This window comes from Paramisgurnus dabryanus, chromosome 18 (genome assembly GCF_030506205.2).
Source record: "Paramisgurnus dabryanus chromosome 18, PD_genome_1.1, whole genome shotgun sequence".
Classification (NCBI taxonomy): domain Eukaryota; kingdom Metazoa; phylum Chordata; class Actinopteri; order Cypriniformes; family Cobitidae; genus Paramisgurnus; species Paramisgurnus dabryanus.
The window spans coordinates 2,498,457-2,570,545 of record NC_133354.1 but is presented as its reverse complement, the minus strand read 5'-3'; the positions used below and the strand labels follow the sequence as shown (position 1 = coordinate 2,570,545).

The following is a 72,089-nucleotide window of genomic DNA, read 5'->3' as shown; positions in this document are numbered from 1 at the left end:
ACCGAACTTTTATGAGAACTTTGAAAACTTCTGCTTTTTAGAATGTTAGATTTTTTTTGTCATTTAGTCAGGGAAACCTGAGATTTTGGCCTGTGACATTGGCCCTGTCCCTAATGGACTTATGGACTTTCTCAGAATCCACACTTGATGATGATGACATCATGTAGTGCAGACCTTAGGGACCTATTCAAAAAGTCCACGAGGGAGTTTGATACAACATTATTGGCGCTTTTCCAATGCATAATACTCCATGGTTTAGTTTAGGTCGGGTCGGGTCAGCTCACTTCACTTTGGCGTGGTTAGCTTTTCCATTGAGTTTATGATCACTTCATAGCGGCTGGGATTATAGACGTGTCTTTATATTTGCGCTGCCTACTGCTGTGACATCATACAAGTGTGAGCGTCCTTGTACATTCCCATACATTTATTTATTTCTCAGTTCGCTACAAAATTGGCCAAAACAAATAGATGTTTGAACATCGCGTTTATCACTACCTCTGTCTCACATGACAGTTTCTGTTCAAACACCCGTGGCGTTAGCCGACAGCGCTCCGCTGAGCCTCATTTAAGTTGCATTTAAGCATATATATCGAACGTGCGCGTGGCGAATGTTCCGCCACAAACTGCAAGAATGGAAAAAAAACTGTTATGCTGTCCCTGATTCTCAACCTGTGGATGTTTTTTATTGCTAAAAGGGAGTTTGGGAACTTAGCAGAGCACACAAGACAACACGTTTGCTCGAGACAGCGCAAGCTAGCACTGAGGTAAATTATAACGATGACACTGTAGTGACGATTCTGTCAGACCAATCAGTGATCTACAGTGTTTTCGCATCACGTTTGGTATCTGCTTGGGTGGTACGAAAAAAGTATCGGGTACCACGTTGTGCACCTAATGGAAAAGCTTCCAAAAGTAAGCTGGCCGACCCAAACTAAACCAAACAGTGGGGTACTATGCAATGGAAAAGCGCTATGAGTCGTATTTTGGGACAGATTGAAGTGGCACGCTGGAAATAGGAAGAGTTGCCCATCAGTGTGAACTCCTCCCTTCCGTCCCCTGCTGTGCTCCTACAAGTCTCGAAATGCTTTACAAGAGAAGACGTTCCCAGCTTCTGGCTATCAACGGCAAAACTTTATTCAACTCCTGCAACGCTTGCTCCAACTAGGCTACGAGAAGCATCAACAAAGGTCGCCCTGTCGCAGTGGTGGAGACGTGATGGGTCAAATGTCATATGTTGTGTGTTTAATGGTAATATAGACATACAAATATTGCACATATTTCAATTTGCGCTACTACCCGCCAGCACGGAGTTAATTATCCGCCTGCATCCCCGCCAATTTTAGGAATGTCACAATCCACCCGTTTTAGACACTTTTATGCGGGTGTTCCCGGGTCCCCGTTAGTACCCGACCAATTGCACGACACTGGGTCTGATTGCTTTGTTGCAAGGACTTCTGGGTTGGTAAAATGCATTAAGCCTGCTGCAGTGCACACATCTTCGTATTTTATAGAAACAGGAATAAGAAGGATCTTGGTTGAAAGAAAGTGAGTAAGGAAGTCAGACAATCTGTTAAGTTGTTAAATACGCTCTTTACTCAATTTGATATATATATATATATATATATATATATATATATATATATATATATATATATATTGAGACTACAAGCTGATAAAGCAGGCAAATTGAACCGTTCGTGTCTGAGTCCAAGTACGTGCGAATAGCATGATAAATTCACTTCATTCGCATCTGGTGTGAACGCTTTTCTAAACATATATCTTTAGGAGCATAACATCTGCGTATACTATCATACACATTATAACTAATTCAACATGCGATTTTGCAATTAACCTTTTCACTGTGCATCAGTTGAGTTCTGTCACAGGTATGACGTTGTTCTTTCAGTCTCAAAATACTCTCTGACCTTTCTTCTTTAATACTGTCTACCAACTACTGGGCCACGTTTTTTTTTCAAATATCAAGTAAGTGAATAATCCTCATTATTTTCTGCTATAAATAACACATGTTTCTCTCACAGCGTAATGACCCATCTGTGCAGCGTGGTGTGCGTACGGGCACTCGACAGTGACCGGGGACTGCTTTTCTCTTTAGATAGTGTGCTAAGATGTAACTCAGGTCTAAAACAGATTAGAGATGTCTGGAGGGATGGGCGTGTACAAGATGGATGACACCGCCCGATCTCTGACATATCACTCACTTCTTATGAGGAGCCGACAGATGAACGGAGTGACGCAACGGCTGGCGGAGGAGTGGAGGTATAGAGGGAGTGTGCGAGGGGAGATAAGAACCATCGAAAGTCTTATAGATAAGGCCGAATGAGGGGCGCTGATTGTGATTATCCCACAGGAACATACAGGGAATGGATTTTTGAATTGAGTTTTAATAGGGTGTAAACACACACATACACAGATACATTTTCTCAGATACAAATCCTAGTACGCACACAAGCAGCATATTAAAGGGATAGTTCGGCCAAAAATGACATTAAACCCATGATTTACTCACCCTTAAGCTGTTTGAGTTGCATATGTCCATCGTTTTTCAGACAAACACATTTTCGGATATTTTAGAAAATGTTTTAGATCTTTCAATTCATTAAATGTGAAGTTACGGGGTCCACGACCTTCAAGTCCAAAAAAAGTGCGTCCATCAACTTTCACAAAATAATTCCAAACGGCTCCAGGATGATAAACAAAGGTCTTCTGAGGATAATCCGCGCGGTGTTGTTGTAGAAATATCCATATTTAAAACTTTATTAGCTAAAATAACTACCTTCCGGTAGCGCCGCCATCTTAGTCGCGTCTACATTCAGTATGAGAGCTTCTTCTTCTTTCAATTTTATGGCGGGTTACACCTACAGGTGCATACCGCCACCCACAGGTCAATGTATTGGCAATGCAGGTCAAGACGTCAATTCTTTGAAAATATTCCCAAATATTTAAAGGATGAGAGCTTACGCAGCCTACGGAGGTTACTCTGCTGCTGCTCTGTGACCCCGCCCTCCAAATTTGTCATACGTCACTAAGAAAAGTGCGTACACTACGCTAATACTCTCTCCTGAATACAGAGGAGTCTAAGATGGTGCTACCAGAAGGTAGTTATTTTCATTAATAAAGTTTTAAATATGGATATTTCTACAACAACACCGTGCGGATTACCCTCAGAAGACCTTTGTTTATCATCCTGGAGCCGTTTGGATTTATTTTGTGAAGGATGGACACACTTTTTTTGGACTTGTAGGTCGTTGACCCCGTAACTTCACATTTAATGAATTGAAAGATCTAAAACATTTTCTAAAATATCCGAAAATGTGTTTGTCTGAAAAACATGGACATATGCAACTCGGACATCTTGGGGGTTAGTAAATCATGGGTTTAATATCATTTTTGGCCGAACTATCCCTTTAAGTGTGCCAAAAATATTTTTGAAAGCTACTTTTGAAAGCTAGTTACAATACTACTGGGTTCCCATGGGTCCTTGAAATCCTTGAAAGTTTGTAAATTTGGAGGAAAAAATTCAAGGCCCTGGGAAGATTTTGAAAATATTAATACATAGGTCATTGAAAGTGGTTGAATCTATTTTACGCAAGAAGGTTTCTGGAAAAAAAAACACAATATTCCCTGTGTAGTTTAGAATAATATCATAAAAATTCCAGACTTTTTAAGCACACGTGCTAAACTGTTCGCTTTAAATGCTTATATCTTCTGTATGCGAATGTTGATTCATGAACAAAATGCTTTTTTGCATAATTGTGTTCGACACATGAAAACGTCTCTGGTTACGTATATAACTGTTGTTCCCTGAGAAGGGAACGAGACGCTGCGTCTCCCTTGCCATACTTCCTGCGTCTCTAACGCCGTCTTTGGCAATATTTCAGATAGCGATATACTTCCTCGCTGCCATGTCACCCTGTCTTTGTCGTTAAGCATCACCATTGGTTGAATTTAATATACACATTCAGACGCACTTACCTCTGGAGGCGTCCCCAAAGTGTCACCGCAGTGACGCAGCGCGAGTTCCCGCGAAAGGAAACTGTAACAATATATCTTAAAAGGTAACACAATGTAACCTTGCTCTCTCTTAAAATGTGTCCCCACATTTAGTCCTTGAATTTGAGGGTATTAGACCTGGAAAGTCCTTGAAAGGTCCTTGAATTTGAAGTTAACTAAGGTGTGGGAACCCTGATACTACCATTAAAGTCAGCTCTCTATTAAGGCAGCAAGACATCTTACTATGTTTTGACACAGAGCCGTCTTTACACGTCTCTCTCTCTTTTTTCCCTCCTCGTGACTTCTCCTCCTCTTGTTTGGCCCTTGTGTCTGTTAAGCCCAGTGATAAATAACAGCTTAGATTAGAAAGTAAGTGAAGAAGTAATCATTTCTCCTCTCTGTCCTTGTTTCATCTAGTTTTTTCTTATCTATGTCATTTATAAACGGACAAAGCTTTACAGGGATTGACTTCTCTTTGTTAAGGCTGGTGCTGATGCGAGCATCTCTCTTCTGTAGGCACCTGGAGACGGATGCAGCAGAGCACATGCCTAATCTCACAGCCACTATCTTTCCCGAAACTCATTCACTGATAGCAGCCCCGATGAACAACAACCCTCGATCAGAAAATATAGCTCACTATATAAAAAATTACCCATTTACGTGCTTAACACATCTGTTTTTAGTTATACTACATGAGTCATCAATGCACATTATTGCCTTTCTTAAAATACATGCAATTTTAATGTTGACATGATGAGTAAAGAAAAACAGATTTTGGCTTTTGGTTTGAGAAAGTCAAGGGTCTTTTTAGGTAATTATGTTGTTGTTTAATGTTTTGGACAAAGTTTACATCTGTACATTTTGATAACTGAACACTACAACCAGTACAAAATGAACAGATGGAAAAAGCTTTCTGCACCTAATAAACAACCTGAATTAGTGTCTAAAACACCGACATTAAAGCATTAAAGTCTAATTTATTCCGACCAACCTTTCGCTCAGGTGTAATGGAAGATGATACGAATGTGAGGGAGTGAGAAACAAGAGGGAACGATGAATCACTAAGAAGAAATAAGACAAACAGAATTAGAGGCCATTATGAGACAAGACATAATTATCACATCGCAGCCATCACTGTCAATCACCATTGATTTAAACAGAGAGAGAAAGTGTACTCATGTGCAATTGTTTATTTGAATAATAAAAAACACCTGAGCTTTCCATCAGGAAGGACATTTTAGAAATAGCAATGTTCTGGCAGTTTATCGCAATATATCACTGTATTAAGGGTCTCGTCTTTCCGCTCGTGTTTTGCGTCATGGTCATCTGAAGGGATCTTCATGTGTCCTTTATAAAAATACCCGGTTTGATGGACAGGTGTGGAAATGGGGTCGTGTATCACTCTTACATCACACCATCGCTGACATCACAAGCTCTACCAAGTGTGAAGTATTAACCGTCCATTAGAGGTCAATTCACAGTCAGAAAGGACACACAGAAGGAAACACTTTTAACATTATGAAAAGATGGTTCTGTCTCTTTGGGAAACAAAAAAACATATTATTGTAGCATCACATCATTTTTAGAACCTTGAAATATTTTTAATGCGTTTTAAAGCATTTGAGTTGACTTTTGTTAAATGTACTAAAAGGTAGCCTCACCAAAAAGCGTACAAATGACACACAGTGTGATTATCGTGCAATAGATACGCCAAATTCCGATTTTGCGTGCATATGATACGCCAGTCCTTCCCATTCACTTATATGGCGAATCGTTTCGTGACGTTTTATTTATTGTTTTCTCATTTGTTTTCTGTTTTTTTTACCATTTTCGCTTGGGTGTAGGGTTAGAACAACTTTTTGTTATATAAAAATGACATCCTAACCCAAACCCCAACTCTAACCCCAACTCCAAGCGACCATGGCTTAAATATAGACAAAAACTTAGAGAAACCTGTATATTAAATAACCTGCTTAAACAAATGTGAAATCTAACCCTAAACCCAAGCGAAAATGGTTTAAAAAACAGAAAAAAAATGAGAAAACAATAAATAAAACGTCACGAAACGATTCGCCATATAAGTCAATGGGAAGGACTGGCATATTATTAGTATTATATGCACGCAAAATCGGAATTTGGCGTATCTATTGCACGATAATCACACTGCGTGTCATTTGTACGCATCTTGGTGAGAACGGGTAGCAATATTTAATGAAGGTCATACAGCTTTTTTGTCATTTACTTTCACAGATGTCTCTATAACTTGGCAAATAGCACCCAGGGGCCCTAAAATATCTGCCTTGTCTTTGAAACAATTATAGGACATTTAAATGTTTCAAAAAATAAATATAATGCGATTCTTTGTTTCAAGTTGTCTAGGACACCACCCATGAGCATCAGGAAACCCAGTTTTCAGTGTCTCATTCAACTCATTCAATTTTGATTTTTGACTGCATCACAGTAGCTGTAGGAAGTAAAGCAGATTCGCTGTTTCATTCATTTTTCTTTCCAGCAACTTTAAGATTACATAAAACACTTTCCTCCAAGTGAAGCATTTGCAAACATTGGAAAAATTGATGGAAGGTAATTTTTTAACAAATATATAATTTAATGAATGAATATCTTCACGTCTTCTTAAAGGGGACATTTCACAAGACTTTTTTTAAGAAAAAAATTGGTGTCCCCAGAGTACATGTGAAGTTTTAGCTCAAAAAACCCCATAGATAATTAATTATAACATGTTAAAATTGCCACTTTGTAGGTGTGAGCAAAAATTTGCTGTTTTTGGGTGCCCAAATGAGCTGATCTCTGCACTTAATGACAGTACCATGGTTGGATAATGCAGATTAAGGGGGGGGGGTATTATCCCCTTCTGACATCACAAGGGCAGCCAAATTTCAATTAGCTATTTTTCACATGCTTGCAGAGAATGGTTTACCAAAACTTAGTTTCTGGGTTGATCTGTTTCCCTTTTTTTAGGTTCATAGAAGCAATGGGGGCCCAATTATAACACTTAAACATGGAAAAACGTCAGAGTTGGCATTCATCAAGCTTTTTGGAAAAAAGGGGATTTGCATTTTGTTATTAATGTCTTTTTTTTTTAATTAACAAATGCAGATGGATCATATTAGGATAAACATATAAGCCAATGTAAGACAGCCCTTTAGTAATTTTCTATTTTTGTTTAACTTGTATATAATTCAATGCAAATATAATTTTAATATAACTACAGGTAGTGCTCAAACAGAGTATAAAGAAGAATTCATATAATAAATAAAGGGGACATTTCACAAGACTTTTTTAGGATGTCAAATAAAACTTTGGTTTCCCCAGAGTGTGCATGTGAAATTCTAGCTCAAAATATAGATAATTTATTATATGTTAAAATTATCACTTTGTAGGTGTGAGCAAAAATGTGCTGTTTTTGGGTGTGTCCTTTAAAATGCACATAAGATGATCTCTGCACTAAATGACAGTGCCGTGGTTGGATTATGCAGATTAAGGGGCGGTATTATCCCCTTCTGACATCACCAGGGGAGCCCAATTTCAATGACCTATTTTTTCACATGCTTGCAGAGAATAGTTTACCAAAACTAAATTACTGGCTTAATCTTTTTCACATTTACTAGGTTGATACAAACACTTGTGACCAAATTATAGCACTTAAAAATTGAATAAAGTCAAATTTTCATGATACGTCTTCTTTAATAAGATAATTATTATATTCAGGGAATCAACTACATGCCTTTCTTAATTTGTTTGTAAAAAATGTTAAAGAATTAAAAAGCTTTTAAACAGATGGTTTACCAAACTGAAAGAATAAAACTTAGCCAAGCTGGAAATGTGTGATGAAAAGCATTTAATCCATATGAGTCATACCATTAAAAAAACAATAAGAAGATAATAAACTGACAGTATGGTGCTGGGTCATTAAAAAGACAATACACATTACACACATTGAGGACACAGATAGTAAATCCTCTAGAGATAATATATAATATACAGAGAAATGACTGTAGTGTACTGAGGCAAATTTAACAGAAATTAAACTTTTGTCCAGTCATTCCTTTAAACGTAAAAGTCTTAACTCTATCCCATCTCCAAACCTAATATTAACCTAGTCTTAAACCTCTTACACTCTGAGGTTATTTTGGGGATTTCCGCCTGGATTTGGCCTACCCAACTTCAAAAGCTTCCCATACCCACAAGCAGAGGTGCACATACAAAAGTTTGGTATCATTTTACAGGAAACCCTTTGAAATTACATAAAACACTGTTAAAAGTGCTCCACATGGTTGTATGTGATATCAGTCCTCTAATAAACACAAAAATAAAGAGGTGCTTTTTGATGTTTTAAGCGCTTGTCTTTTTGACAAGTCTGTATTTGAAAGTTATACTCTGGCCCTGAGTGGTAACGAAACCTGCAGACAGTTTTGTTTGATTCCAGCAATTGCCAGCTTACAGAGGAAAAAGGAATTTTTTCTCTATCATAATAAATGCATAAGTTATTTTACTCCAACTGATGGGAGGAATAATATGCTTTTTGTATACAATTTCTGCCTAAAAACATTTGAAGTGCTCCCATAACCACATACACTGGAATAAATGCAATATCTTTATATCATTTTGCAGAAAATCCTTTGAATTTACATAAAAGCTGCTGTTTGTGACAAATATTGTTATTTATATTGTTTTTCATATGATGAAACACCAAACATTCTTTTTTTATGTTGTAAACACTGTCTTTGATAGTGTATAACTCTGGTTCTGGGTGCTCTAGCAGACTGCAGACAGTTCTGGTTGTTAGCAGCGCCGGACAGTAAACACATAAAAAAGAATGAACTCTTTAGCATGTCGCATTCAAAAGATATTCTTATTTTACTGAAGGGTGTGAAAATAAATTTTTCATATAAATATTAATTTTTTGTTTTGCACATATAATAAATAGCAATGGATTATTCATGCACACAACCAAAGAAAATGCTGTGAATGGACTCATTGTTTAGAGTAGGACCTAAGAGAAAAGATGGTGTATCATTTGTGGCTATATGTGCTATCTGAGATCTTCTAGTTTCATTGTTTGTTTAAATTGCACAATCTTCTCCCAAAATGGGATACAAAACAACTGAATTGATGACTCAAAGTTAACATGAAGTATAATGAAGTCACATGATGACATCAATTCAAATATTTATTTTTGTAAATAAACAAATAAACAGTGTATACAGTGCACAAGTACTCTGTTTCAAACATATTCAGCGAACAAAATAAATTTCACAACATCTAAATTTAATTATTTAATGTGAGAGAAAGAGAAGCACAGAGGGTCAGAGGTCAAAAGCAATTCAGATTTACAAAACAATACAGTCCTAAATGCATATTTAACAAAGCTTAATTCGGTTTGTGAAAAGTACATCCTTTTAATTTCAGAAATAATGCTGTTGTTAATTATCAAAAAAATGTTATTTAATAATAAATGAGCTTTAGGAAAAGAAACAACAAATCGTAGTGATGATTACAATAAAGCTGCTAACAGGCCATAATCATTAACAAATGTTTTAATACAGCATCACACATGCAGGTACTGGAGTATTTCATGTATCAGTATTATTTGCCATCCCGTGCCTTCTTCTTCTGTTGTTCCTGAAAGAAGTCATTGCACGCCACCGTCAGTGCGGCCACCAACACAACAAACTCATTGAAGTCCACCTCATTATCCCTGTTGGAATCCAGATCGTTCATGATCTTTTCCACCAGATTGGGGTCCTTCTGCGACTAAAACCAAAAAACAAAGAAAACAACTTTTCAGCAAAGCATGTCACATGTTTAAAAAAAGGTTCTCTAGATTATAAAAAGGTAAGAAAAAAAAAGTTCTTCTATGGCACTTTTTAAGCACCTTTATTTTAAAAGTGTACAGCAGCCCAGCCATGCTAAAATATACATTCATAAAATTCAGCTGTAAGCAACATTTGAAAACATTGAATGAAGATCTGACCTACAAGTGCTAAATGTCTGATAAATCCTCTGTGGGACTTAAAGGGTTAAAATACACACTTTGATATTCCTTGATAATAAGCCCATTCCTCATTCAACTAAATGTACCTGCTTCCAGACCATTCAGAAAAGATCATCAAATCCACCCCGGCATCTATCAGTCTATCCTGACATCCATTTCATATGACCCCAACTGGGCAAAGCCCAGTGGCCATGCGTTCCCATAGTGATGCTGGTAACCAATGAGCCATGACTTTAAAACCATCAGACTCCATCAGCCTGTGGCTATACTGTTTGATTGACTATCTCTCTCTCTCTCTCTCTCTCTCTGTGTGTGTGTGTGTGTGTGTGGTTAACACATCAAGCCACCAGACAGAGTTTAACTTCCCACTCATTACTCTTTTCTCCATCTAACGTTACTGTACACACTCCCGGGAGAGAGGGAGAGGTGGGATCATATCAGGCTGTGTTCCAGGCAGTAATTGATGATGCGTAAGCAACAGTCTCGTTCTGATGATGCGTACACAGCTGAGGCCCACATCCAAAGGGACAAATCTCACCAAAGCATCAGGTACCAAAAATCAAAAGATAAAAGTATTTTGAAGCCTGTTTTGGTACTGCTTAGTTTTTGTTAGTAAAACTGTTATCACTATATTTAAAGTCGCCATGAAACGGAAGTAGTGATGGTCTTATTTTCCCCGTTGTGACGTATATCTGAGTTATATGACTTCTGAAATGAATAAAGGTAGGGCTGGACTTGAATTCGTCCATCGATCATGGGTCATGTTGCTATTTGAAGTTGCGATCTTTTCCCAGACCCCGTCCACCTTCCATAAAAATTCCTTCTTTGAATGTGTTAAAATATTTATATATATGTAAAACGAGTGAAGAATGTTGCTGTTTTAATCAATTTAAATTTCTAATTAATGTTTTTGTTTTGTTTTGCTGGTTTAGAATTGGTTTGGTGTGTAATGTGTTTATGTGAAACTTAAAAAAGGCCATCTTGGCCAGGACTCCCTGGACGAAGAGATTTCTGGAATCCCAATGGGACCTTCAAGGAAAAATAAAGGTTAAATAAAATCCCATATGACCGGAAAGTAAAGAGAGATCATTTGAGGCGGGGAGGAGGTTTTTGATTGAAGATTATGAAGACACATACATTTTTTTTTTTTTTAATGAAGCTCACAGATAAGTCATTTGTAAATATTCCAAAAACAAATTTCAGTTTTTTCATTTAAATTTCATTGCGACTTTAATAATTTTCCTCAATAATTAAATTTTGTAATTCCCTTGACTTTCAGTGGTAATAATTATTCAATTACATGTTTTTAATTTAAAGAAGCATACAAATCATTGGGTCTCATTCACTAAGCATGCGTAGCCACAAATTTGTTTGTAAAATGTGCGTATGGACGTTTTAACTTACAAATCATGATTCAACAAAAACTGTCGTACTAAAATCTCTTCTTCATGTTTACAAAAACATGAGAACAACTTCGACCACACAAACGCAATAATTATGAACGAGGAAAAAGAATCCTATAATATATATATATCTGTGTTATATATTTTATATGTTTTTCCTATGATTTTTGCGTACATGTGGTCTAAGTTGTTTTTACGTTTTTGCACACATTTTAAATAAATTTTAGTTTGAAAGTTTTTGTTGAATGTCAACAATTGTCTGTATATTTTACAAACAAATTTGTGCGTACGCTTGCTTAGTGAATGAGACACATTGAAACAAATACTGCAAGATGTATCCTGAATATATAATATAAAAAAATTTAATAGTCCTAAAGTAGTGCCAAATACTTTAAGCAAAATATATATTATCTCAGTTAAAAAATTCATTTAATAAATTAAGTTAAATTTTTAGTCTTTAAATGTTATCGACAAATGAAATAATTATGTGTTTTTTAAAATACGCTCAAAGTATCCAGGAAGAGACAACGTGGCAGCGGACCCAAACACAGAAGATATTATGACAAGGATGCTGGCATCTAGGCACAGGAACAAACACAAGAGAAACACAATGGCTATATATATATACACACAAGGACTAATAAGCTAACAAGACACACATGGGAAGACAATCAACAGGGGAACCAATCAACAAAAGAACTACAATGAACTACAAACATGGACTTTAAAATAAGAGTACAAAACAAGACACAGGACAGGATTGTGACACAAAGAGAAAAACAATTTACTTCATAACAACCAGTGCATTTATGAGAGACACACATGAGGACTCAGTTTGACCCAAACACTGTTTACATGAACTCTAAAATTCAGGGTCAGGAAATATTGTCTGGCTTAATTAATTCATTTAATTCATTTCCTTTGAGTCTTAGGAGCATGCTCACCAACCAGAATTACATGTTTGTGTTTACAGGATATAATAAACTCAAACAAAATTAACCCAAATCATCATCACTAATCAACATGTAGGAGGCAAACACTCATTCACATGCGTTATTCTGTGTAATATATGCAACAAGAGCGACTCTGTGTCGGATGTCAAGATGAAATGTTCAATCGTATAGATGGAATTAAAGGATTATGTTGGCTTCATTAAGCTAAGATGTTAAGCTGTTGTTTTGAACTGCATACCAAAAGCAAGTCTGACTCTCTCTCTCTCTCTCTCTCTCTCTCTCTCTCTCTCTCTCTCTCTCTCTCTCTCTCTCTCTCTCTCTCTCTCTCTCTCTCTCTCTCTCTCTCTCTCTCTTTTCATGTAATTGGACATCACATGGTCAAAGGTCAATGGGCAGATTGTTGAAACTGCCTTCATTATGAGAACAACAAAATTGTTCTCTTTAAACATAAATGCTTACAAGAAGGTTTTGGTGTTCTTGATATGAATAATTAATTAATTATCTATGCATATTTTGAAATAATCCAATTTTGTACAACAATAGTGTCAAAAAAATTGTTAACCTAAAAATATCCGATTTTAAGTCCAAAATATTACATTTGACTGAATCATACATGAAGACTGGAGTTTGTGCTATACAGTCCTTGCTAAAGATAAATTTGACCCTGGACCACAAAACAGTCATAAGTCGCATTGTATGGGTCAAAATAATAAGCATCATAAGGATCACATTCCATTAAGATATTTTGTAAATTTCCTACCGTAAGTATATAAAAAATGTATTTATCATTAGTTATATGTGTTGCTAAGGACTTCATTTGGACAACTTTAAAGGCGATTTTCTCAATATTTTTTTTTTTTTTTTGCACCCTCAGATTCCAGATTTTCTAGTTGTATCTCAGCCAAATATTGTCCTATCCTAACAATCCATACATTAATGGAAGCTTATTTATTTATTTTTCAAATCTCAATTAAAAAATGTCCCTTATGACTGGTTTTCTGGTCCAGAATATGATTAAAAAGCCATTTTAATGTCAGTCACAACACTTTCAATTTCTGTTCAACATGTATAAATTGTGTTTGCTAACCATGAGGAAGTCGGTGAGCTCACTGTTCAGAAGTTCCTTCAGCTCTCCTTTGTTGAGTTTGTATTTGTCTCCTTCATTCCCTGAGTAGTTGTAGAAGACCGTGATGAGCGCATCCATGGCTCCTTCAAGTTTACTGGGCATGGCTGCTGCAGACCACCTGTGCAGAAGACATTCATGCATTCAAGATTAACACTGCTTAAATAATACTTTACATAATGCTTTAATTATCATAGCCTTATGTTTAGAGATTATATTTAATAATAAAAATGCAATGTTTTTATACCATAGTGATATCATGGTCTTCTTTATACTACTTTATGTAATTTAAACTTTATAAATAAACAATCATTGAGTACCATGGTATATAGCAAAGTATCATTGCATTGTTTAAATGCAATTTGTTTATTTTTTCAGTGGACCACGGAAGTGCCACAAAGTCAAATGATCTATTTTGTAAAAGGTTTTAAATAATGATAAATAACAAATAATATATATAATAGGCCTAATATATAAAATCATTAATGAATATGTGATTTTATACAATTTATAACCTGAGGTCCAAAGTTTATTAGCAAAGTGAAACAGTAAAACTCACCTTGTTCGGAGTAGAGCAGAGATGTAAACTTTAGGTACGTTGACTTACGAAGTGTTTCGAGGAGTGAGTGAAGTTGTTTTTGAGATAACCTGTGCACATTAAAGACCCTCCTCTGTTGCCGTGACGCTGCATCATAGCTCAGGTGTTGCACCATAGTAACCTTGTGATTTTGATCCTTACCCGAGCACACACACCTGTACAGAAAACACCCAAAATAAAAAAGCATCGGCCTCCTGAGACCTCTGGATACACACAGATAAGTATACACACCACACTTTTAAAACAATATAGAGTTTATATAAGTACTGAGGCACTTAAGTCACATTTAAAAGTGCATGTTATTGCATACAATATCAAATAAAATATCAAACAGTTAGTGTTAGACCTGTATATTGAATATCCTTAAATGTAATGGCAAGTATTTTTAGCCAACTGGTTTTTCAGAGTCACATGTTAGACTTGAAAGTGATGCTTATCTTCATCAACCCTTTAAAAACATTTTCCTATGGGCTAACAAAAGATTTCAGCTAATTTAATCTTATATGAGAGAACAATACAGAAAGTTAAAGATCAGAATGAAAGTCCTATCAAGGGTCATAATAACTTGACTGATGCTCAATTAATTAATCTTGTGACCATATTAGATCACTACAATAATCTGAAAACACACAGGCCCATCCCCAAAAAAGTGTGCATAATTCATTCTAGAATTAAAGCACACATTGTGTATTGATTTTATAAAGACAGTCACCTGTTCATGTAAACACATATCAATGGTCAAGCCATTGATTAATTAGATAATTATAAAAATCTACCATCATTTATACCAATTATGACTTTTTAATGAATACAGAGTGGCTATGTTAGAAAGGCTATTAAAATTGGCAGTTTCAGATTAATGATGTCACTAAGGGTTCTTCAATATAGAGCCTTGAAGATATTGAATCTATACACAAATTTCTTTGCTTTGTTGTTTTGCATCATTATCTGTCTGTTAAACACAAAAATGCATTAACAAGACTTAATATAATTTTCTTTAAAATCATTGAAGCTCAACATATGAGTTTGTCTCATTCAAAAGACATCAGATGAGTAAAATCATTTTGCCCACAACTTAGTTCTTATAGGAAGTGTAGATAATGCATGTTATTTATCGGTATTTATTTGTTCTTTTTTTTGTTGTGTTTATGTTGTCTCCTTTTGGTGGATTATTTGCTAGTTGCTTGTATAGTTTTGTGTCAGGTTGTCTGGTTTAAGAAAGGCTCAGCGCCTTGACTGGAAACTCCAGCAGCATTCTCTAAGCGCAAGAGTATACGTCATGACTATTATTGCTCGAAGTAATTGATGACGTACACAATGTACTTGTTTTCCCAAGGCTGGAGTACCTTAATCCAAATTGAGTTTTTTTTAACCAAATCTTTAAACACTCCTATTGTGAGAAATCCAATATTTGCTTTCATGTATAGTTTTTAAACAAACACAGAATAAGAGATGTATAAAATCATTAGAATAACATTAGAATGAAAGGAAAGAGACATTGTGTTCCAAGATCCTCCTTTTTCTCAAAGGACGCGAGTCTAATTTTGACCTCGCGCATTGACTTGAGGGAGCAGGCGGGTTCACGAGGAGGCTCAGGTGTATTTCTCTACACCAAAAGTGTTTTCCGTTCATTAAAATGATGAAACATTTCCCTCCAAAGTGATAAGTGAATTAAACATAGAAATTCATTCTCCTTATTAATTTAATTTATTATGGTATTTTAGCCACTGACACTGAGTCACATAAATCATTTCTATATAAACATCACGAATTCACAATACAGTTGTGCACACACAATCAATGTAAATATCGCACATCGTTCCAAATCTGAGGAAAAACGCAGTAATATTTTTGAAATCACCTCTGCAAAGAAAACCAGCGATTGACTTTTTTAATCGTGATGCGTTACTGACCTCTAGTGGCGCATTGTGGCACTACAGAAATTAAGCACATTGCAACCAAATTGCTTGTTTATTTTATAAAAAATAACAATAAAGACCAAAAATAATAAGCAATGAATAGCCTATGTACAAATATTAATAATACAAATTAATTTCAACGTACATCTGAACCGAACTACACGTATAAATTGTTTGTAATGCGATTTAAAAGGAATATTTGAAGCATAATTTAACTAAACTATTAAAAATATGTCTCGTAACAGACTAGTACAGTACAGTACAGTACGCAATTTAAATTAGATTATAAGTGGACCGGATGCATATGTGTAACAAAATACACGCTTGTCAACACAGGTCGAGCTGCTCCGCGGATGTAACCATAGCAACAATGCTTTCACAAAGACTAGATATGAATGAGGTGAAAGTACCACACTCAGTAAGCTTACGGCCGATCCAGTCTCATGAATGAAATAAAGGAGCCAATCATCAATTACTTCACAGGGAGAGAGGATCTATGAAGTAATTAAGAATGGTGACGTAAGTTCTTGTCATCAATGAAGCAAAAAGCTATTTCCTTTGCAATAGTCTTTGCGCATGCGCAGTAGTTAGCAACCTAAAAAATAAGTTTCTTGAGCACAATAACACAATCTATAATTTTCATGCTGGATGCTGGTTTGGTGCTGGTTTAGCTGGTGGTCATCAGCAAAAAATTAATAAATAAATTGGTAAGATATCAGGCGTGTGAATGCCCATCCCCTGATAAAGGTTCTGCCCCTATTCTGAGCATACAAAAATACTTCTTATAGTAAAACATTCTGGTTGGCAATGTATGTGTTAACATGCATAAAGTGCATGCAAGTGTTGCAATCTGCTGCAACATCTTAGTTGAAACAAAGTGTTGAAACAGAAACAGATAGGCTACTGGTTACCATTGCAACTAATGTACTTGCTAAACAGATAAAAAATACTACTTTCAGAACATTGGGACCTTGATTGATAAACAAGATCCTATACAAAGAAAACTTCATCAACTATAGGACTAGATAGCTAATACTCCTACTTTTCCACAATTTTCCTAAATTTGCAGTGTTGCAGGACAGAAACATTTATCAAACTGCTGTGATAAGTCAAGTCTCTGATCTGTCTCAGACTTATAATGCATTAAGTTCAGTGAATTGACTTGAAACAACTCTGTTGCTGAAATCTACTGGAGGTTTTTCATTGGTCTGATTAATAATGGAAGAGTTTAAGTGATCGCTCCGTGCGTGAGCATCTCTTCAATTCATTGTAAAAAACTGTAATGTTCCTGTAGCTCAGCTGGTAGAGCATTGGTTTAGCAGTGCAAAGGTCATGCATTCCAACACACAATAAAATTTATTGAATGCACTGTAAGTTTTTTTGGGATAAAAGTGTTTAGACAAATGTGTGCCAAATGCAATCCCTATTGTGTAACTATAAAAGAAGAACCTTCCCAGCAAGCAATCATTTCAGCATCTAAATTAACTAGATCAGATATAGTCTGTCTAGTGACCCATATTCTACCCAAAATAAACTTGAATTGGGTTACATATCTTTTTTTTTCTTCGAAATATATTGTGTGATATTACATCATGTAAGCAAAGTCAACAGTGATTACAGTGTTTGGTTTCATTCATTTATTTTTTTATCATCACTGTTAAAGTGTAAAAGATGGGTCAACCTAAAACAACTCAAATAGGTAAAAATATATATATTTTTTAAATTAAACTTTTGTTTTACTTTAGGTGAAAAATGTAAGTTGAATTTTTTTTATTGGGGGAAGGGTTATATTTATACAAATATATAAATAAATAAATAAACAAATATATATATATATATATATATTGAGATTTTTATATATTTTATATTATATACAAATAAAAAAAATATATACATAGATTACATACATAACATTTTTCTTAAATGCATACATGTATGTATGTGTGTATATATATATATATATATATATATATATATATATATATATATATATATATATACACACAAAATAATTAAACACAATAAACACCCACATAAATTATGCAAATACAAACTTTTATTTTGTATGTGATTTATCGCGATTAAGCTTTTGACAGCCCTATTTTTAAGTTAATCCAACTTTTCAGTTACAATGTATGGTTAGATGCTTTTTCACTGACAACCCACATTTTGCGTTGCTTTAGCCTAGATGTCAGGGCTGTGTTTGGACATCTTTAGATGTCTTTTCATCTAAAATTGCTTTTAAAGCTAGTTTTTGTGTCTGCATTACATTAGGATATAGAAGAAACAGGAAAATGACCATTGAGAGGGCACTTATTTTATGCATTTAAGTACGGTATGTGCTATGCTTCTAATGCTTGAAGTAGATTAAAAGGTAAAGTTCAATGCAGAGTTTATGTTATTGAAAGATGCTTGCATAACAAGTTAAAGGAATATTCCAAGTTGTTTATGTCTTTCTTTTTTAAGTCGAGAAGAAATTAAGTTTTTTGAGGAAAACATTCCAGGATTTTTCTCAATTGAATAGACTTCATTGGAACAGCTTCAACGCCGCTTCATAGCACTCTAAACGATCCCAAATGAGGCATAAGGGTCTTATCTAGCAAAAGATTGTCATTTTCGGCAAGAAAAATATGTACTTTTAAAGCAAAACTTTTCGTCTTGCACTAGCCATGTGATGCGCAGCCCGACCTTACACATTGCATAAGCACATCGAAAGGTCACAACGTATGCAAACTACCGTGTTTTTATAAGTGTGGAGAAAGAGAACCGTTCCGATGTTGTCGTCTGTGGAATGATACTAATTAAAGTCTTTGTGTCAGTTTATTGTTTAAATTGTCTGCAAGTGTGCGTTTCACATATGTAACGCGTGACCTTTCGACGTGATTATGCAATACATAAGGTCGCGCTGGCGAGTCACTCGGCTAGTGCAAGACGAGAAGTTGTAGTTTAAAAGTGCATATTTTTAACTTTTCTTGCTGACCCTTATGCCTCGTTTGGGATCATTTAGAGCCCTTTGAAGCTGCATTGAAACTGTGAACAGTTGGGATCCGATTAAATTGAGAAAAATCCTGGAATGTTTTCCTCCAAAACCTAATTTCGTCTCGACTAAACAAAGAAAGACATAAACAGCTTGGATGGCATGGGGGCGAGTAAATTATCAGATTTTTTTTAATGGAATATTCTTTTAAGAGTGTTATTGACTCCATAGAGACCGGCTCAGTGGATGCCTGCCCTGTACTGCTCTCTGCCTTCCTCATCGAACAACAAGCCACAGAGCCGACCAACTGTAACTTCCTGATCTGAAAAAAATTAACTAAATTAAAACATGATTCATCTATGTGAAGAACTGACAGCGTGTGATTAATGATGAGAGAGAGAGAGAGAGAGAGAGAGAGAGAGAGAGAGAGAGAGAAAGGGAGATTTACTCTTATCAAAACAGATTTAGCATTTTATACCCAAACACTGCCAGCTACATTTATGCATATTCATAAAAACGTTATGTAATGTTTGCAGTTTAGGTAAATGTAAATGCTAATGAATGTATATTAATAGTTGTGTAAGGTGCCACAGGAAATGTAATAATGTTGAAAAGCATTTTGCCATAACGTTCAGTTGCAAGTTTCACCATTTGCATGTTATATAATCACAACCTAAAGCCGTTAATGTTAGGACACATCCGGTTCAGGCTGTTTTCCAGGAACATGTTTGAAGAGTTAATAAGAAGAATAACAGATAATTACAATGATATCTTTTATGTTCAGTGTCATTTCAGGAAATATTGAGACACCCCAGTTAAGAGATCTTTTGAAAGCGTTCTTGGTGAGAAATGACTTTTGGAAGGACTTCACAATTCAGCTGGTCAAATGTTGGATCATCCTCCAACTGCCAATAAAAAGAGCGTTCACACACACCACACATACTATTGCAAGTGAAGGGGGGGTGAGAGAAGAGAGAGAGTGAGAGAGAATGAAAGAGAGAGACGCTACAGATGCAGGAGGTGGTGCTTGGACTGATTTTTAGAGGCGTAAAGGCCTGCCTCATTTGGAGCGGATCAGATCATTTACAAAAACCCACATTCACCAAACCCGCTCAGCCAATAACAAGAGAAACTCATCGCCGGCCACTGTCAGCATCCTCAACCGGCTGCAGGACTAACAGGCAGCTGGCTGTTGCATCCAAACACATAGCAGGTGAGCTCAGTGTGTGCGCGTCGTGGCAGCATGCGCGTGGAGTTGTGGAGCGGCGTGCTGGACGTTAGCAACGGAACCTGGGCTCTCTCCGAGCGCTCCGTGCTGCAGCCCGTGTGGGATTATATTCAGCAAAACCACGAGAGCACCGTGCGCTCTCCTCTCTTCCCCGTCATCCTCTCCGTCTCCTTGTACCTGGTGCTGGTGTTCTTCTACACCATTCTGGACCTGCTGGCTCCCACCTGGCCCTCAATCCGCCGCTATCAGATCCATCAGGACCGCACGGTCACCTGGTCCAACATCGGCACCACGTTGGCTCTCACCACGTACAACCATCTGCTCTACATCTTCCCGGCGGCAGTGGCCCAGTGGCTCTGGCGCCCGCCCGTGCCGTTGCCCCGTGAGGCGCCAACCGTCGGCGCCTTCCTGCTGGGCGTCGTGGGGTGCACGGTGGTGTTTGACTTCCAGTACTACTTGTGGCATCTCTTGCATCATCGGGTGGGCTGGCTGTACAGGACCTTCCACGCTGTCCATCACCAGTACCGCCAACCCTTCAGCTTGGTTACGCAGTACCTGTCGGGATGGGAGCTGTTCAGCGTGGGATTCTGGGCTACGGTGGATCCGTTGCTTCTCCAATGCCACTGTCTCACCACCTGGGCGTTCATGCTTTTCAACGTCTACGTGTCCACGGAGGATCACTGCGGCTACGACTTCCCATGGGCCATGCATCGCCTGATTCCCTTCGGCCTTTGGGGAGGAACGCTGCGCCATGACGCTCACCATCAGCAGCCGGGCACTAACTTTGCCCCTTTTTTTGCCCACTGGGACTGGCTGGGGGGAACGGCTACAATGCCTTCTCCGACGAAGACAAAAACACGGAGAGAAAGAGACGAAAAGGAAACTTGAGGCTCTATTTAACTCGCTCTCGTTCCCCTTTCACACCCTCTCTTAATCATTTCTTTTGAATCGCTCTCCTTGGTCCCATTCGTCCCGCCCTGTCTCGCACATTCCCCTCAGCTTTTCAGCTAGACGTTTCATCGTTCCAAATTTCAGTTTTCAAAACTGCAGATCAAGTGTCTTACTAACAAACGAGTAGAGGAGAAGCTGAGCTAGACGTCTCCAACAAAAGCGCCTCGGTCCTCTGTTTTGGTTTGTTTGAATATATAAAGCGTCTGTTACTTGCAAATGTATATCTATTTTTCTAAAACCTCTCTATACCATTGGCCAGTTGTTGGAGGTTTTGTGTGATATCTCAGGTTTTGGCCTTATTTGTAGAAAGTTTATTGCTATGTCTTTTTTATCAGATCCTATGTATTTTGTGCATTCAGAATTGCTTGCGTTTCTATATGCTTGTTATTGTATTTTGACACTTTTCACTAAACTTTGATCAATAAATGCTATGTTGTTTATTAATTGGTGTTTTTGGAAAGTCACCTAAGTACACCCAAAGCATCACAAGGTCTGTCTGTGCTGTCTAATAAATATTCAAACAAAGAGCAAATAAATGAGAAATAAACATGACATTAAGGTTCAACCTCAGAGTACACACACATACACACACTGACAAAAGCATTGTGAAAACTTAAATGATCAGTTCACCAAAAATATTTATTTTGACTTCCTTTTTTATAATATCTATCCTCTGATAATGTAATGTTCTTTTTTGATGTTTGCACCATAATACTTAATTCTGTGTAACTGGAACCTGGTGTACACAAACATAGACAAATATACTGCTTCATGTTATTAGAAAACTGCTTCATGTTCTTAATAAGCTGTTATACTTCATATAAGTCAATGTACAAACCAGAAATTAAGCTGTTTTTGCACATGCCTACTAAAGGGTTAATGGTGCCACATGGTGATCAACAGTAAAAATGACAAATTTGACCTCTTTGCAAAAGGAAAAACCACCAACAATCAAGAATGCATGCTTATATGGTATCATGGCTTTGCAATCAAAAAATGCCGTTATAATGAAAGTCAATGGGGCAAAAACAGCCACGAACAGTAAATGAGGAAGAAAAAGCTGATGCTGCACAAAAACTAAAAATGCATCAAAGCCAATGTTTTTACTAATCTTTGACATGCCCAAGACTGTGATAAAGGTAAAAAATCCAGTCCACAATCACATTTTATATTGGAAATCACTCATTTTGTGTTTTTTCCAAATCAGTTGTTTATGAACTTGGCAATTAAAGAGTTAAAATCATGTAATTTTGTAAACATTTGTTAGTTTTGATCATCAGTACTAAGGTTGATTAACAAATTTATGCAAATAAATAAGAAAAAATATTCAGCTAATACATTTTTACAGCCGTTTAATTATTAGGTGGATGCCATCATCTACGAACAACTCGAAAGGGTAGTGAATTTTAAAAATGCACAAGGGAAAAAACTTTGATCCAGGATCACATCTAACTTTGTGAAATCATGGCGACCATAATATGAAGGAGTGGGGGGGGGGGTCATAGACTGTAAAAAATATTGATGTAGTGTCCGTGACGTCACCCATAGGTTTGTGAAGAGCCTTAAAGTAGGCGGTGCCTGCCGTTGCCATCCTGGCCGCGCATCACTCGCGGATAACCAAAAATGGGTAAAGAGGCGGGACATGTGTGAAGGTAAGGGGGCTGGTTGCTGAAACCACGCCTCCCTAGGTCGACTCTGGTGACAGTAGTAGCAGTTCACCCGTCACGCAAAGTGGCCACGTCCTTACTCATTCAGAACTATAAGGATAATATAATTTATAGAGACAGAGTGCAGTTATGCTAATTTGAAAACCACGTTCACCGGGGAAACAATCCAACCGCCTCCATTGACTTTGTATTGCGAGAGGCCGCCTCCTTGTCATTTCTGGCTTATAACAAAAATAAAATAATGACTTAAAGATGCTGTGTGACAATATGTACAGCTAACAAGCCAAAAAACCCTGAAATAAGTTTTTATAAGCCGTCGAGCCATAAAACCCAGCCTTTAAGGATAAAAAAGTGGATCGCTGACTACGTTTCCCTGTAGGGGGCGCAGTTCTACTGATAGTAGTACAATGAAAAGTTGCCTGTTTCCACTTTTGTGCCTTTAAACGCTCAGTTTTTGGGGTATAAAAACTTATTTCTGTTTTTTTTTGGCTTGTTAGCTGTACACCCCGTCACACAGCAGCTTTTAGGCAGAATTCTGTTTTTTTTTAACCTAGAAATGACATGGAGGCAGCCTCTCGCAATACAAAGTCAGTGGTGACGGATGGATTGTTTCCCCCCCCCCCGGTGGGATTTTCAGGTTATGACGTGTTGTGCTCTGTCTCTTTGAGTTACAAAAAAATTCACCCCCCTCACAGTTGTCATTAAGTTGGGCATTTTAACATTGAGGTCTATGGGAATTGACTCCCTTTTGGAGCCAGCCTTTAGTGGCCAGTCGATGAATTGCAGTTTAAGTCACTTCCGTATTGCCTTCATCAAAGAGATCGGAAGGTTGCCCCCTGGGGTAATGTTTTAATCACTTTACTTTATCATAAATTCAGTGTAATCAAACCCTTAGAACAATTTATTACACGGCTCTCTGGAATGCTTGATTCTGATTGGTCAGTTGAGACATTTGCAGGTTCTTTCTTTTCGAATAATAACCGCTCCAAAATAATAACGCATAGCCGGTTCTACTTTTACGAGTAAGATCGCTCCGCGCCAATAAAGATTACTGTTTGTTTGGCGCCATCTTGTGACAAACACTGGACAACCACGACAAGACACAGAGAGCTTACTGAGACTGAACTTGACAAAATAGAGCATGACAGCTACGAAGCCAACACACAAAAAAATACAGAATGGGCATTAAAACTTTTCAAAGACTGGCTAAAAGAGAAAAAAATGGAGACAGACAAGTATGAAGCAGAGGATCTTAATAAGGTATTACGATCATTTTATGCATCTGTGCAAAGTTTCGCGGAAGGATAAAAATGTTAATTTAAAACAAATATGCCAATAAAATGTTTCAAATTCATATTCATGTCCAGTTTTTTTTCTTATGTGACAAGTAGCCGTGTAATAAGCGGGATAATGTAGAGTCAGCCGGTAGTTATCGGGAAATAAGCCCCTTCAGTGTGATACAAGACCCTCCGCTTCGCGTCGGGTCCTGATCACACTGTCGGGGCTTATTTCCCGATAACTACCGGCTGCCTCTACATTATCCCTTACATAACAGCATTACATTGTGTCATTTAATATGTTTTGTTTAATTCAAATTTTAAGTTTGAGATTGTTTTATGTCATAAATTTTTTTTTTTTGGGTGGGGGGAACCATCAGTCATAAGTTTTTAGAAGAATCATTTTCTTTATACCTTTAATAATCTCAAGAAAATTTTCAATACAAAGAACCTACAAAGGTTCTTCAGATGTTAAAGGTCCTTTATGGAAGTGGAACCATTCAACTAAAAATGGTTCTTCTCAGTGGCGTCGCCAGCCGATTTTACGGGGGCTTCAGCCCGGGGTAAATTGAGCTCAGCCCGGGTAGCCAAAATTGTTATTTAACTTTTTTATTTCGTGTTTTTTATGCGGTCTATCCTTCGTAGCCTGATAATACAAGAAATCCTGAACACTAAACTCTGAGAAGCAGAACTGGCGGGGAAGGGCTGGGGGTGGGTGGAGAGCGGCAGAGGGTCGCTTTGCGGTCTGGTCTGAGATCAGTGGATCTGTGCTTGTGTGTTTATAAGGGTTTATTGGCGGTTGTCATGACAAGATTTGTGAAGCAGTATGTTTTGATATTATCTTGTTTTAGTTTATCTGTTGCTGGAGTTGCACTTAGTTAAGAATTACAACATTTGAAAAGCATTTTAAACAATCATGATTTCTATTTTTGTTTTTTTCTACATTTGTATTGCTTCCGTATTGTTGTCAGTAAGTGTACATTTGTGCAATCTTAGTATGATTTTGTACAGGTTGGTGGATGTACACATACAATGTGGTTTCATAGATTCGTTATTTGAGAATGGCTTTCTTGTACGAAGAATTTTTGCCATACCCTAGGTTTTCGTGAAAGGCAAAGGGTAAGAATTCATGTTTGCAAACTGAAATATAAGCTTAGTCCTCCTACATATATAAACCTGGGTTACAAACAGAGGAGGCGGAGCCAGCAGCAGGAGCAGACAGGCCTATGTCAGGATCAGGCATGGATATTCCATTATTCAGAGCCAACTTTATTTTGTGCTTGAGAGAGTTAATCAATGAAGCACTTTCATATTTAAATGCATCTGGAATATTAGGATTAGGAGCATTATTTATTTTTGTGCAATTTATTTACAATATTTATAAGGTCATTCCATGCCAACTCACTCAGTTTTTCCAGAGTTTCCGAGTTGATGTCATGGATTTAAAAAAAATCATGTCCAAACACCTGTCTGTGATCTGTTCTGTCGAATGTCAGAGCTGTACCCCAAACAGTTTTTTATTCATAAAATTATGAAATATAATGTCTAATGTAGTCTGTTGTCTAATTCCAGTCTAATGTAGTCTGTTGTCTACTATAATAACACCTTTTATGTACTGTATATATATATATATATATATATATATATATGTGTGTGTGTGTCTCAAAACAAACCGCTTTATGATGCTTTTAAGGTATTGTTTGTATTAGCATGAACGATAAATTATTGTTGTATAGAAAATCAAGTTGAAGGTTCTCCAAAAAATTATATGCTACAGAAATAAAGACCAGCATGCTTGAAAGTTTTATTTTTTGAATGCATGCTTGTAAAAACAATGATATGGTGATTTTGCACGCTTACAGGCATGTTAACAGTTCGAGCCGGCCTGAACGTACGCCGCAGCGGGCAGTGTTTGCACTCTTCATTGTTCAGATCTATGCTGTTGTGTTGTTATTCGACAGTTTTACATAAGAGAAGCCCACAGAGGATCTGGACTGAGATCAGACTACATCAGCCAAAACAGAGGCAATGCTAATTAATCATCTTCTCTTTCAGTCCCTCTGGCATACTGAGAACTCAGACAAAAGAAAATATTCAGCAGACTGTATCGAAATTCAAATAAAGTTGGCTTTCCACTTAATCGTATACGAGTATGAATCTTTACAAGATGTGCACAGTGTCACACCACACAGAAGACTTTTAACAAAGCGGGCGGTAAATTGTGAGCTATCGGAAAGCATAAACCTCTGAGCATCGCAGTGTTTGTGTGTGCATTAAAGAAGAAAGAGAAGGAAGGATGGATTTGGCTTTTGTCCAGTATCTCTGTATCTCTCTAGACCTCAGGCTGAGCTTTCTAAAGAGTAAGTTGTTATCTGCGGCTCAACGCAGGAAACTCTGGATCTTTTCCCATCAGGCACTGTTTTGGATGCCTCCCCCTCTGGCACCGCAACAGAGGGGTCCTTCAGGAATGTGGAAACTGGGAGAAAATGTGGACTGTGTTTTAAACAAGTAGTTATGCAGGAGAGATAAGATGCTCTGATGAACGGTTTATCTGTTTATGAGTTCTCTGATAGGAAATGAAGTTATCTATTTGCATTCATCTGAATATATTCACAACACAATTCATCTCCATTATTGTGCATCAATCACCTACCTGGCATAAAAAACAAGGCATGCTTTGATCTGAAAATAATTCAATCATTTAATGCAAACAGAATATTACTATATACAGTATATATACTATATGTCAATAAAGCAGTACTAATATAGTAATATTGCTATTACGTATTATTTATCGTATTACAATTGTATGATTATTATGATTTCCAAATGTTAGATCTGTTTAAATTCATTAGCTTAAATGTTTTTCAGTATTCACATAACGTATCCATTTAAAAACAAATTTATCCCCAAATGTTTTGTTTTTGTATGCTTTCTTAAGTATACCGTATATATGCCACTTGGCTTGCATCGTAAGTGTTCACATAATTATTTATTTATAAATGCTTTATATGATGATTCATAACACCAACATTACTATAGTACTCATACTGTTCCATTAGTATATACTATAGTATGTATAGCAATTATTCTGTATGATTTTCTGTAATGCCCAGATGGTCTATGACATTTGCCAATATGTGCAGCCTACAGTAGACCTTTCATTTGCATTGAGATAAATGATTATGACTTATAACATCCCTGAAAGGGTCCTCTTTGCATTGAAAAAAGGCATTTCAAATGCAAAATGAGAAATACTGGATTCTATTTGCTAAAACAACATGCGACATGTAGCATCATTTTACATTTAAATATAGATTATCATTAAATGTTGCACATTGTCTTGCACACTATTTTTTGAAATGCATAGTATATACCCTTTACACCAAGCAAGTATTTCACAGACATTGCATGTCATTTCCACAGACATAAAGCCCTGACCGTTAAAATCTGTTAAGAGGGAAGTATATGAAGTAACATAGTGGGGCCACACTGACATGTTTGCTAACACAGTTGGTTCATAGTTATTGAAATCTGTATGACTTTAATATACTCACAGCATACTTGCTTGTGTTGTCTATTAAAAATGCACAAAACACAGACCAGAAATTAGCTTGAGGTATGTCTTCAGATCAGCATCACTGTTGTCATTCTGTAACACACAAAATAAGATGTCAAAGTAATTATTACTAATTTATATTATAAATTATACTATAAACTAATTTATTTGTGTCCATGGCACGAAATTCATTTTTTTCTTGCCTTGAGCACGAATGTCTTTTTTGTGTCACTCGCACAAAATTCTATAAATAGTTTTTCGTGTCCGTTGTACGACTTTCTTTGTCGTGTCATTTGATGTGTTGTTTTCTCATTTTTTCATAATTGTCATTTTAATGTAACTGAAGAAAGTCATTCGAAAAGTTGTGTCATGGACACGAAAAACTATTTATAGAAAATTTGTGCAATGGACACAAATAAATTGATCAAATTTTGCATGATTATAACACATCAAGATCATGTTGCAGAACCAGATGCAATTATACTGTCAAGATAAAAATAAATGTGTGTATGACTATACTGTCATACATCTCATCCTGCCTGTCAAAACCCAGCTAAAGTCATTTTTTGTTATTTTTATACATATAATTATCCTACATAATGTAAAAAAGTGTGAAAATATAACTTTGATATCGTTAATATTGACTAGCATTATTATATTTTTAATGTTTTTTTAGGGTCATGTTATTCCTTTTTTTTTGCAAACATACAATTACAATATTAACAGATTAGAAATTAAATGCAAAATACAAATACCAACAAAACATACATAACAGCCAGTAAGATTTGTGTATGTGTGTGTGTGTGCGTGTGTGTGTGTTACTGTAAATGTAACTGGGAGTGAGAGTGGAAAATTTGAATAAAGGAGCATGTAGGAAAAAACAAAAAAAACAAACAAAAAAAAAAAATTATAATAATGGATGAAGAGGGTAATAATAGCAATAATAATAAAGCAATAAACCCCAAGAAGCAGTGGGTTACCAGTGCATTTTATAACAGCTAAGGGGCGTTGTTAGGCATGACGCGAAGCGGAGTGCCTAAAACCCCCTTAGCTGTTATAAAATGCACTGTAACCCCACTGCTTCGAGGGGGTTTATTGCGTTTATAAAATGGTTACTTCATATGCATAACGTTAGAGGGATTTTATAAAATAAAACACAAATAAGTTGTAATTATATTAGTACAAATATTACTCTTCCGCCAAACAAAGTAGTTCCTCAGAATCAAGTGTGACTGAAACAGAGCGCAGTTCACAACCAACAGAGACGCAGCAAAGACACAATGAAAATATGATTTAAGACTGTGGTGTTTATTTTATAAATCACCATTCATCTAATTTACACATTAACATTGATATTGTGCAACTGTTGAAGTGATGATCAAATATGCTTGGAAGCATGCTGAACTCTTTCCCCGTCAGCGTTTTTTTTTTTAAGTTGCCACCCAGTTTTAGTTTAATGTCTTGCAGAAAAATTATCTTCTTTAAATAAACATAAAATATCAAATGAAAGAACAGACCATCCGCTTTCAAAAAAAACAAACAAAAAAACGTTTCATCCTACCTTCATTTGTTCTCTTATCACCTCTCAAATTTTTTTTAGCTAAAAGCGGAGATAATTCCATTTTTGTGAATAACTTTTGTAAGAGATTAGATTCAAAGCCATCAAAACTTACACGCTGTGTTTTCAGTGTTGAGTGAATGCGTCAGTGTTTAAGTTGGGTAAGATCGCCACCCAGTGGATAATAGCGGACGTATGAACTTGACTTATAAACTTCTCAGACAACGTTTTCTCTTTATCGACGAGCTATGACTCAACAATATTTATTGACATTTATCTGGATATCGCCATTAATTGTGCAATTGTAGACAAATTAAAAATATGATTAAAGACACTGTTTTTTTTTCATAAATCAGTACGCAGCAACAGTGGCGCAGTGATACTTATGTAATGTGGTCTGAACCATGAGGTTACCGGTGTATTTTATCACGGCTTAGAACGCGTTTCAACCAATCACAATGAAGAACCAGAACTGCCCGTTTTATAATAATAATCATATAACAATTATAATAATGATAAATTAAATTAAATTAATATGAAATGACAAAAAAACAATAATAGTAATGATAAACATATTAATAAATATACTAATTTCATCCGGAATGAGGGAAAGGCTGATTATGTCAGGATCTGAAATCAATGAGAAATCAAACTTTGATGCCCATTAAATTATGAGACTTTTGTCTGAATTTTACAGACAAGATCACATAAATGCTCTATATTGCAAGACTTACTATATGTGAGTAACAAATAAATGGCTGTTTTTTCCTTTTTTTGGAGCATGTGGATAAAAATCACTGCAGTTACTTGATCTATACAGCAGATGGCGATATTTTCAAATATCAGTGTGGCCTGATGAATGATGTTTCATCAGACAGGGTTTAGATTAATCCAGGACTAAGCCTTAGTTATTTTAGGACATTGAAGTAGTTTTTACAAACATACCTTACAAAAATAATTACTGATGTGCATTTTAAACACAATAAAAATGGCACTTGATCTATGAATAGATATGTCAGTGCAAGATGTTTTTAAATTAAGGCAGCTCAAACATGCATTTTAGTCTGGGATTATGATAAACCCTGTTTGGGAAATCACCTCTTAAAGTAACATTAAAGCAATTGAGAACTAACACACTGGCATTTACTCTTTTGAAACTATCACCATTGTAGTATACACAAGATTTTTAGATTAATGGTTCATTTACATATTTTTTAAATAACATGCATGGGGTCCAAAAAGGTGAAATATTATGATTGTAAATCTATATACAAAAGATCACATTTTCTTGCTTCCATTAAAGCACCAAATATGACAACTTTTGATCAAAATTTTTATGTTAATCATATGATTTGTAAAACATAAGTGGGACACACATATTACACTGTAAAAAAAGTTAAATGCACTATAAAAAACTCTTTGCTGCCTTATAGTTTTGTTAAATCAACTCATATTTACAAGTTATTTAAATTACTCTTATTTATCTTGACTAGAGAAATGATAAAAGATAGTTGAAATATGTCAACCTAAAGGCTTGATCTCTGAAAACCAATGTTGACATTTGAAGTCACCTAAACAAACATGCCCCTTCCCCAATATAATCTGGACCTTCTTTTGATAGACCCGCCCCACACATATGCAACCCCAGGCAACGATGTCTGATGCTGATTGTCTACAAGTGTGTTTTTCAGAAATCATGCACAACTCCTTTAATTTTATAAGTTGTAGCAACTCATCTCTTGTCAAGATAAATAATAGTCAGTGCCAGTCCTTCCTATATGCACATTTCGCAATTTGCATAGGGTCCCCGCACCACTAGGGGCCCCCCTTTATCTCAAAATAATTTAAGTACCATTATACCAAATGAAAATGATTATTATGTTTAATGTAAACAAGACGCTATAATTATAATAATTTGCAAACATGCAGATTTTTGTGAGTTAAAACTACTTCAAAGGGTAACATTTGAAGGCTAGATATATCATAAAGATTTTAGAATATTAACAATTATAAAAGTTGACTATTATTCTTAGCTAATGGTAAAGTGTTATAATATGCTTATGACTTGTGCATGTAATGCTCAGTTAACTTAAATAAACCAAGCTTGTATGCCTGAATATGGTAATATGGTACTGATGAAATGACTTGCAATTCTGAGTTGATTGAACAAAAAATGTAAGGCTTTTAAATTTAAATTTAAAATAATTAAGAATAGTGTATAATTACATGTTTATTATGCTATAAACATGGACACAGGAAGTGTCCCTGTAAATTGAACGGCTCAAAAAACGTACTAAATGGTACTTTTTCATAGATTAAGGACTGCCAACAGGTTTTTGTGAAGTAAGGGACTAGGGCAGGTTAGGAGAATAGAATTTACAGTTTGTATAAATGCTTTGCTTCTATGGAATTGTCCCATAAACCACATATGCCAATGTGTGTGTGATATTGCAGATACACTAACTGGTTGGGATCAGACCTTCATCTGACAGACATCAACACGCTCAGTAAAACTGGTTTGACCAGCCGTTGTGTTTCTACTCTACACACACACACACGCACACGCACACGCACACACATTCAAAGACTGGCACTGTTCTTAACATATAAGCCAAGTCAAGACCCCAAAAAACACAACAGTGAAGAATACAAAAGGGTGTGTTGTGAGATTAAACTCAATTCTAAACCACAGGTGACCAGGTTGTCCTTACATGTGTGCACAGTCAAATTAAATACCGTGATCGGCATTACCCATAAAGATTAGATCTGTGCAGGAAATCATCCTCACAGTTACCATCTAAAAGTCATGTCTCACTTAGTATGTATTTGTGCCGTGAAACGAGATTTCACACCTGACTCAACACTTATTACTCATAGCGAGTAAATCGTCTCGCAGGTTACATTGTTTCCGGTCTGTCACAGGATCGGTTTCATTCTGTGATTTCTTCATCCTTGAGATCTGTCTATTTCTGGAAGAACATAAATAATTGGTTGAAGATGAATGCAGATAGAAAGATAGTGACAGGGGGAAGAGTTAAACAATGAATCTTTCTTTCAGTGCTGTCATGTCTTATGCAATAGGAACTTCACTCGCTATAAACACTGCTGCTCTCTCATAAAAAGCAAGGTTTAAAGTCCACAATCCATCTGTCTGTTAATAAACAATTGCTGTATATGAAACAATTCTTCTTTTAACAATACAAGCATATTTTTTGTACTGGATCCACCAGTCACATCAATAACGTGTACGCACACGCACATTTAATAATTATGCAATGAAAAACTGCAACCTCACTGCCATTTACAAGACCACTGCAGTATCCATAGCAACTTCACAAGAGAGGAAGAACACATCTAGAGACGGTCAAGAAACTGTGAAGCCAAGACTCGGATGTGAAGCCAAGCATGTGAAAATGAATGATCAGAGGAAGAGAGAATAAAAGAGAGGGTTTGTGTATCCTGTTAAAGACCACTTGGGTCGAGCCCAGCCTGGAGGCTACACATATCTGACACAACACAATAGGGTCATCTGAGACTGAGGGATGTTTAAATAAGCGTGGAGGAACTGAGATGAACGTTTGAAATGTTATCAGAGAAATCGATTCTTCTTTAAATGGTACAGAATTCTGCTCATGCATGCATGCATGGTCTTGTTCATAATTGCAACATCACGGTTATGAATTCTTATAAATAAGTAATATAAAGAAAATCTAACGCTAAAAACCATGGTGTCCACAATCTAACTGAGGTGTTGCAACAAAAATCATGATTAAACCCGGGTTACTGTAGTAAAACCATGGTTTTGACCATGGTAATCAATATCCCCCAAAAACATGGTTACTACAAAAAAAAACACTTGTTAAGGAGTGGTGTGTTTATTTTGTAAATGACTGGACAGTTTTCACCCTTATGCTGCTTTTACACAGGACATGGTGTGCACAGCGCGAAAGGTTAACTATTTTGAATTTGACCATGTGGCGTGAGCGCAAGCTGCGCTCATGCTTCGGTCGAAGCAACAAGAAGCCATATCCTCGCGCGGCACAAACCATTGAAATGAATTGTTTCATAGCGCAGTGCACATCGTGTCCTGTGTGAAAGCCACATTAGACAAAAAAAGAGTTCACCCACAAAATGAAAGCTTTGTCATCATTTACTGACTCTCATGTTGTTACAAACCTGTTTTAAATTCTTTGTTCTTATGAACACAAAGGAATATATTTTAAGGATTTTTTTTTTTATAACAAAACCAATCAGAAGCACCACTGACCTACATAGTAGGATAAAAGAATACTGGAAGTCAATGGGGATTCTGATCAATTTGGTTACCTTAAAAGTTCAGGGTTCCCACACCTTAGTTAAATTTAAATTCAAGGACCTTTCAAGGACTTTCCAGGTCCAATACCCTTAAATTCAAGGACTAAATGTGGGGACACAATTCAAGTGAGGGCATTGTGTTATCTTTAAAGATACATTGTTACAGTTTCCTTTCGAGGGAACTCGCGCTGCCTCACTGTGGTGACACTTTGGGGACGCCTCCAGGGGTAAGTGCATCTGAATGTGTATATAAAATTCAACCAATGGTGAGGCTTAACGACAAAGTCAGGGTGACGCGGGAGCCAGGAAGTATATCGCTATCTGAAATATTGCCAAAGACGGCGTTACAGGGACGCAGGAAGTATGGCAAAGAAGACGCAGCACCTCGTTCCCTTCTCAGGGAACAACAGTTACATACGTAACCAGAGACGTTTTCATGTGTCAAACACAACTATGCAAAAAAAATGATTTTTTCAGAAGCCCCACTGACTTAAATAGTAGGATAAAAGAATACTGGAAGTCAATGGGGCTTCTGATCAATTTGGTTACCTTTAAAGTTCAGGGTTCCCCCACCTTAGTTAACTTCAAATTCAAGGATCTTTCAAGGACTTTCCAGGTCCAATACTCTTAAATTCAAGGACTAAATGTGGGGACACATTTCAAGTGAGAGCAAGGTTACATTGTGTTATCTTTTAAGATATATTGTTACAATTCCCTTTCTAGGGAACTTGCGCTGCGTCACTGCGGTGACACTTTGGGGACGCCTCAAAGGGTAAGTGCGTCTGAATGTGTATATCAAATTCAACCAATGGTGATGCTTAACGACAAAGACAGGGTGACGCGGGAGCCAGGAAGTATATCGCTATTTGAAATATTGCCAAAGATGGCGTTACAGGGACGCAGTAAGTATGGCAAGGGAGACGCAGCGTCTCGTTCCCTTCTCAGGGAACAACAGTTACATACTTAACCCGAGACGTTTTCATTTGTCAAACAGAACAATGCACAAAAGCATTTTGGTATGAATCAACATTTGCATACAGAAGTTATAAGCATTTAAAGTGAACAGTTTAGCACGTGTGCTTAAAAAGTCTGGAATTTTATGATATAATCCTACAATACACAGGGAATAATATGGATTTTTTTCCAAAATAATTATTGCATAAAATAGATTCAAGCACTTTCAATGACCTGTATCTATGCATGTATATTTTCAACAACTTTCCAGGGCCTTGAATTTCCCCCCCAGATTCACAAACTTTCAAGGATTCCAAGGACCCGTGGGAACCCTTAAAGTTGCACTTGGATCTTGTAACCTAGCAACCAATTATCACCACCCGTTCACTTAGCAACTACATAGTAACATGCTAAAAACCCTAAGAACATCTTAGCAACAGCATGGCAACCACCCACAAAACTTGAGCTTTGCAACATACTGTTACATTTGTTTAAAACCTTGTACTCATTCAACTGATATATTTAAAGTCTCTAACGTACTTCCCGCTTTCAGACACACATCCTCATTTATGTTTTGCTTTTCTCAAACAGAACAACTGCATTTAAACCTGAAAAAAAGAGATTCAGCTCAGGTCTCAAATGGCAAAAGCCAGTTTAACAGGTTTAGAGGTTTACTATAGGCTCAGACAGGACAGAGCGAGTGCTATGCAAAATATGTCCTAAATAAGGGAGTGGACAACAAAATACCAACTAGTAATGAAAGCAGGTCTGTGTGAATTCACCAGTTTCACAGATACGTCCTAAAAAGATTTGTAGATACGTAACATGTACATACTCGTAGACAGCACATGTTCTGAACACGTTTCCGTGTACGTTTATGTAAATTGTTGCAATTCCATGAAAAGATTTTCCAAACAATTCACAATAAAACTTGTTCTGCTAGATTTATAAATAAGGACCATTGTGCCTCCACAATCGGTTATATAAATGACATAACCTAGTTAACCATTACATTTTTATAGCTGCAAAAAAAAAAAAAAAACATTCTAGAAAGTTTAGGTTGGTTTCATGAGGTTACAGTTTGTCATGGTTTTCCCATCAACAAGCCGTGACTCATCCAGACACACACACAGAATGAATTCACCTATTTTAAGGAAACTACCAATTTCACAATGAAGGACGAACAAAACATGTATTTTATAAAGCGGCGATGTGTCTTTTATTACACAAGACTTAAAGTAGGTCACAGTACAGCCAAGTCCGATAAATATAAAAACAGAAATGAACGATCAAGATAAAATTGTGATGAACTAAAATAAATAGCAGACTGTAACAGACATACAATGAACCAAACAGAATTATACAATGCTCATTATGCAAATTACCGTGGTTTAACATGTAAAGTAAAAAACATATTTCATGAAAAGTGGCTGACCGAGTTATGATTATATAATGAACAGATGATGTCCTGATGCAGTAAAAAACAAAACATTGTAACATAAACAGCAACTTATTCTGGCTGAAAGGCATATATATATATTCACATTAAATATCATTATGCAAATCCATCTGGACATAAACAAATGGAACCAATAAAAGATCTGGCTGGCTCAATAATCTTCTTCAAGTTTTATGATTGTGCTTGTACCTCCAGGTCCTCTGATGTTTTGCATATGCTTGTTATATGAAGTCATGACTGAAAGACAGTTTTACAAGAACATGTCCAAACAGATCATTCTGTTTTAACAGTCTTCTCAGTCTCGTCAGCAGGTCCTGATGGAGCGAAAATAAAATATCACCTAAAGAGACCCCATGGACTGAGACAGCAGAAATTCCCTCTCAGTTCCCACAGAATTCCAAAAAGAGAATGTGGTGATAAATAAATAACAATCGTCTCCATCCATTTTGCCACAGTCTTAAATATATAAACATAAAAGCACAAGCCTGTACACATTGGTACTTGCACAGGTGTGTTTTCAGCAGTTGCTGCTTTCTGTGTTTGCCGTGCTGGAAGTGTACGATTTGGACTTTTTTGAGTATTTCATCGAGCTGAAAGATACTCTCATCCTCTCCACCGTGCGACTGCTACGGCACAGTAGGGTGTTCTTTACGTGATCCCTGAATTCCTCCGACACGTAGTAGTACACGAAAGGATCCATGCAGCTGTTGAGACTGGCCAGGCACAGCGTGGTGATGTAGAAGCCGTAGCCGTTGTTAGTCAGACCATTTCCCAAGAGGGCGTAATGTACGACCACCATCACGTTACTGGGAATAAAGCAGACCAAGAATGTGATGAGCACCGTTATGATGAGGAGAATGGCACGCTGGCGGCTTTTTCCGGCACTGCCTTTCACCCCCGAGGTCCCGAGCGATCGAAGGAGGAGGATGTAAGCTACGATTATGACCACCATCGGTATAAAGAACACCAGAGTTGCCATCACCATGAAGTAGTAGTAGGGCTTTTGGACATCCAGGAACGCATTGTTCTCAATGAAGTTCTTTTGGCTGATAACGTTCACGTCATGGCAGGTGGTGATGTTTAGATCTGAGATGTTAGCAGTCTGCTGGTACAGATACAAAGGCGTACTGCTGACTAAAATAAAGACCCAGATACACCCAGACAGGATGATTGCCAGTTTGTTGTTTTTCCTCTGTTGGGAAAGGGGGTGAGCGCAGACCCAATATCGTTGCACGCTCAAACAAGTGATGAAGAGAATAGAACAGTACATGTTGCCGTAAAAGAACCCGACCATTACTTTACACATGCCTTCGCCGAATGTCCAGTTGTTTCCTTTTAAGTGATAGGCAATCTTCAGTGGGGTCCATATCACAAACATAAGGTCGGCCAATGCCAGGTTGCCCATGTAGATGGCAGAGGGGTGAATTTTCTTTGACCGGAACAGCAAGACCCATACCGCCATGGCGTTGCTGGGTAACCCCAAAGCAAAGACAATGATGTAGATAATGGGCAGAAAGACGGTCATGAGACGGCTCTGTAGTGCATCTCTAGTGATCTGGTCAACGTAGACACCGTTTAAATCCTGAATGCCTAAAAAACTACGTCCTTTGCCTGTCATGTTACCTGTCATGTTACCTAAAACAAAAACAAATAGATTCAGATTTTAAAACAATAAACCACACTATGCAATGATGGAAGAAAACTAAACAGAGATTCTAATGGTTTCCATTATAAATGCACAAATGAACATAAATTGTACTATTTAAACGACGATATGGTTCTTTATGTAGTGTTTTTTGGGGGATTTGTTACAGTAAGTGTAATAAGTTTAATTCCCATTCGCCAGATCCCACAAAACGATTAGCCTACAACACAACGACTAAGTTACTAGATTCCATTAAAGCCAATATAACTCCCATTATAACCATTCAACATAAACGTCTATGATGCATGGTTTCTATAAACTTTGTTTAATCAGCATGTAAATTAAAGTAAATGCGTAAATTGTAGATTTGTGTAAAAAAGTAAATCGACTCACCTTGCTGAGCGGCCGCGAAGAGCAAACCAGCGGAAATAAACAAGACGCGAAAAATTCCCGCGATAGCCATAATCTGTCTGTTTAAAGACCTTTTGTATTAAACAGAATAGTAAGTTGAAATAAATCAGACTCTCTTAAGTGTTTCTTGGATGCACAATCAAACTGCACGAGCTCCACCGTTCCTCTCAGTTAAACGCTTTTAGTCGACCTGATAGAAACGACACACCTCGAAGCCTCGGATGAATGCGTGCGCGTTGAGTCTCCTTACCTGCGTGACGTCACACTCGCGTCACTGTCCAGTGGGTGAGTTTCGAGTGAGCCGCGTGACAGAGAGAGAGAGAGAGATACTTAATGTACTTAATGTAGACCACTTTGCAAGATGTTAAAAACACCGGTCCAGAAGCACTTCCTGTTTTTTAATTTTGGTAAACATTTATTTTACATTTTGATATATTGAGAGAGAGAGAGAGAGAGAGAGAGAGAGAGTGAGTGAGAGAGAGAGAGAGAGAGAGTGAGAGAGAGAGAGAGAGATATTAAATTATAAATGATTAATAAATATAATAAAATACATCTATATTCCATCTGTGTTATGCAGTGTCAGTATTATAGTTTCATTATGCTTACTTACTGTAACAACGTGACATCGCAACAAAAACAACCAAACACAATGCCTACTTTATCATCACACAAAGTATAAACAAATAGCTTGAATTATTTAATATAAAAACAAAATCCTTGGTACACAAACTTTTATCTACGCATCTCTGTTAGGTTTTATGTATGCTGAAAATTACATTGAACATTATAGTGTACAAGATTATAATTTACAATCAATAAATTAATGATGGACTTTTATGATTGTATTACGTACGGAAGAAAAGGACATCAGACTAAACAAACATGATCAAATTTGACTAGAAGTTTTTACGCTCGCAGTCAAAAAAGGTGTATTTTGCAAAACTGGAATAAATTATTCAGTTTTACATGCACTGTAAAAAATGCAGCTTTTTATGCATCTTTAACTTAATTTTTTAGGTTAAACTCAACTTGATTTTATAAGTTATGTCAACTTTAAGACAAAAATTGGCTTTGCAAATTGACTTGCAAAACCAAGTTGTTTCAATGTCATATTTTGTACAGTGTGAGCACACATACAAGCACAAATGCCACAAAACCAGACTTGAAAAGACAAATTTATTGATAAAATAAATTACTCAGCACTAAAATTAAACTTGACAACAAACATGGCAATACGAACATACTGTATTTGGTGTGCCTTGGAACCACGTGAGGAAAACAGGAGAGAATACAATATTCCCAATTTGAATTATAGTGACACCTGTTCAATATTAAGTGATTTGATACACACATGAATGACATTATTCTTGTTGTACAACATAGTCTAAAATTGGTAAGTTAAGAAGTGATTCATACAACATTTCACCATTTTTAGAAATCCACCCGCCTATGAAACCCGCCTATTTGTCAGCAGGGATGAATTTAAAATGGTTTCTGTAACAGGTTTTCCAAAACAGGATTGCGCCGGTTATTCAGTCACCATTTAGTGTGCTTTACACAACTGGATTAAAGGTCACAGGAGAGTTTCTCAGAGAAATTCCACTTAACCTCACGAGACAAAACCAGTCCCACAATCAATTACTAAAAGTTTGTTCACATTCAGAATTCCAGGCATTAACAAGTTAATCTGTACAACGTGACGTAATGACAAGCACAATAACAACACTGCAACATCTTCATAGTGACTGTGTGTGTCCAACAGATGGCTGATTTGGAGATCCTGGAATGCTCGCAGCATAAATGCGTTTTTTGTGTGATTTTTAGTTTTTCACAAAACATAAGGCATTTTGTCGAATGACATGGTTCAGTATTACGCAACATCTCTCACATTTCAAGCTGACACAACAGTTCATTAATGCAAGGTCATTTTCAGAGCATTAAAATGGTTTGTTATTTTTCAGTAGGAGCTGCTCTGCGTGTTCGCGGTGTCTGAACTGTACGTGTTGTTTTTCTTTGAGAACTTCAGAGCGCTGAAAGAGACACGCATCCTCTGTGCAGTACGCTCGCTGCGGCATAAAAATGTGTTTCTGACGTGCTCCCTGAACTCATCTGAGATGAAATAATATATAAACGGGTCAACGCAGCTGTTAAGGCTGGCCACACACAAGGTGGAGATGTAGAATCCGTAGCCGTTGTTCGGCTCCCCTTTAAGCAGAAGAGAGTAATGCACCAAGACCATGATGTTGCTGGGCGTGAAACACACCAGGAACATCACCAGTACTGTGATGATGAGAACGATGGCCTTCCTGCGCTTCTGAGCGATGGATGGATCCGCCATGGAGGTCTTGAGGGCACGAAGCATATGTACGTTAGACACTATGCACACTACGCTGGGAACTAAAAATCCCACAACCGCCATGGTCAGGAAGTAGATGGAGGGGTAAAGCGATTGGCTGGGGCGTGTGACATCATGACAGGTGAGGATGTTAAGGTTAGTGACCTTTACGGTCTGGTCATAAAGATAAAGCGGGATGGTTATAAGCCACACAACCATCCAAACGCACACAGACACGCCAACGGCTAACTTGTTATGGTTTTTTCGCTGGGAAAGGGGATGCACTACGGCCCAGTACCTCTGGACGCTGATGCAGGCGATAAAAACGGCGGAACAGTACATGTTAGCATAGAAAAAACCCACGAAGACCTTGCACATGGCTTCTCCGTAGATCCAGTTGTTCCCATTAAAATGGTAGGCGATTTTTAGCGGCGTCCAGATAATAAACATCAGGTCCGCCAGCGCGAGGTTAACCATGAAGATGGACGAGGGGTGTTTCTTCTTTGTCCTGAAGAGAAAGACCCAGATGGCCAAAGCATTGGTTGGCAGGCCCACACAGAAGACGACAATGTACACAATTGGGAAGAAGACGCGGGTGAGCTTGCTTTCCAGGACAGTTTTTCCGGTCAATGTCACAGCGACACCCTCAACAGTTTCCTCACCAGTAAGGCCACGGTCTCCATTAGGGACTAGAAAAAGAAATGCAAGAGTTAACATGCATGAGCTTGAATGATTCATAAGAGACACAAATGAATCATTTGGAAGTCTAGTATACAAAACACTCATCAGCCCTTTAAACTATGAAGTGACAAAATTCGACAAAGCACATTTTTAACAAACACACATTAACAATCAATTTTATAGTTTAGAGCAAAATGTGTAGCTAAAAAAACAACAATTCTGTTATAAGTTTACTTTTTAGCAGAGGTTTGTTTACATGTAAAACCATGCACAATATTAAAAATTTGTTCATTAATTGTCTTTGGTGCATCACAGATCCCAAATATCTACATGACAAAACCTGTTATTTTACAAGATTCTTTTGTATTTTTCCTTTTTTTTTTCCCAATTGACCCCACCATTAATCATCTGCACCACTGTATTGGATAAAAATATTCACATTTTACAAAAACAAATTATTGGGGCTATAACATCAAACAAAAAGACATTTAATACATCAACTGACCACATCACTTAATTTGTTAATGAATTACAGTATGAGTTAAAGTCAAGTCAACATTAGGTTAGCATCCTATCCTTCAATTTAAAGATGAAACAAATCTTACTTTGAATAGACAGGTTCACGTGAATTAAAAGAAGCAAAGCATAAATCCAGATCAATTTGTGTATCATGGTGAATATCTCCTCGAAGTTAACTGGAAAATCTTTAAATGTGTGAAAGGTGCGTTGACTCTTTTCGTTTTCAGTGTCAACAAAATCAGCGATTTTTTAAAGACAGGTGAGGAGCTCACGTGAATCACGTGACGTAACCTGGTCAACGCCTTCCACTACACCTGCGCAGAAGAGACACGCATGAATGCGCATTGATTTATGAGGACGGAAGTTAAAGCTTCAACCCACATGAAAAATACTTGCTTTAGTTTTTATTACTATTACTATTATAAACTGCCGTGAATTATTAACTGTAGTATAGCAGTTAGCATGAACTCCGCCCTTTTGGCAGGCAATCATAAAGCGCTAGTTGAACAAAAATTTTAAACCAGACTGTACCTTTTCTATTCCAACATACGGGTTTTATGTTTAATATTAACCCTGAAATGACATGAAAGAGTTTAAATAACGTTAACATGCATTATAGGGATCTGTTATGTTTCATCTATTACGTTCTGTATATACATATCTATATCGTTTCAATTAAAGTGCGCAGTGAATTCATTTCCCATGACACTCCTGACCTGCAGGCGCAATTCATTTCGGGTTCATGCGATGCTGCAAGAACCGACAGCCAGATGACGTCAAAGTTCCGCGAGATACTTTCTTTCAAAGTACTCTCGCGGTACTTTGACGTCATCCGGCAGTCGATTCTCGAAGGCGCCGCATGAAGTCAAACAACAAGCCTATTCGCTTCCGGGGTCATGAGCAGTTCGGTGCCCCCGAGCAATTCGGTCTAGGTCACGTGACGCCCGGACCTCTGTATATTCTACTTTAAATATTTACTTTGTAAATTAAAAAACACTGTAGTATCTTGTCATTTTCTTACAATTTATTTAGGCTACTATAATACAGACATAAGTACGTATACTAGGTGAAAATGCATAGTTTAATATTGGTCAAGATGAATCAATCAAGTTTTTGTGAGTAGTAGTAGTAAGTGTTAATTTTTGGCCATTAGACCGAATTAAAGTACAGCAGTTGTGTCTGCCAAAAGTCTTTTTACAGTGGTTAGACGTAAAGGTAAACATCGCCACCTTGTGGATAAATGCTGCCAAGATAAACCAAAATACTAACAGTATTAAACTAGTTTTGTGCAGGTTTATATTTTATTACTGGATCATATGAATAGTAGACATTTTAATTTGTCTGACATTAATTACCCAGATAAAAATACTGTATACTTTAGGGTTTACTATTATCAGCTGTAGCAAAATTAATTATTATTCACACTACTACAGTATCTTTTAATTTTAGTAGAGTTTACTATAGTGAATGCCACATTTTTGTTTATAATATAATTTCTTTTAATTTAATGTTGTTTTATTTTATTTTATTTTATTTTATTTTATTTTATTTTATTTTATTTTATTTTATTTTATTTTATTTTATTGTGTTTGCAGTATGCCTCTTTAAAAAAATCTAATTATCAGTTCCAAGCTAATGATATCACACGAGCAAGAGCCCATTATGGCGGAAAATGAGTGTAATATTACTCGGATATCATTAGCTTCACCAGTTTTTTGGGAGTTTATAATAGTGATTTTCTGAGTGCTCGATCTCTTATGTGGCATAAAATGTTGACATCACTGTCCATTAAGTCTCTAATGAGATGAATTGGCTGTTATTGTAATGTCAACAAAGCCCACATTTAGATTTTTAATACAGTGGATAAATGCTGCCAAGACAAACCAAAATACTAACAATGTAACACTAGTTTTGTGCAGGTTTAAATTTTATTACTGGATCAAATGAATAGTAGCCTAAATGCGACATTTTAATATGGCTGACATTAATTGCCCAAAAAAATTACTGTATACTTTATGGTTTACTATTATCAGCTGTAGTACCCTTAATTATCATTCACACTACTACATTATCTATTAATTTAATTTAATTTAATTTAATTTAATTTAATTTAATTTAATTTAATTTAATTTAATTTAATTTAATTTAATTTAATTTAATTTAATTTAATTTAATTTGTGTTTGCAGCCTCTTTTGACAAAAATGGAAATTATTTGTTCCAAGCTAATGATATCACACGAGCAAGACCCTATTATGATTGAAATGAATGTAATATTACTTGGATATCATAAGGAAATAATCAACAGTAATTGCAGCTTATACTCAGCTGTTGGTTTGGGTTGAGTGTGTTTCCTTAAACATTATACAATTTCCTGACCATGGGCTCTTGAGTGGCATGCTAAGATGCAATAAAATCAATATACGGCAGATTTCATAACATTTTCGTTTCTTTATTGCATAAGTGGAGGTGTAATATTTGCTATAAACGAAACACTTCTACTCTCTGAGCATCTGTGTTGAAAAGAATAAAAAAACATACAGGTTTTGAACAACATCAGGGTGAGTACCACTACCGGATAACAGAATTTTAATTTTTGGGTGAACTATCCTTTTAAATTATAAATAGTTTTTATTTTTAACTAGTATAGTATAGCAGTATGTATAGACATGCAATATATTGTATCTTTACAACAATGACAGGTTGTCGTTTCTGATTCTTCAGCACTTCAGAAGCACTCCAAACTTTCAACCATGGGATTAGAGATGAGATTATGTGTAAGTGACTGAAAACGTGGGTACGCCTTTTGTTTTCTTCCACCAAAACACAGATCTGATCTGCTGTCTGCACTGAGACGACCCATAGTAATACAGCAGAGGATCCAGAAAAACACTTGAGCTCCCCACACACAGAGTCAACAGGTAAGCCATATATGATGCGTTTCCCTCCCCGCTGCCGTGTCCTGTGGCCAGAAGAATACAGTGGTACAACAGGATTGCATTGGTTGGTGCAAAGCAAACCACAAACTCTATCAGCACAGCGATTGTCATAATCACGGCTCTCCTTCGTTTCTCTGAGATTACTGATAAAGTTGCAATTTGATCAGATTTGGCACTGAGTGCATGTATAATAGCAGAGTAACACGCCAAAGTGATGACCAGCGGCAGGAAGAAGTAAAGAGAGGATAGAACGGAGAACAGGTGTGCATTCTGCTGCTGTGCAGGTTCTTTATTGGGAGTAACATCATGGCAGGTGATGCCCACTTTCTTAATCTTATATGTCTGTCTAATGGAGAGAAGGGGGACCGTGCCAGCAATTGCCAGCAACCAGACCAACACACAAACGTAAGCAGAACCCCGCGTTGTCCGCCAGGTCAGAGAGGCCATGGGGAAAACGACAGCCAGCAGTCTGTCCACACTTATGCACATCATCAGCAGTATGGAGCAGTACATGTAGCATTGGAAAGCAACGGTTACCACGCGACACGCCACCTCACCAAACACCCAATCAGATCCGTTCAGTTGGTAGTGGATCTTCAGAGGAAGCAGCAGGGTGAAGAGCAGATCCACACACGCCAGGTTTGACATGTAGATCACAGCCGGTTTCTTTTCTTTAATCTTACAGGTGAACGTCACCAGGGCCAATGCATTTAGGGGCAAACTAACTAAGAGGAAGATGTAGAAAGAGGGCATGGCACGTGTGAGTAGCAGGCCTTTGAGGAATTGCACAGCATCGTCTGAGATTGTTATCTCCCCCGCGGGTGATTCAGTCTCGTTGTATTTTACTGCACTCAGATCAGTGATGTTATACAGATGTGCAGTGCCGTTCACTGTCAACAAACAACAACAAAATAGATTTTACAACACAAAGCAATCAAATAGCTTCAGACTTATACTGAATGCTCAAGTCATTTTGATTACTTTTATAGTGTTTTAAGGATGACGTTCATCGTTGGGTGAAGCGGTCATAGCCGCGTTTTATCGTGAATAAAGCACAGCTATTGTCCAACCAGAATCAATGGAACTAACAGTTTTATAAAAAATGGTACATTACAGTTAAAATCAGACGTTTCAGCCTTATCAAGAATTAAAGAAGATTTTATTTTTGCCTGGTCAGTGAATGCTAAACTAAATATAATACTGAAAAACATTACTGAACAAACATCATCAATGGAGGCTCAGTCACACCCACAGTACTGTATATCCATAACAGATATACAAACAGTGGACAAAATAAACAACATATACATTTATTCAACTGCAAAACTGCATTGTGGGGATGACACATATAACAGCAATACAAAGATATTAAATAATAATCTAAATATTAAAACACATGCATGAGCAATTAAATTCACACCTCTTAAAATCATAAAATGTACTCACCGCTCTCTCCAGTGCATGTATGCACAACCATCATTAAAATCAAGATCGTTTTCAACCCCATGAGTGACCTTGAGAAAGTATTTAATAAAAACAACTTCAAATCATAAACTTCAGAGTCTTCAGACAGACAGACACAGAGTGAATGTTTTAGTCAGTATTCAGTCTGATCTGGGTTAATATAACAGTGTTAATGTGACGTTACTCAACGTTTAGCCTCATTGAACCCATTTAACTGCTATTATAAAAACCACAGATACAGGACCACAAGAAAGTGTGAAAAATGCATTTTTATGTTAGTCTAAACAGAGGCTTTTATCCAAATTAAGTTATGTAATGGGCTTAAAAAAACATTTGAACATTTCTGGGATTTGTATTTTGATTTGTCACCATAAATCACGCTATCACTGGCATACTAGATTAAATAAAAGATGAAAGTGACACAATTCTTTATTTTTTTGAGAATATGACCTCTTCGTTGGTCAAAACCCATAACAATTTAATTAAATGTGTACTGTATCCATCGCCATGCCTTTGTACTGGAGACCTCGGACAACCAAAGTCTTCACTGTACATGCACCCTATTGTCCCCGCAGGTCCAAAACTCTAAAAACAAACGGTGCTAAAAAGCACTAAAAGTGGTTCTTGGCGCATAATCATAGAGGAACCATTTTCAGTGACATATAGCACCGGTGAAGCACCTATGAAGAACCATACAGGGGCTTTATAGCACCACTATAGCACCACATATGGTTCTACATCTCACAATATGGTTTTACACAGGTATTTCATCCGTGCTATATGGGACAAAAAATGGTTCCTCTATGATTACGTGCCAAGAACCGCTTTTAGTGCTATTTAGCACTGTTTGTTTTTAGAATGAAGAGGAAAGTGTTCACCATGTTCGAGCCTCCAGACAACGTTCAGGAAATAAGCATGCCTTGCGGCCTGATGGGCAAGGTTTAAGAGATTGCCATTATGCCTCTCATTCTCAAAGGAATTTAGATGATGCTGAGCTGGTAAAGTGAGTCGCCATGGCTACAATTTGGATTACGTACTAGATCCACCAGTTGCTCCCTAGGTCATTGTGAGTCAGTATATTGCATAGTAGGCCTAAATCATGAGTTTGAGCTCTGGTAAGGACTGTGGATCTACACATTAGGACAGTAATGAGACTGACATGACATTAAATCTACACGCCACCTCACCAAACACCCAAACAGATCCATTCAGTTGGTAGTGGATCTTCAGAGGAAGCAGCAGGGTGAAGAGCAGATCCACACACGCCAGGTTTGACATGTAGATCACAGCCGGTTTCTTTTCTTTAATTTTACAGCTGAACGTCACCAGAGCCAATGCGTTTAGAGGCAAACTAATGAGGAAGAGGAGGATGTAGAAAGAGGGCATGACACGTGTGACCAGCAGGCCTTTGAGGAAGCTCGCAGCTTTCTTTGATATGGAGAATATCTTCAAGATCTGGGTAGATTTGTTGCATTTCTCTGCACCCAGATCAGTGCTGTTATACGGATGTGCAGTGTTGAGCGTTTTCATTTCAATGAGAGGATTATTTCATATGAACAGATTGGGACATGACTTCAGAGTGGAAGCATTGATGTTTTTGTATTGAAAAAAGGCATGTAACTTATTGCATGAGTTCAGTTACCTTTGCGTAAAAGGACAGGAAAACTGCCTCTAAGCCCACCACTCCATTTAATACCAGTTCCTAAAAAGAAAATTTTCAGTGAAAAAACTACCAAAAAAGGCTATAAGGCAACTATTTATTAAAGAAGGACTTTAAATGAAGTTTTAAAACCAAACATATCATGCCATAAAGGGTTATTGATTTACTGTAACGTATTAGGACCCTATAACAGCTTTGCCCAGGTAATCTATTTTCACATAATTACTCAAAATTACCCCAATAATGTAATATTAATAGCAAATAATTGGAAAAACATGAAAAATACAAAATCAATAATGTTTTTTTGTGACCCAACATTAGTGCCGGCCCCAATGTGTGGCACACCTAGGTTAAATTGTTTGAATGCAACACCATTTTCATCAGAGTAGACTGGCCCACCCTGATATGGAGGATAAACATTGAGCATGGACTCCTTAAAATCTGGGATATCATCTGGACTGATATCTAAAACCAAATATATGAACACACAAAATAACATTAGTGAATAGTCTTATATTGTAAAAAGCAACGTTATATGGTTGGTAACATTATTACAGAAACTTTAGTAATTTCTTAGCTCTCTCTCAGGAGTTTTACCCAATGCAGGTGAAGAGATAACTTCAATCTTGTCAGTAACAGGTGTTATTTCAACAGCCAAACTTAAATCAAAATGACCTATATCCAAACATATGAATACTCAACATTAGTAAATGCTCTCAGGACACGATCAAACATACAAACGCATGCGTGCTGCTGCTACACGTACGAATACGCATAAACACTTACACTTGGGTCAATGACAAAACAAGCTCTTTAAAATTTATTTTTAAAAAATCTTTTAAAAATGGATGTGATGCATATTTTTGAGCCAGAAACAATGTGTTTAAAAGATTTTGTTTGTTTATTGAACAACATTTCAGTACATTTTTAATATCACCATTCAAAAAAAGTCAGGTGGTACAACCAATGATAATCTATTTGCCAGTTTTAAAGTGTTCCTTGTGTCATACTGATATAAACATACTTATAAAACTAGCATTTAAGAACTATAAATGTAAAAATAGAATAAAAACATTATCAGCTACATTATTTGCTTATTAAAATAATTTAGCTTCGTTTCTCTTGTTTCTTAGGGGCATTCATAGCAGTTGCACCTTTTGACTTTCTGACACAGGCCAAAAGTTTGGACACACTTGACTAAAATGTTAACTATGATCTTAAAAATCATTCAAGCTGAAGGTGTATGGTTAAATGCTTAAAATGACTTTTGTAGACAAAAATATACCCGTGCCAAACAGATTAATTTTTGTTATTAGAAAACTTTAAAATATTGTTTTTGAAATAAATGACTTACACTGAATATTGAAGAAAAAGCAGCCAATAAGAACCCAGATTTTAGTCACCAACATAATTTCCAAAGTTGCATTTGTGTTATGCCATAGTTTGGATGAGTTTATTATTATTATGTTACATGGAAAAATGTATAAATAAAAAACGAGTGAGTGTGTCCAAACTTTTGGCTTGTACTGTGTGTAAGTAAATATAATATATATATATATATATATATATATATATATATATATATATATATATATATATATATATATATATATATATATATATATATATATATATATATATATATATATATATATATATATTTACAAATGCACTGTTTATTATTGTTGTTTTAAAATGTAAAAAATATAAAGGTTTTTACCCAGGGGTTTAAATGGCAAATCCTGATAAACATGTATTTGATAACCACTACCTGTAACCCAAACATACAAAACATACAAAAACACAACAATATCAGTAAATGCTTTCCGTACTAAACATATAAGACAAACAAAACACATCTGAGGCTTTGTTAAGTCCATCAAAACAAACAAACAAACAAACAAACAAACAAACAAACAAACAAACAAACAAACAAACAAACAAACAAACAAACAAACAAACAAACAAACAGTCCCTGCTCATGAATCTGAATTTGTTTATATTTCACCACAATGGAAATCCTGATTTTTGATTTTATATATGACCATATGTCTTTGTGATCACACTAAGCAGTAGCAATTTTTGATACATAAATATGTGACTGTGATATCCAAAACAATATCTCATAAGCCAATGATAAGATTATGAGAATTGAAGTTTGATTTCAGTCATTGATTTCAATCTTTGTCATGACCTTAGTCAATATAAAAAATATCAAGGTCATATTTTTACAGAATGTTTTTTTTACATTATTTTATGTAATTATCAGTAAATCACTAAAAGTGACTTTAGGTTTTCAGGCAGGATCACATGTTTAAATAAACTAAATATCAGAAAACGATTTTGACAGCTCTTAAAAATCATAAAATGTACTTACCGCTCTCTCCAGTGCATGTATGTGTCACAGGGTCACTTAGGGCAGAACCAAAAATGGAGAGGAGAGGTTCCGCCCGGACAGAATTTTTAAAAACACCGGTTTACTTCCTGGTTCTCCATGGAGACAAACGAAGCCAAATTCGCTACAGGTGCAACGAATTAGTCAAGTAAAGTGTGATTGGAGGTTGTGGGAGGATGAAGCACTTAAATAGCTCTGCAGGAACAAAAAGAAAGGAGGACTGACACGGGGAAAGCTCCTTTGCCAAGGGCAGATTGAAGACACGCACCTTTTGAAGAGCCCTAAGGCTCTGTTGATCCGGGGATCGCTGGAAGCGAGCGGAAAGAAGACAGAGCCACAGGAGGCGAAAGAAAGGCAAGCTGTGGATCTTTTAAAGGAGCACCCCGAAGAGCTTGTGTGCTTAGTGTGTGTTGAAGTGCTGAGTTGTGCTTGTCCGGTACACCATTGTGGCTGTGGATACTCTCTCTCTTTCGTAGACTGAAGCGGATGTGCTGAGGATATAGTGAACCTTACAGGTTGAAGCACGATCGGATTACGTTATACATCGAGAGGAATAAAAGGGAGAGGAAACGTATTGTTGTTTACAACGTGAATAAAAGCGGAAAGCTGTGAGTACTAAATCCTTTTATTGAAACGCATTGGAGATTGACCCGTGATTTTACTGAATACCTCCAGTAGAGGGAGGGCGGCCCTACCCCTGAAATAGCGTGGTGGGCGAGCCGAAGGGACCTCATTGAAGCAGCCACAGCAGCGAAGCAAACAACTAGGCCGTATTACCATCGCCTAATTCGACCAAAGCGAAGTGGAGGAAGACGGGCGTCTTTTGTGTACACCTGAGTGTGGTGGGTGAGTCTTTGTGTTTGAGAAACTTTTCACGTTGAAGTGGTGCTGTGTATTGCGGTGGATTGCTGTGCAATTGCTGTGTGTGTCTTGTCAGTCATACCCCCGTATCACCCGTTTCGTCGAGGGAAGACGAAGAGGCTAACTGTCCAAGAGAGATCTGTCTAATATACGCTGTGAGTGTGCTTCAGGTGTAAAGTGACGGTGTGGGCCCCTGGAAACGGTTTCCCGTTTGAACATTGGCGGACTTTGGAGAGTGGCAGTGAAGAACCGAAGAGTTGGCAGTGTGTGAGTACAACTACGGACTATTAGGGACTAAGGGCGCCCCTGTCCAGTGTTCGATCGCCCAACGGGTAGCGAGGAGAGGGCAGCGCTCGACCCGGTGAGACGGTGTGACGTTTCGCCCCTCTGCAGACCAACGAGCTCACCGAGAGGGTTTGTCCCCGGCGCCATATAGGAACTACTGCCCATCTGACACATCGTGGATGCCAACTGTCGTAAGTCCGCCACCTCGAAAAATTATAGACTCCCCCTCACAAGCCATTGATTTACCGAGACGGAGAAAGAGAGCGAGCACCAAGAAAACGAACTGTGGGAGACCTGTACTTACCGAGAGCTGTAAACAGCGAAGAGGTGAGAGAGCCATCCAAGTCAGAGTAACTGTCTTTGTGTCCCAGCTGCGGCCTGTGGAGAAAGAGAACGAGAGTGAGCACCAAGAAAACGAACTGTGGAAGCCTGTACTTGCCGAGAGGTGAGAGCTATCCAAATCAGAGTAACTGTGTCTTTGTGTCTCGGCCACAGCCTGTGGAAAAAGGAGAAAGGAGAGTGAACAAACGACAAAGAATTGTACGAGTCAGAGCGGTGAAGCTCCCGTGGAGTGAAACCCAGGTACGCAGATAGCAAGTCGAATTCAACAACTCCTATTGTTTTACCTTTGCCTCCAGGAAAGAAAAGGAGGGCGCCACGGATAGCGGGGACAGGCAGGAGCCTGTTTCCTACGTCTCCCCCTTGGTCTCCAGCCCCCCCCTGGAACCCCGTTGCCCCTTTTTCCTTCCTGCCACCTCCTGCCTGGAAGGCAGAGCAAGAGTTTAGTTTTAATTGTCCCTTCCCCATTCCCAGTACATTTAATTTTAAACAAATAAAGATTGTTTTATACTTACCTGTCCTCGTTGTTGTCTGGTCATTGGGTTGGCTTTGGGGACCTCCTCGAGGTGGAAGTTGAGAAGGGGCGTGGCTTTAGCCAAATAGCAGCCAGCCCCTGGGTGTGACATATGCACAACTATCATTAGGGCCAGATTTTCAAGGTTTTCAACCCCATGAGTAACCTAGAGGAAGTATTTAACAAAAACATCTTCAAATCATGAAACTTCAGACACACAGAGTGAATGTTTTTGTCAGTATTCAGTCTAATGTGTTAATATGACCGCATTTATGTGACGTCACTCAACCTTTTAGACACCACTGAACTCATTTGGCTGCTATTACACAAACCACAGATTTCACAAGAAAGTGTGAAATGGGCCTATGTGGTCATGAAACAGATGCTTTTATCCAAAGCAAATTATCTTAAGAGCTTCACGGAAAGCAAGAACACTACTCATTTCATGGCTTTGTATTTTCATTTCTACAACTGTCACTGCAGATCATGCCTGTTACAAATGGTTATCTTGTGGCACAAAACAATAGGTTTGTGAGAGAAAAAATTTTTGTATTTAAATCTCAATTCTCAATTAAAAATGCCGGCTTTACATTGATGCGTAAGAAGACAATCATTGGTTCTCATGCGCCTTGTGATTGTATGCATGTTTTGTCACGAAATATATTCTAGTCACAAAGACATTTTTTTAATATAACTCTGACTGTGCTCAGCTGAAATATCAAAGTCATATACCTATAGGATGGTTCAAGATATGGGCTAATTTTCAATGTGGATTCCTTTAATTAGGTTTTGAGCATTTAAACAGTATGTTATGTTTACAGTAGTGTGTATTGGTGTAGTATGCATACATTCTGGACATACTGGACCACATCCACTAGTTGGTCATTGTGAGTCAGGCCTATATCATGTGATTAAAAAATAGTTAAATGGACTGCATTTAGCGCTTTCATAGACCATTCAAAGTGCTTTACATATTGCCTCACTCACTCACCCATTCACTCACTTACTCATTCATACACCGATGGCGGTAATAAGTATTGTAAGGATTGTGCATGGACACTTTAAGACTGTGATGACACTAAATCTTAATGTGAAATATGACCAACTGTATTTAATAAAATAACAACATAAAAGGATGATGTCTTTAACATTATTCTTTAATAGTTGCTTATAGTAGGCAATTACATTTTGTAATATATATCATATGTATTTAATTTTAATGCATACAACTTGAAATATTATTTGGTTTACACAATTTGAATTTTCTGAACTTCAGCATAATAAATGAACATGCTTTATATTTTATATACCTTGTTTTACAGGGTACACACACACACAATTTAATAAATATACAATAAAGATTATATGTAGCATATACTCAAATTAAAAACTTCCAATTATAAAAAATGATTTTCACAAAAGTTTCACAGAATGCCTTCAAGGAAAAATTTCTTCAAAAAATATATAAACATAAAAATAAATCAAATGAAAGAACAGACCCTCTGCTTTTAAACAAACAAACAAACAAACAAACAAACAAACAAACAAACAAACAAATAAAACAGGTATAGATCCTATCTATATATATATTTTTTCTGGTTATAAACTCTGCTTACTGCTAAAATAATTGCATCTTTGTGAAATTGTTTTGTTAGAGTTCAAATTTAAAATGATTATCAAAACATACACGGAGTGAAAATTAATAAACAATTTTTTGCTTCAGTTTATTTTAATTGGTTAAGTGGGCCATCTAGTGGATACTCACGGTATTACAGATAACCATAAAACTCACCAGCAACACGTTTTTTTCATGCGAATGTTTTCTCTTAACTCATTCATCGACAGCCATTTTTTGAAAATTAACGAGAAGGAATTTTGTTAGAGATCAGATTCAAAATGATTATCAAAACATAAAATTTGTAAATATTTTGTTTTGCTTCAGTTTTTTATAAATTGGGTATGTGCGCCATCCTGTGGATAATTGCGGTGTTACAAATTCACATAAAACCTCATCAGGAACACTTTTTATGCAAATGTTTTCTCTTAATTGACGAGATAACTCCTGAATGGCGGGAAAGAGTTAATTGACAAGATAACGTGTCAATGGTGGGAAAGAGTTAATCAGCCCTTCAAGGGATAGTTCGCAGGTTTTTCGCAAAAATTTAACAGAAAATAAGTCATCAGATTCCATCAGGCCCTGGGGATAACTGAATATCCTCTTACATCAAAATCGTTCACCATTTTTTTAAATCCTTGTTTTTTCCTGTGACACATGGCATTGTTGTGTTGCTACCTGCTCTGTGCCTCCGCCCTCTGCATTCGTCGTACGTCACTACGAAAGATGTGTCAACTACGCTAACTATCGTTCATGTAATGGAGTCCAAGATGGCGTCTTTACAGGAAGCTAGTTATTTTGATATTTCCCTTACAGAATTGCATCGATTACACTAAGAAGGACTATATCTTCTTCCACCCTGAAGCTATTTTGGGGATTTTCGCCTGGACTTGGCCTACCCAATTTCAAAAGCTTCCATTCCCACATGCAGAGGTTTACATACAAAAGTTTGGTATCATTTTACAGGAAACCCTTTGAAATTACATAAAACACTGTTGAAAGTGCTAAACATGGTTGTATGTGATGTCAGGCCTCCAGAGGCGTCATGCCCATTCAAACTGAGGGGGCACCTGCCCCCTTGGTTTTTTTGAGCCAATGGATTTTTCATCCAACCTCAAAATCAAATAAGCGTCCATTAATCTGTTATTTGACTTTTAATCTGTTAATATGCACAATATTATACATTCTGTGCTGCATCCGTGTCACTTTTCGGAGATTTTCGCCGTTTTGATAGTGTTTTGATCATGTTACATTACTTTTATTCTGGCGGCAGCTGGCGCTGCAGTCAGAGCGCAGTCGCAGACGTCATCAGTGTCTGGGCGCGCTCACGAGCTCTCTGAAGTTGCTGGCTTGCTGCTGCATTTGGCTATCTGAGGAATTAAAACGTGTTAGAAACGCTCACAACATTTCCAAACCCCAGTACGCTAATGTGCAGTTAACCTTCTCTGTGTAGAAAATGTATGGTTTTAAATGTGACCGTCTCAACGTTATATTAGCAGAGATTCATCTTCTTGGCACAACGCCAAAGTTCGCCAAAGTTCACGCGGGCGCGGAATCTCACATGCTCACATGAGGTAAAATTTAATGCAAAAATCCGTTCCTCTAATAATTTTATCTAAACATATTTTTTAAAATCATTATTGAACATTAAAATCAATCACGTGGCTATAGCTTATGTCATTTTCGTTGTTTATATACTTTATGGATTTAAAATTACATTAATTTTATATGATAATGTAGTTGTTGTGCAAAATGCATTAATGACACAATTAAACAAGCCATTAAGACTTAAATAAAACATGCCGTTTCAGATGTGAATATGATGCAAATGTGTCATTATTCCGATTGAATAGTATATGATATGAAAGTAGTCATCACTTTTATTTTGGAGGTTTTTGCATGAAAGCAGGGGTTTTCAGATTGTTAGAAATGTAAGTGCCATGGAAAAGACTGAAAGCTCTATAATATTTCGTTTGATGTCTGTGTAAATTTCTGTGAGCTGTTGACACTGTGCCCCCTTAAAAAAAATTGGTGCATGACGCCCCTGCAGGCCTCTAATAAACACAAAAATAAATAGGCGCTTTTTATGTTTTTTTTTTCTAAAGTTTTTATTTGAAAGTATATAACTCTGGCCCTGGGTATCTCAGGTCCCTGCAGACAGTTTTGTTTGATTCCAGCAATTGTCAGCTTACAGAGGAAAAAGGAATTTTTTCTCTATCATAATATATGCAAAAGTTATTTTACTCCAACTGATGGGAGGAATAATACGCTTATGGTGTACAATTTCTGCCAAAAAACATTTGAAGTGCTACCATAACCACATACAGTGGAATAAATGCAATTTCTTTATATCATTTTAAAGAAAACCCAACAAATATTGTTATTTATGTTGTTTTTCATATGATGAAACACCAAATTTCATTTTTTATGTTGTAAACACTGTCTTTGATAGTGTATAACTCTGGTTCTGGGTGCTCTAGCAGACTGCAGATTCTGGTTGTTAGCAGCAGCAGACAGTAAACACCCAAAAAAAGAATGAACTCTTTAGCATGTCTCATTCAAAAGATATTCTTATTTTACTGAAGGGTGCGAAAATACATTTTTCATAAAAATATAAATTTTTAGGGATTAATTATGCAAACAACCAAAGAAAATGCTGTGAATGGACTCATTTTTTAGAGTAGGACCTAAAATAAAAGATGGTGTATCATTTGTAGCTATATGTGCTATCTGAGGCAGTTCACACTCAAGTTTCACATATGTTTACAAAAGACCATTTTTTACCTTATTATTCATTCGATGATTGTTGGATATGTGTTGATATTAGAACAAAAATAACGCTGTAGCCTTATTCCTGAGAATAAGAGCTTTCATTTGATATAAGACTTGCCCATGTTTGTCATTTTTGAAAAATATGAAATATGTGAATATTATATGATATCAAAAAATATTGGGGGGGTGATAGTGTAAATTAAGTGTAAATAACTTTCTTACAGTAAAAGATATGTCAAAGTGATGCATATCTGCAGAAAGTAGAGAACCTAAGCTTTCAAACAGTATCTCATATGTGTTACTGGGGTCCATGACGGAGCATTAAAGATTAAAAGAATCTTTTATATTAAGTCAAAATACGAAATTTTGGACCCGGGACAGGGTCCTCAGGGTTGAAGAGGATATGTATCCCCCTGGATGATTTTCTTTTGTAAAGGATGGAGCACATTTCTTGGGCTCAAAGGAAGTGGACCCAATTTTTAAATTGTTATAAGCTTAGAAGTGCTAGGACATTTTCTAAAATTAAAGATTATAGACATTTTTATCTCAGATGACTTGAAATAATTTTAACACCTTAACACGATTCTCTTTGAATGCACACCTCAGGAGTGTTTGATAACTTTGTCGCTCGTTTAGTTTTTTTTCCACCAAAACACAGATCTGATCTGCTGTCTGCACTGAGACGACCCATAGTAATACAGCAGAGGATCCAGAAAAACACTTGAGCTCCCTGCACACACAGCTAACATGTAAGCCATATATGATGCGTTTCCCTCACCGCTGATGCCTCCTGTGATCAAAACAACACAGTGATACAACAGGATAGCATTACTTGCTGCAAAGCAAACCACAAACTCTATCATTGTGGCAATAGTCATAATCACGGCTCTAATTCGTTTATCTGAGGTTGATGATGCTAAACGACCAGATTTGACTCTAAGTGCATATATAATAGTAGAGTAACACGCCAAAGTGATGACCAGCGGCAGGAAGAAGTAAAGACAGGACAGAATGGAGAACAGGTTCATGTACGTCTGATCTGCTGGGTCTTCGTGACGCAATGCATCGTGGCAGGTCATGCCCACATGCTTAATGTCGAACGTTTGCGTTATAGAGAGAAGTGGGACCGTGCCAGCGATGGCCAGAAACCAGACCAGCGCACAAACGTAAGCAGAATTCCTCGTTGTCCGCCAGGTCAGAGAGGCGACGGGGAAAACCACAGCCAGCAGTCTGTCCACACTCATGCACATCATCAGCAGTATGGAGCAGTACATGTAGCAGTAGAAAGCAGCGCTTAGCACACGACACGCCACCTCACCAAACACCCAATCAGATCCGTTCAGATGATAGTGGATCTTCAGAGGAAGCAGCAGGGTGAAGAGCAGATCCACACACGCCAGGTTTGACATGTAGATCACAGCCGGTTTCTTTTCTTTAATCTTACAGGTGAACGTCACCAGGGCCAATGCGTTTAATGGCAAACTAATGAGGAAGAGGAGGATGTAGAAAGAGGGCATGACACGTGTGACCAGCAGGCCTTTGAGGAAATGCACAGCTTTCTCTGAGATTGAGTATGTGATCACCTTCTGTGTAGTTTTGATTGATTTATCTGCACCCAGATCAGTGCTATTACACGGATGTGTAGTGTTTTTGTTTTTTTGTTTTCTTTTAGATGAGGGGTTGTTCATTTTCTTTCTGAGATGCTCTTCAGCTGTAAATAAACAAAAGTACAATAATACTATTATACTCCTCTGAATGATCCTTGAACTTAATATTTCAGCATTTATGTTACTGCCTACTTAGAGTAATCATAATCGCAACCTGTATTTCCCATATTGTAAGCTGCTTTGCATAAAGCATCTGCTGATAAAAATATATACATTTAAATTTGTACATAAATACAAATATTTCATTATAAAGTAAATATAGCGTAAACTTATTTTTAGATTTTTTTCAAACCCCATTGGCAGATATTTTTGCTTGTTTTAAGCACAAATTCATCTAAATTTTATATTTTTTTGTCTAAAAACTAGACTTATTTTCTTGGGTCATTTTGCTCATCGAGAAAATACATCTTGATTTAAGAGTTTTTAGATATTTTAGGACCCTGCAGCATCATTTTTCTATGTTCATGAAAATCTGTAAGTTTATTCCAAAATTTCTTCAAAAAATGGCATTAAGAGCAATTCTCAGTAATTTATATAAAAAGTAAGACAAATAAGAGTTATTTTTAATATCTGGAATAACAATTTGTGAGACATTTGTATGGTGACAAATGAATAATAAAAAATTATTTTCAAGAAAAAAATTCTTAGTATTTTTGTCTTGTTTTCAGTAAAAATATCAACATTTCTTAAATAAAGATGCTTTTTCATGATGAGCAAAACGACCCAAGAAAATTAATCTAGTTTTTAGACCAAAAATATTAAATTTAAGTGATTTTGTGCATAAAACAAGCAAAAAAATCTGCCAATGGGTTAAGCAAAAAATCTTGAACATTTTTCTTAAACACTAAATTGAAGAGAAATTCAAGAAAAATTTGCTTACACCATTGGCAGATTTCTTCTTCTTGCTTGTATGCAAAATCACTTAAATTTGATATTTTTGGTCTAAAAACTAGACTTAATTTCTTGGGTCGTTTTGCTCATCAAGAAAAAGCATCTTAATTTAAGAATATGAATAGTCTTATACTGTTAAAACATGGTTATATTACATGACAGAATTTAATTGCATTTTATATGTTTGCTTCAGCTGTGAATTATCCCACAATCTACAAGTTAATAATGGAAATCAGATTGCTGATCTGCTTAACTCTCAAACTGTAAACTTACAGTATACAGTTGTTATAACATTATGGCATTACTGAACCCCTCCCTCAGGAGTTGCCCAATGCAAGTGATGGAAATTTTCTATCAAATACATAACCATATACACACACAACAATCAATAATGTATTTCTTTGTAACCCATTAATGTGGTGCCTCAGGAGTTTTACCCAATCTAGATGAATGGACATCTTCGTTCTTCTTACCACTATCAGTCATCACAGCAACACTTAGAGGAACAGCAATACTTATAGGAAATCGATCTAAATCCAAACATATGAATGAATACTCAATATCAGTAAACGCTCAACGAACTAATAAACATACAAAAGTATGCATGTTGCTATATGCATATGCACATACACTTGGGTCAATAACAAAATAAGCTCCTGAAACATACAGCTGGGAAAATAAGTATTTGACACATCAGCATTTTTATCAGTAAGGGGATTTTTAAGTGGGCCATTGACACAAAATGTAGACATCAAGCCAAACATTGAATTCATACAAAGAAATCAGAACATTTAGGTATACAAGTTGAGTCATAATAAATAAAGTGAACTGACACAGGGAATAAGTACTGAACACATAAAAAGAACAAGGTGCAAAATGGCATAGAAAGCTAGGAGATCACGTGAAATCTGTCAGTATTGAGAGAGAAACTCTGCCCCCTATCAGTAGTAATTGATATCAGCTTCATTAGTCCTAATTGATGGCCTATAAATGCTTCTGGAAAGACTTCATGATAGCTAAAAGCATAGAACTCTCTCAAGATCTTCGTAATCTTATCTTTAAAAAGCAATTTGATGGGAATAATTAAAGGTGCATTTCCAGAATGCTGAATGTTCCTGTGAGCACTGTTGGGGCCATTATCCAGGAATGGAAAGAGCATCACTTCACCATAAACCGGCCACGATCAGGTGCTCCATGTAAGAGTCCAAAGAATAATCAGAAGAGTTTTTCAAGAGCCAAGAACCACTTGGGCAGAACTTCAGAAAGACCTTGCATCAGCAGGTACTGTTGTTTCAAAGAAAACTATAAGCAATGCACTGAACAGGCATGGCATCCATGCACGCTCACCACGCAAGACTCCATTGATGAACAAAATGTGAGGCTCGGGTAAAGTTTGCGAAAGAGCATTTGGAGAAGCCTGTGGATTATTGGGAGACTATAGTATGGTTAGATGAAAGCAAAATTGAACTTTTTTGCAGTTACCCTACACACCATGTTTGGAGAAGAAATGGCACTGCCCACCACCCCAAAAACACCATAACAACAGTTAAGTTTGGGCGTGGAAGCATCATGGTTTGGGGCTGCTTTTCAGCAAGGGGTACTGGCAGACTTCATATTATGGAAGGCAGGATGAATGGAGAAATGTACCGGGACATTCTCGATAAAAATCTGCTGCCATCTACCATGTTTGTTTCCATGGGCGGTTTCAGGTCTGAGGTTAGCCCTGTTCTCACTGGTGTTCCTCAGGGCTCAGTCTTGGGACCTCTGCTTTTTAATATCTATCTGACACCACTAGGTCAATTATTGCGATCGCGTGGCCTCCATTATCACTTTTATGCTGACGACACGCAGATTTATATACACTCAAAATCTGGTGAACATCTTGATGTTGATTTTCTTTCTGGCTGTGTTTCTGAGATAAAGGAATGGATGAGTAAAAATTTTCTGTGTCTGAATAGTGGTAAAACTGAAGTTATGCTAATTGGCTCGCGTCATCAGATTTCTAAAGTCGGTTCCTTACCCTTGTCTCTTGATGGCTCTGTTTTGGCTATTCAGGCTAAGGTGAGGAATCTTGGAGTTATTTTTGATACTGGGCTATCATTTGATTCTTTTGTTCAGAGTACAGTAAAGTCGTCCTTCTTTCACCTCAGAAATATAGCAAGATTACGTCCTATGCTAAATTTTTCAGTAGCTGAAAAGCTAATGAATTCTTTTGTCGTCTCTCGGATGGATTATTGTAACGCCCTTCTAGCTGGAATCTCAAAATCCTCACTCAATAGATTGCAATATGTGCAAAACTCGGCCGCCAGGATATTGACTGGGTCCAGGGTTTGCAATCACATTACTCCGGTCCTGGAGTCCTTACACTGGCTCCCAGTCCGATTCAGAGTAGATTTTAAAATTATGATGCTGACATATAAAGCATTGCATGGTTTGGCTCCTGACTACATATCTGAATTATTAATTCCCTATACCCCAACACGGACACTTCGAGCTTCGCAATCCAACTTGTTGGTTATTCCCCGTACACACTTGCGATCTATGGGTGACAGGGCCTTTTCTTCATATGCTCCTGTTCTTTGGAATTCTCTGCCTCGTGATCTTAGGGAAGTCCAGAGCTATGATATTTTTAAAGGTAGACTTAAGACTTATTTTTTTAAATTAGCCTTTGATTGTTGATGCTATTGTATTATTTGTGTTTGTGTTGTGTAGCTTGTGTACAGCGCTTTGAGAAGCTGCTTATAAAGGCGCTTTATAAAATAAAGTTTATTATTATTATTATTATTATTACCAGAAAGCTAAAAATGAAAAGAACTGGACATTTCAGCAAGACAATGATCCCAAACACAAGGCCAAGGAAACAATGAAGTGGTCAGTCAATTACCTGACCTAAATCCCATAGAAAATATATGGAGAGAACTGAAGATCAAAGTTCATAAAAGAGGTCCAAGGAACCTTCAAGATTTAAAGACCATTTATGTGGAAAAATGGGCCAGAATCACTCCTGAGCAATACAGACGACTGATCTCTCCATACAAGAGGTGTCTAGAAGCTGTAATCACCAACACAGGCTTTTCTACAAATTATTAAATAAACTGTGTTCAATACTTATTCCCTGTGTCATTTCACTTTATTTATTATGACTCAACTTGTATACTTAAATGTTCTAATGTCTGATCGTATGATTTCAGTATTCGGCTTGATGGCTACATCTGGTGGACATTTTGTGTCAATAATACTTTACCTTGACGATTACTGAATTGTATTACTAAGCGAAACGATTTTATCACTTGTAACACCCAGTTTTAGCATATAGCCCTCTAGCATTTCTTACCGTCTGTTTACTTAAACCTGCCTTCTTTGGCGATCTAATGGCGGATTCATCCGAGGTATGCTTTTCTGATCTGTCCACACCAGATCGGGAAGCTGTGAAGGAGGTGCTGCCCGGCCTTCGCAGAGTCAGCATACCTCACATCACCCTGACCACAGACACTCGTAGGCGGCCGAGGCGTACTGTGAGCCAGCACCCGTCTCGATGCAGCTTCACGGACCGCGTTCAGGCGAACGGAGACGCCATCGCCCAGCATGAACACGGTAAGACTCCGCTTGTCATTGTAACCTGCACTACTTGCCACATGTACAGTTTAGCTTCTTCCGTCAGCATAGAGGGGTTTACATGTGCTAAGTGTATTGAAGTAGTAAGGCTGACGGAGAAGGTTGCTGAACTAGAAGCGCGCATCCGAACGCTAGTTGAGGACAGTAAGACCGCTAATGTTATTGTTACAAACACTGTTTCGGGTGCGCCTAGTGTTAAGCGTAATACACATGGCTCGGTTCCGACTTCAGAGTCAAGGCGGCTGACTAACTGGGTGACTGTCAGGCGGCATAGTCACATTCGGCACCCAAATCACGCTCCTGTTTTAATATCAAACAGATTTTCTCCACTCAGCAATACACCGGCTGAGACGTCTGTTAAAAGTGCCCTGGTTATTGGAGATTCTATACTCAGGAACGTTGACATTGAGGCACCAGCCACCATAGTCGATTGTATACCGGGAGCCAGAGCGTCTGACATTAGATCCAAATTAAAAGTGCTGGCTAATGCTAAACGTAAGTTTTCTAAGATTGTTATTCACGCCGGCACGAATGACACCAGACTCCGCCAGTCGGAGATCACCAAAGATACTATTAAAGAGGTGTGTGAAATTGCAAAAACAATGTCAGACAATGTAATTTGCTCTGGTCCCCTCCCCGCCTACCGGGGAGATGAAACTTACAGTAGATTAGTGTCTCTTCATGGCTGGATGTCAAAGTGGTGCCCTCAGCATAACGTAGGGTTTATAGACAATTGGAAGCATTTCCGGGGAAGACCTGACCTGCTAAAGAGAGATGGCCTCCATCCGTCTCCGGAAGGTAGTGCTATACTCTCTAGAAATCTGACCAATAGTCTTACTTTTGATATTGTCTGACTATCCAGGGCCCAGGTCAGGAAACAGACAGATCGGCCTACCCATCAGTCTGTTAGCTGCCTTGACATGTCAAGATCACATATAGCCCAGCACATAGAGCCTTTTTTACCAGAGTACCAACACATCTCGACTGTGTCTGTTCCTCGAACAAATAAACACAGAGCACCGTCTACCTCATCTCGTACAAATCTTATTAACATAAAATTAGAACACAATACACTAAAAGATGAAACTCAAATGTTAAAATTCGGCCTTCTTAACATTAGATCGCTTACCAATAAAGAACCTATTATCAATGAAATAATTACTGACCAAAACTTAGATGCACTCTGTTTAACAGAGACCTGGCTTAAAGCAGACGATTACATCAGTTTAAACGAATCCACCCCACAAGACTATTATTATAAACACGTTCCTCGCCTAAAAGGGAGAGGGGGTGGTGTAGCTACAATATACAACAAAATGTTCAAAGTAAACCATAAATCAGAACTAAAATTTAATTCGTTTGAAATAATACTGTTAAACATGGAAATAACTGATCGTAACAACAAACAGCTTTCGTTCATTTTAGCTACCATATATAGGCCTCCGGGCCACCACACAGATTTTCTTAAAGAAATAGCAGACTTCCTATCTGAGCTTACAGTCACTGTAGACAAAGCTCTTATCGTTGGTGATTTTAACATCCATGTGGATAACTCAAAAGATGCATTAGGACGTGCGTTTATGGATGTTCTAAATTCTCTCGGTATTAAACAAAACGTGTCTGGACCCACGCATACTCGTAAGCACACATTAGACTTAATTCTGTCACTCGGACTCAATATTAATGACATCGAAATATCACCCCAGAGCGATGCCGTTTCAGACCATTGCCTTGTGTCATACACAATACTTCTAGATAGGACCGCTCAGTCTACAACATGCTACAGATTAGCCAGAACAATAATTTCCACCACTAAAGATAGCTTTATTAGCACTCTTCCAGACCTGTCTCAAATGAAACATGTAGCAGATAACCGTGAAGATCTGGATATTATAATAGAAAACCTGAACAACGTTTGCTCTAGCACGATGGATGCCGTTGCTCCCATATGAAAAAAGAGAATCAAAGGAAAAATGCCAGCTCCATGGTATGACCATCATACTGCAGCCCTTAAAAAAGTAGCTAGAAAAATGGAAAGAAACTACCGAAACACAAAGTTAGAAGTATGGCGTTCAGCATGGAAAGAGAGTGTTCAACACTACAGACAGGCTATTAAAACCGCCAGATCTACCTATCTCAGTACGCTTATTAAAGAAAATCATAACAACCCTCGTTTCCTCTTTAGCACAGTTGCGAAACTGACTAGAAACAAAGAACAAACAGAAACCAATAGTAAATTCCAACACAATAGTAACGACTTCATGAACTTCTTTACTAACAAAATTATTTCTATTAGGGAAAACATAGAAACTACGCAAGCAGCCACCACTCAACCCAATAGTACATTTACCACTAGATTATCATACGAACATCTTGAGTCATTTAAACCTACTACAATAGAAGAGCTCTCTAAATTAGTAACGTCATCTAAATCATCGTCCTGTATATTAGACCCCATTCCCACAAAATTACTAAAAGAGGTATTTCATGTAGTGTCCGACTCGGTACTAAATATCTTTAACTCATCGCTAGAATTAGGATACGTTCCAACAGCTTTCAAACTAGCAGTTATTAGACCGCTCATTAAAAAACCAAACCTTGACCAGGGAGATCTTAATAACTTTAGACCAATCTCAAATCTACCTTTTCTTTCTAAAATATTAGAAAAAATAGTGGCAAGCCAGCTACGCACATTCATAGCGAATAATAATACATATGAAAAGTTCCAATCAGGATTCAGGCCCCACCATAGCACAGAGACAGCGCTGCTTAGAGTTACAAATGACCTCCTATTAACATCCGATCGTGGTGAAATCTCAATCCTTATATTACTAGACCTTAGTGCAGCCTTTGACACAATAGATCACAGAATCCTACTCAATAGACTAGAAAACTATGTTGGCATCAGTGGTCAGGCGTTAGCCTGGTTTAGATCGTATCTAACCAATCGATATCACTTTGTTTATGTAAATGAGGAAGAGTCACATCACTCCCCCGTTACATACGGCGTACCTCAGGGATCAGTTCTAGGCCCTATCCTATTCTCGTTATATATGTTACCTCTAGGAGACATTATCAGGAAACATAACATAAGTTTTCACTGCTATGCGGATGATACCCAGCTTTACATCTCGTCACATCCTAGCGAAACCCACCAGTTTGCTAAGCTAACAGACTGCATTAGTGATATTAGGGACTGGATGGCACATAACTTTCTTATGCTAAACTCCAATAAGACAGAGATACTTATTATTGAACCAAATCGCTCCAAACATAATATGTCAGATTACAAGTTGCCCATAGATGGCTGCACGGTGGTGCCATCTTCCACGGTTAAGAATTTAGGCGTAATGTTTGACAGCAATCTATCTTTCGATAGTCATATCTCCAACGTCTGCCGCACAGCATTTTTCCATCTTAGAAATATCTCAAAAATACGCCATATGCTGTCTGCATCAGATGCAGAAAAGCTTATCCATGCTTTTATGACCTCTAGATTAGACTATTGTAACTCGTTACTCGGGGGATGCCATGCAAATCAGGTAAACAAGCTACAGCTGGTTCAAAACGCCGCCGCAAGAGTGCTTACTCGATCTAAAAAGTATGACCACATTAGTCCAATTCTGGCATCTTTACACTGGCTACCAGTTAAATATCGCATACAATTTAAAATATTACTAATCACCTACAAAGCCTTAAATGGCCTAGCGCCCTCGTATATAAAAGAACTACTATCAGAATACAATCCACCACGTAAACTGCGATCACAAAATTCGGGTTACTTAATTATCCCTAGAATATCAAAAGTGTCTAAAGGTGGTAGATCCTTTTCCTACTTAGCCCCTAAGCTCTGGAATGATTTACCAAATAATGTTCGAGTATCAGACACAGTCGATCAATTTAAATCTAAACTTAAGACATTCTTCTTTAACAAAGCATTCACATAGAATGTCCAGTAAATGTACTTTTCCCGCAGTAGTTATTTTGTCTAGAACAAAGCACTCACATACCTCATACGGGTAATTTACTCTTGCCGCAATAGTTAGCCTGTCTGGAACCGAGCTGAATTAAACCACTATAATGTATGACACTTGCATTACATGCGAACGGCCCCTACGCTAATAGAATTCTGTTTTTGTCTCCCTGTCTCGTCCTCGACTCTGAGGACAATGAGACAAACAGACCCAGTTCCTGTTGCTGTGAAGGTCATCGCACCACTAATCAACTGGCTGTCCTTCAACGTGACGCCCAACCGATGCGCGACCAACGGCCACCGGCTGAACCAGTTTAATCCGCTTACCCGCTTCCTATCCCTACCGTGTCTATATATTATAAATATAAATATTAATCTCTCCCTAGGGTTTTTTGTCCTTCTAGGATTTTTTCCCATTGGGTTTTCTCCTAGGGGGTTTTTTAGTCCCAGGGAGAGTCAGCCAACTTTGGCTTAACTTAGCACTTTACTGTACACGTTACATTATTAATATGCTCGCTTACACGGTTTTTTATCCTTAGCCGCTATATTCTACTTCTTATACTATGTATTGATTTTCAATGTTCTCCTCTACATCTACTCATGTAAAGCTGCTTTGCAACAATTAACAATTGTGAAAAGCGCTATATAAATAAAATTGAATTGAATTGAATTGAATTGAATCAATAGCCCACTTAGAATTCCCCTTACTGATAAAAAGGCTGATTGTGTCAAATACTTATTTTACCCACTGTATATATATTTTAAATCTTTTAAAAATGGATGTAATGCATATTTTTAGGATAGTTAGGAACGATACAGAATTTTCACCAGAGCCCACCCAGATACGTAGGAGAAATGTTGAACATGGACTTCATAGACTTTAGGATAACAACTGGACTGATATCTAAAACCAAATACATGAATACACACAATAACATTAATGAATAGTCTGATACTGTTAAAACATGGTTATTATATTATTAATATTATTCTTTGTAACCCATGGTTATAACTAGAAACATGAGCATGAATCTATTTAAAAAATACATACAATTACATATGCACTGTCTATTATTGTTGTTTTAAAATAAAAAAGAATGTAAATGTCTTTTTAGGAGACATTTTACCCTTTTTGGTAACTGAAAAATCCTGATCCAGAGGATAACCACCACCTGTAACTCAAACATACAAAAACACAACAATATGAGTAAATGCTCTCCCTACTAAACATATAGACAAACAAAACACATCTGAGGCTTTGTTAAGTCCAGAACAACAAACAAACACTCCCTGCTCATTTTTCAACACAATGGAAATCCTGATTTCAGATTTTATAAATGATTATATTGGATTGAATTATTGTGATCATACTAAGTAGTAGCAATATTTGATACGTAAATATACAGTATGTGAGTATGTGACTGTGATATCAAAGTCTCATGATCCAATGATAAGATTAGGAGCATCAAAGTTTAATTTCAATCACACTGATTTCAATCTTTGACATGATCTTAGTCAGTATAAAGATATCAAGGTTATATTTTCACAGAATGTTCTTTAGATTAAGTAGGATGATTTTATGTAAAATTACAAAAATTACTTTAGATGGGTTTTTACTGACTGTGTCACATATTTAATTAAAAGCATTTTCCACAAAAACGTTTTTTTTTGGAGACGGTTTTTATCAGAACAATATCAATAAATGCCATCCCTACTTAACACACTGTATAAGACAAACAAAGCACATCTGAGGCTTTGATAAATCCAGTAAAACAAACTAAGAAATAAACTTAATTCGCTTATGCAGCATGAATCTGAAAGCAAATCAATTCAGAGCTCTTAAAAAATCTTATAAAGATGTACTTACCGCTCTTTCCAGTGCATGTATGCACAACTATCATTAAAAGCAAGATAGTTTTCAACCCCATGAGTGACCAAAAGGAAGCATTTAACAAAAACAACTTCAACTTCAGAGTCTTCAGACAGACAAACAGAGTGAATGTTCAGAATTCAGTCTAATATGTGTTAATATAACAGCGTTTATGTGAAGTCTCTCAACCTTTTAGCCTCCATTAAACCCATTTAAGTCACAGATGCCACAAGAACGTGTGAAACAAGACACTAAAATATTTATTCATAATAAAACAAATGCTTTTATCAAAAGCGAATTATCCAAAGAGCTTCAAGGAAAGCACTTACTCTTTGTATTTTCATTTCCTTTCACCATTGATCACGCTGTCACTGGCATACCACAGATAAAAAAGCAGATAAAAAATGAAGCGATTCTTTATTTCTTAGTCAGAATATGACTGTTGGTTGGTCAAACGCCCTAAGATTTTATTCAAATGTGTAAAATATCTATCACCTGACCCCTCCTCACTCCAAGGGTAACACAAACCCTTTAATGTGGACATGATCCTTGCATCTGATATCGCTTGCCTTACCAGCGTATCTTGAAATGGATTATAAGAGGATTATACTACGGGTCCATTGAATGCTTGAATCTGATTGGCTAATGAATGTTCTGAGGTGTGCGATTATTTTCTGGGAAACGCACAGTTAACGTAGTTCCAGGCAGCTCTCTTGCCTGCATTACAGTTGCATATCACTTTGCATAGTTAACTGTAATAACAGACTAACAAAAACAACATGACAGACGATTTTCAGAGGCAATAACAGCGCTGTTTAGAGATGCACAGAGATAGCATAGTTTACACAATCTCTCTTTCGCTCGCCCTCTCTCTCTCTTTCTTTCTCTTAAGAGTAGGGGTGTGCCCCGGCATCCTGACCAAAACTTGCCCATTGGCCTACTAATCATCCCTCATACTAATTGGCTATATCACTTGGTCTCCTCTCCACTAATAAGCTGGTGTGTGGTGGGCGTTCTGGCGCAATATGGCTGCCGTCGCATCATCCAGGTGGATGCTGCACATTGGTGGTGGTTGAGGAGATTCCCCCATTCATATGTAAAGCGCTTTGAGCACTGGAAAAGCGCTATATAAATGTAACTAATTATTATTATTATTATTATCTGTGTTTCTGTCGCTCTCTTTCTAATAACTTCATTAACATCTGTATTAGAATCCTACTGTATCAGCGCCTCATTGCCAGATTTAAATGACGTTTTGGAACTAGCAAAAGAGCTGTTGGATGAGACGCGGAAGAAATAGTCTTATGCTACGTACACACCAAACCCGGGGCATCGCGTTACTCGCTCTAGATTACTTGCAGGATTTAACTTCGTGTCATGCGAAGTTTTCGCTAAAGTTGAATATTTTTAACTTGGGCGAAGACGCGTTTGAGGCGAATAGCGCGTGTTTTCGCGGCAAACGCACTGCCCATATCGCCTAATTCACATTGATCGCATCTTTGCATTGACTTTGTATGTAATCTACTCGCGCAAATCGTTGAACTTGAGTCTGGTGTAAACCCACAGTTACTCACAACAGCGATTTAAGTACAAAAAAATTGACCAATCTCTTGAAAAATATCATGTGATCGATGTCTTGAGGTGTGGTAACCAGTGTGGGGGAAAATTATTTTTTAAAGTAATGCATTACAATATGAAAGGGATAGTTCACCCAAAAATAAAAATTCTGTCATAGTTTTCTCACTCTCATGTTGTTAAAAACCTGTATAATTTTCTTTGTTCTGATGAACACAAAGGAAGATATTTTGAGAAATTTTTGAAGTGTTTGTGGACCCCATTCACTTCCATAGAAAACTGAAAATTATCCCATATTTTACTGACCCTTAAGCCATCCTATTGTCAACAACATCAGTTACGGATATGTTTTTAAAAATATTCTATAATGTTGCTTAAAGTAGGCTAACAACAATTATTTTGATATCAAATGTGTTTGATTTTAATAAATAAAATTTTAAATATTATTTGGTTACACAATTTGGATATTTCTGACATTGAGCAAACTGAACATGCTTTATATTCTAAAGTCCTTTTTACAGGGTACACACACAATAAAACTTTAACTCTTAGATGCTCATGTGAAGCCAGAAAGCATTTGTTACAATGATGATTACATGTAAGCTAGCATATACTCAAATGAACTTCCAATTCTGAAAATAATGCAAACTATGTGTTTAATCAGAACACATTAACATGATTCTGTTTGTATGCTCAGCTCAGTAGTGTTTGATAACTTTGTAACTGTGTAGCTTTGTACTTTTGTTTTCTTCCTCCTCAACACAGATCTGATCTGCTTTCTGCACTGAGACGACCCATAGTAATACAGCAGAGGATCCAGAAAAACACTTGAGCTCCCTGCACACACAGCTAACATGTAAGCCATATATGATGCGTTTCCCTCCCCGCTGACGCCTCCTGTGATCAGAAGAACACAGTGGTACAACAGGATTATATTGGCTGGTGCAAAACAAACCACAAACTCTATCATTGTGGCAATAGTCATAATCACGGCTCTCCTCCATTTATCTGAGGTTGATGATGATGTTGCTAAGCGACCAGATTTGACACTAAGTGCATATATAATACTAGAGTAACACGCCAAAGTGATGAGCAGCGGCAGGAAGAAGTAAAGACAGGACAGAATGGAAAACAGGTTCATGTACATCTGATCTGCTGGGTCTTCATGATGCAATGCATCGTGGCAGGTGATGCCCAAATCCTTGATGTTTAATGTTTGTGTTATTAGGAGAAGTGGCCCTGTACCAGCAAGTGCCAGCAACCAGACCAGCGCACAAACGTAAGCAGAATTTCTCGTTGTCCTCCAGGTCAGAGAGGCGATGGGGAAAACCACAGCCAGCAGTCTGTCCACACTTATACACATCATCAGCAGTATGGAGCAGTACATGTAGCAGTAGAAAGCAGCGCTTAGCACGCGACACGCAACCTCACCAAACACCCAATCAGATCCGTTCAGATGATAGTGGATCTTCAGAGGAAGCAGCAGGGTGAAGAGCAGATCCACACACGCCAGGTTTGACATGTAGATCACAGCCGGTTTCTTTTCTTTAATCTTACAGGTGAACGTCACCAGGGCCAATGCGTTTAGAGGCAAACTAATGAGGAAGAGGAGGATGTAGAAAGAGGGCATGACACGTGTGACCAGCAGGCCTTTGAGGAAGAGCACAGCATCACCTGAGATGAAGAATGCCATCAAGTTTTGTGTAGTTTTGTTTAATTTCACTGCTTCCAGATCAGTGTTGTTGCTCAAATGTGCAGTGTTGAGCAGTTTCATTTTAGGAGAAAAAAAGATGGGGCTTGCGTTTTCCTTTATGATATATTTTTTAGCTGTAAAAAACAGAAGTACAACATCAGTATCGTATTCACCCCTGAATGATTTTTAAATTTTTTATTTCAACATGTCTCCCTAGGTCTCTTTAATAGTAAGCTGCATGCTCTGACTCAAGGCATCTGCTGATAAAAATGTTTACATGCAAATATATAAATATGTAAGTATATGCATATATACATTTATAAAAGACAAGTGAATAGTGTAAATGTCAAGGTTTTCAGCATGTTGCATACACAGGGCCATATTTTAACGATCTATTCGCATGGT

At 37.2% G+C, this 72,089-nt stretch overlaps 7 protein-coding genes across 7 annotated transcripts in view; 1 reads left to right on the top strand and 6 right to left on the bottom strand.

Moving 5' to 3' along the window:
• Positions 1 to 9,345: 9,345 nt before the first annotated feature.
• Positions 9,346 to 14,154, bottom strand: s100z (S100 calcium binding protein Z). Its single transcript, XM_065244263.2, has 3 exons — positions 14,066 to 14,154; positions 13,471 to 13,627; positions 9,346 to 9,786 (listed from the first exon to the last, which is right to left on the bottom strand). The coding sequence occupies exons 2-3, from the start codon at positions 13,609 to 13,611 to the stop codon at positions 9,619 to 9,621; spliced, it is 309 nt and encodes a 102-aa protein (XP_065100335.1). The 5' UTR covers positions 13,612 to 13,627; positions 14,066 to 14,154; the 3' UTR covers positions 9,346 to 9,618.
• A 5,886-nt stretch (positions 14,155 to 20,040) lies between these two features.
• Positions 20,041 to 21,618, top strand: ch25hl2 (cholesterol 25-hydroxylase like 2). The gene has a single exon (XM_065244264.2). It carries the CDS (start codon positions 20,244 to 20,246, stop codon positions 21,114 to 21,116), a length of 873 nt encoding a protein of 290 aa, XP_065100336.1. The 5' UTR covers positions 20,041 to 20,243; the 3' UTR covers positions 21,117 to 21,618.
• A 14,083-nt stretch (positions 21,619 to 35,701) lies between these two features.
• On the bottom strand, positions 35,702 to 38,243 carry f2rl1.2 (coagulation factor II (thrombin) receptor-like 1, tandem duplicate 2). The gene is made up of 2 exons (XM_065243923.1): positions 38,006 to 38,243; positions 35,702 to 37,602 (listed from the first exon to the last, which is right to left on the bottom strand). The coding sequence occupies exons 1-2, from the start codon at positions 38,073 to 38,075 to the stop codon at positions 36,485 to 36,487; spliced, it is 1,188 nt and encodes a 395-aa protein (XP_065099995.1). The 5' UTR covers positions 38,076 to 38,243; the 3' UTR covers positions 35,702 to 36,484.
• A 937-nt stretch (positions 38,244 to 39,180) lies between these two features.
• f2rl1.1 (coagulation factor II (thrombin) receptor-like 1, tandem duplicate 1) lies at positions 39,181 to 41,866 on the bottom strand. The gene is made up of 2 exons (XM_065243924.1): positions 41,645 to 41,866; positions 39,181 to 41,047 (listed from the first exon to the last, which is right to left on the bottom strand). The coding sequence occupies exons 1-2, from the start codon at positions 41,709 to 41,711 to the stop codon at positions 39,981 to 39,983; spliced, it is 1,134 nt and encodes a 377-aa protein (XP_065099996.1). The 5' UTR covers positions 41,712 to 41,866; the 3' UTR covers positions 39,181 to 39,980.
• Positions 41,867 to 44,005: 2,139 nt separating this feature from the next.
• Positions 44,006 to 46,570, bottom strand: LOC135721814 (proteinase-activated receptor 1-like). Its single transcript, XM_065244265.2, has 2 exons — positions 45,942 to 46,570; positions 44,006 to 45,385 (listed from the first exon to the last, which is right to left on the bottom strand). The coding sequence occupies exons 1-2, from the start codon at positions 46,000 to 46,002 to the stop codon at positions 44,328 to 44,330; spliced, it is 1,119 nt and encodes a 372-aa protein (XP_065100337.1). The 5' UTR covers positions 46,003 to 46,570; the 3' UTR covers positions 44,006 to 44,327.
• Positions 46,571 to 56,966: 10,396 nt separating this feature from the next.
• On the bottom strand, positions 56,967 to 58,088 carry LOC135721816 (proteinase-activated receptor 1-like). Its single transcript, XM_065244266.2, has one exon. It carries the CDS (start codon positions 58,086 to 58,088, stop codon positions 57,033 to 57,035), a length of 1,056 nt encoding a protein of 351 aa, XP_065100338.1. The 3' UTR covers positions 56,967 to 57,032.
• Positions 58,089 to 70,518: 12,430 nt separating this feature from the next.
• The window catches only part of LOC135721817 (proteinase-activated receptor 1-like), a 4,632-nt gene continuing 3,061 nt past the window's right edge, over positions 70,519 to 72,089 (bottom strand). Inside the window, exon 4 of the mRNA XM_065244267.2 lies at positions 70,519 to 71,818. Coding sequence (XP_065100339.2) covers positions 70,662 to 71,765 — 1,104 coding nt within the window. The 5' untranslated portion in view covers positions 71,766 to 71,818 and the 3' untranslated portion in view covers positions 70,519 to 70,661. The remainder of the gene's footprint in view (positions 71,819 to 72,089) is intronic.

Bases quoted from the DNA above. Each gene is read 5' to 3' on its own strand.
- LOC135721814 (XM_065244265.2), bottom strand. From the start codon at position 46,002: ATGGGGTTGAAAACGATCTTGATTTTAATGATGGTTGTGCATACATGC. The intron at 45,386-45,941 runs GTGAGTACATTT...GTTTGTTGACAG, and splicing joins TACATGCACTGGAGAGAGCG to TGAACGGCACTGCACATCTG.
- f2rl1.1 (XM_065243924.1), bottom strand. From the start codon at position 41,711: ATGATACACAAATTGATCTGGATTTATGCTTTGCTTCTTTTAATTCAC. The intron at 41,048-41,644 runs GTAAGATTTGTT...TTCTTTTTCTAG, and splicing joins CGTGAACCTGTCTATTCAAA to TCCCTAATGGAGACCGTGGC.
- f2rl1.2 (XM_065243923.1), bottom strand. From the start codon at position 38,075: ATGGCTATCGCGGGAATTTTTCGCGTCTTGTTTATTTCCGCTGGTTTG. The intron at 37,603-38,005 runs GTGAGTCGATTT...TTTTTGTTTTAG, and splicing joins CTTCGCGGCCGCTCAGCAAG to GTAACATGACAGGTAACATG.
- ch25hl2 (XM_065244264.2), top strand. From the start codon at position 20,244: ATGCGCGTGGAGTTGTGGAGCGGCGTGCTGGACGTTAGCAACGGAACC.
- LOC135721816 (XM_065244266.2), bottom strand. From the start codon at position 58,088: ATGAACAACCCCTCATCTAAAAGAAAACAAAAAAACAAAAACACTACA.
- s100z (XM_065244263.2), bottom strand. From the start codon at position 13,611: ATGCCCAGTAAACTTGAAGGAGCCATGGATGCGCTCATCACGGTCTTC. The intron at 9,787-13,470 runs GTTAGCAAACAC...TTTTGGTTTTAG, and splicing joins AGCTCACCGACTTCCTCATG to TCGCAGAAGGACCCCAATCT.